This window comes from Myxine glutinosa, chromosome 8, assembly GCF_964187855.1.
Source record: "Myxine glutinosa chromosome 8, kmMyxGlut1.1, whole genome shotgun sequence".
Classification (NCBI taxonomy): Eukaryota; Metazoa; Chordata; class Myxini; order Myxiniformes; family Myxinidae; genus Myxine; species Myxine glutinosa.
In genome coordinates this window covers 1017305-1089393 of record NC_136268.1, presented here as the reverse complement: position 1 = coordinate 1089393, position 72089 = coordinate 1017305, and the positions used below count along the sequence as shown (strand labels likewise).

Below are 72089 nucleotides of genomic sequence, written 5' to 3'. Positions count from 1 at the left end.
ATTCACCAATCACGTGATAAATTTTCACGAATCACGTGATAAATTTTCACTAATCACGTGATGCAATTGAATAATCACGTGATGCAATTCACTAATCACGTGATACATTTTAACTAATCACGTGATACATTTTCACGAATCACGTGATACATTTTAACTAATCACGTGAAACATTTTCACTAATCATGTGATGCAATTCACTAATCACGTGATGCAATTCACTAATCACGTGATACATTTTCACTAATCACGTGATACATTTTCACTAATCACGTAATGCAATTCACTAATCACGTGATGCAATTCACTAATCACGTGATACATTTTCACTAATCATGTGATGCAATTCACTAATCACGTGATGCAATTCACTAATCACGTGATACATTTTCACTCATCACGTGATACATTTTCATTAATCACGTGATACATTTTCACTAATCACGTGATACATTTTCACGAATCACGTGATACATTTTCACTAATCACGTGATACATTTTCACTAATCACGTGATACATTTTCACTAATCACGTGATACATTTTCACTAATCACGTGATACATTTTCACTAATCACGTGATACATTTTCACTAATCACGTGATACATTTTCATTAATCACGTGATACATTTTCATTAATCACGTGATACATTTTCACTAATCACGTGATGCATTTTCACTAATCACGTGATGCAATTCACCAATCACGTGATACATTTTAACTAATCACGTGATACATTTTCACTAATCACGTGATGCAATTGAATAATCACGTGATGCAATTCACTAATCACGTGATACATTTTCACTAATCACGTGATACATTTTAACTAATCACGTGATACATTTTCACTAATCACGTGATACATTTTAACTAATCACGTGATACATTTTCACTAATCACGTGATGCAATTGAATAATCACGTGATGCAATTCACAAATCACGTGATGCAATTCACTAATCACGTGATGTAATTCACTAATCACGTGATACATTTTAACTAATCACGTGATACATTTTCACTAATCACGTGATACATTTTAACTAATCACGTGATAAATTTTCACTAATCATGTGATGCAATTCACTAATCATGTGATGCAATTCACTAATCACGTGATACATTTCCACTAATCACGTAATGCAATTCACTAATCACGTGATGCAATTCACTAATCACGCGATACATTTTCACTAATCACGTGATACATTTTCATTAATCACGTGATAAATTTTCACTAATCACGTGATACATTTTCATTAATCACGTGATAAATTTTCACTAATCACGTGATACATTTTCACTAATCACGTGATACATTTTCACTAATCACGATGATACATTTTCACGAATCACGTGATGCATTTTCTGTGCGTGCACAGCATGCAGTCCGTGCTTTGACTAATGAAATCCAGAACGACCTGCACGAGCCAATACCGGTCTCTGTTATTAGTCCCCTACCGGTGTACACCGGAGGGGACTATAGGTTTGCACTCCGTCCCTCCGTCCGTCAGTCCGTCAGTCCGGCAGTCCGTCAGTCCGTCACGCAAAGAACAGTATTCCGGACTTTTTTTTTCTAAACTCTTAATGCTAATGATTTCAAACTTGGTACATGGTTTCCTCATGATAAGATACAGATGAAGTTCGAACTTCACGACGTTTCGATCATTTTTGACAAAGTTATGGCACTTTGAACTTTAGTAATTTCCCCAACAGTTTTCCGGACGACAGACTGCCGGTAGGGGACATGTATTGCAGCGCAATACTCAGAATGCTTGTTAAACAATCTTCTATTTTCTACCGATCTTCACGAAACTTCGCCAAACGGTAGAGTTGGTCAAAAGCAAGAAGCCTATTGTTTTTGGGGTCAAAAGGTCAAAAGGTGAACATAGGCCAAAGGTCACCAACTTTGCTAAATTTCTAAAATCCTCAATTTTCATCCGATTGACTTGAAATTTGAAGAGGACTTGCATATCTGGTCACTGAATTCAACCACCAAGTATTTTTGAGGTCAACATAGGCCAAAAGGTCAACATAGGCTGGATTTCTAAAAATCCTCAATTTGCATCCGATTGACTTGAAATTTGAAGAGGACTTGCATATCTGGTCACTGAATTCAACCACCAAGTATTCTTGAGGTCAACATAGGCCACATTTCTAAAATCCTCAATTTTCATCCAATTGACTTGAAATTTTAAGAGGAGTTGCATATCTGGTCACTGAATTCAACCACCAAGTATATTTGAGGTCAACATAGGCCAAAACCTCAACATAGGCAACATTTCTAAAATCCTCAATTTTCATCCAATAGACTTGAAATTTGAAGATGACTTGCATATCAGGTCACTGAATTCAACCACAAATTACATTTTTGGTAAACATAGGCCAAAAGGTCAACATAGGCCACATTTCTAAAATCACCAATTTTCATTTGATTGACTTGAAATTCTAAGAGGATTTACATATATGGTCACTGACTTCAACCACCAACTATTTTTGAGGTCAACATAGGCCAAAAGCTCAACATAGGCCAAGTTTTTAAAATCCTCAATTTTCATCCGATTGACTTGAAAATTGAACAGCATTTGCACATTGAGTCAATAAATAGGGAAACTAACTATTTTTGAGGTCAAAAGGTCAAAGGTCAACTCAAGGTCAACCTTCCAAAATCATCATTTTTCATCGGAAAAATCGTCACTTTTCTTCCTATTGACCCGAGCTTTTTTTTTTTTTTGGATGCAAGATCGAGGCTCGTGAAAGAGCTAACATTAATCACACAAAAAGTCAAACCGACAAATAAAACACAAAACAAGGGGAGCTGTAGACAAGATGGGGAGAGAGGGGGAAGGACACAAACACAACATTTGAGAGCAAAGACATCGAGAGAACTGTGGGAGGGAGAGGGCTTGGGGGGAGGTGGGAAAGGTATAAAACATATGGACACTGCAAGGACTTCCAGGAAAGAAGTTGGAATTTCAAAAAAGTGTATCTGGGGTGAATTAGCAGGGGTAGAAAAGATCAAGGTTTTGGATGGGGGAAGATAAGAGATGGTGGTGAACAGCTGTTTTAAAGACCTGGAGGGAGGAGTGGGATTGAAGGGAGTGAGGGAGTTTGTTCCAGAGGCGGGAGAAAAGAGGAATGAAAGAGTGAAGGTGAGCAGAGAGCCTTGATTTTGGCAGTTTAACCATAAGAGGGTTGCAGGCAGATCTTGTGCGACCTGAAGGAATATTTGGGGGACAGAGCACAGAGAGAGCTGGGGGAGCAAGGCCGGAGAGGAGTCGGTAGAAGACAGAAAGACCACCAACCTGCTTGCAGTGAGAGTGAGTGAAAGGTTCTCTGAGTTAGCTTCATCGCGGGAGATTCCAATGATTCTGAAGGCTTTGGTTTCAACAGCGTGAAGTCGAGCTAGGTGTGAGGCAGGAGCACCAGCCCAGAGGGGAGAGCAGTATTCCATTGAGCTGCGGATGAAAGCTTCGTACGTGGTGAGGAGCTCAGGTGTGCCAAGGAAGGACTTCGCACGACGGAGTAAGCCCAGGCTGCGACTGGCGTTGGAGACCAGCTTGGAAATGTGGTTTTCCCAAGAAAGATCATGGCAGATGATCAGCAACAGCTTTGATCAAGATTGTCAATTTTAATCTTGATGAAATGGACCATTTGCTGTGTCAATGGAATTATTTTTCTTGGGGAGGGGGGGGGGGGGATTTTGCAAGTATCGTGCTCCGCATGACGTCTTCTTGTTTGTTTGTTTGTCTGTGAACAGGATATCTCAAAAAATTGCGGATGGATTGTAACGAAATTTTGCGGAGAGGTAGTGTATGTGACACGGACTAATCGATTCGATTTTGATGAAGATCTGTATCTAGATACTAGATAGAAGATTTAAAGTGAGTCTTCACCATTGAGAGATAGGGCCAAAAACGATATTTAGCAAGATCTCACAAAGTTATGGACGAGTTATGACAAAACTTGGTATATAAATTGGTTCGGTGACAAGAACAAGATGATTAGATTTTGGTTCAGGTCTGGATCCAGATACGACCTATCGGTGGGACACGAAACGTAAACTATTCACCTGGCGGAGGTATGCTGTCCACTGAGTGCTGTTGTAGTTCGAAGACGCATTTGGAGAACACCTCGTGTCCGGGCCTGTGTGGATTGTACAGAGCAACTAATTGTATGTTATATTGAAGTAGAAAGTAGGTATTAGATCCCCCATCGTCAAAGAATGGGGGGGGGGGGGGGATTTGTGTCTCCCACCCATATATGATATACCAGCAGAAGTACCCGGCGTTACCGGACGGGGGACGGGGGGGGGAGGGTGGAGAAGGGGGGGAAGGGTGGGGCGAGAGGGGGGAAGGGGGGCTGAAGGGGGAGGGTGAGGCGAGGGGAGGGTGGTGGAACAGGGGGGAAGTGGGGGAAAGGGGGCTTAGGCACTATCGAGCGATTTAAAAAAATAAATTCCAAAAAAACGAACTTTTTTTTCATAATGTTTTTCCTTTTTTTTGGCCTAAAACACTCCCAGGCACTCACTGATGAACCTCTGAAAGTTTGACGAACATCCGTTCTCCCAACTCTGAGAAAAATTCCGACACAGAGACACACAGACCAACATCTCTCTTATATAGTAGATGTATGAAGCCTGGTGTTGGCTTCGAGGTTTGGGTGCAGGCTTGGGATCTTAGAATCCTGGCTTAGAGATTTGGGTGCCGGCTTGGGATCCTAGAATCCTGGCTTAGCGGTTAGGGTGCAGGCTTGGGATCCTAGAATCCTGGCTTAGAGATTTGGGTGCCGGCTTGGGATCCTAGAATCCTGGCTTGGAGGTTAGGGTGCAGGCTTGGGATCCTAGAATCCTGGCTTCGTGGTTAGGGTGCAGGCTTGGGATCCTAGAATCCTGGCTTAGCGGTTAGGGTGCCAGCTTGGGATCCTAGAATCCTGGCTTAGCGGTTAGGGTGCAGGCTTGGGATCCTAGAATCCTGGCTTGGAGGTTAGGGTGCAGGCTTGGGATCCTAGAATCCTGGCTTCGCAGTTAGGGTGCAGGCTTGGGATCCTAGAATCCTGGCTTAGCGGTTAGGGTGCAGGCTTGGGGTCCTAGAATCCTGGCTTAGCAGTGAGGGTGCAGGCTTGGGATCCTAGAATCCTGGCTTAGCGGTTAGGGTGCAGGCTTGGGATCCTAGAATCCTGGCTTAGCAGTTAGGGTGCCGGCTTGGGATCCTAGAATCCTGAGTTCGGAATCCCCGTGGATCACTGAATTAACGCCAGGGGGATTGACTCAGCCTGTCATCCTTCCGAGGTCGGCAAATTGAGTATCAGCTTGCTGGGATGAATGATCTAGTGGGGGGGCCAATGTTTTCCCGTTGAATTCAAATGTTAATTTGTGGACACTGGTTGGGTTGTCTTTAGGGATGATAGAAGTTGTAGAAAAAATATGTCTCCATTTTTTTCAAGTTCTTTATAGCGGCCATTTTGGATTATCAAAATGGCGTTTGTTGAAAACCGAAATTGTCATTATCTTGGCTTCTAAATGACCTAGAGTGTTAATTTTGGTGTCCAAATGTACATATTTGCGGATACTTAATCCAATAAACACACATTTATCCACCTACATATGATCAAAAGGGTTCTTATGGCAGCCATCTTGGATTTTCACGCACTTATGCCAACACATATATATATATTTTTTTCCATCATTTTCACTTCTAAATCACATAAAGGCTGGACTTTAGTGTTCAAATGTACACTTATAATGTCTTTGTGCAATATTTTTAGTTGGCAGTGTTCATTGTTACATTGAAGGATCTCCATCCTCCTCATCATCAGTGTTATCGATTCCCATGGGGCGCTCCTGACCCGTGTTACCACACACCTCTTCATCTGCCCCACACATACACATCTCAGAACAGTTGAGATGCTGAGACCTGCATGAGCAGTGAGACATGCATTGGGTCTTCTTGCAGTTACATTTGATTAGATGTGTGATGGCAGCTGGGGCTGGAGGGTCCTTGGTTGTGATGGGCACCAGCTGATCTCCTTCTGCTCTCCATCCATGTTCTGTTGGTTGTGGAAGCTGGGGGTCCGGTACATCAGCCTGATGCCACACCATGGCCTGGAAATGTGCACGAGCAATGGCTTCATGTAAAGCTCCCCGTGTTGGTGGCAGCTTCTGTGCCTCTAGCTGTTTCTTGGTAAACAGTCTCCACCTCAGCTTGCCCACATCCACAACTGTAGTACGAGGCTCATACAGCTGGCATACAAATGCCTCAATGTCACTTTCTGTGTCAGCTCTCAGCTCCTCAGAGGCCCCAAGGTCATGAAACGCAGATACCACCTCAACAGAGCACCTATTGAGGGCTTGCCAACATGTGAGCTTTCCCTTGCCGGCAAACCGACCAGTCTGGTCTGCTCCCGTGAATGCATGGAATCCTGGTAGGGCTGCAGCCTTCCTGACACCAAGTTCATGTACTATTGGTTCCAGTGAGATTTGCCTCTTCTTGTTCCCCACACCCGTGATGAAGTATGTGTCTTTGCATAGTTCATGGTACCGGGGAGTGCTAGGATGAATACATCAGTATCAGGTGACTGAATGTACAGCTGTGTTGCACCTCTTCGGACGGCATCTAGACTGTGAAGAAAGATCCTCGTATCAGCCTCCTCCTGGGAGCTACGGAGATGCTGTACATCCATGCAGTTGGAGAAGACATCCTGCCTTGAAGTGACGATGAAGACCTTGGTAGTCCCCTCAAAGTGACACAGAGCTTTCTTTGCCAGATAGACAGTTAGCTCATCTTTGGTGTTGGTGTGCGACAGGAACTGTTTTGCTGTCAGTTTCCCAATCGGGGTGCTGTCTTGAACGTGGTAAGCAGTGGGCGGCTTGCCACCTTGGCGCCTCTCCCGTGTGGCCTCTTTCAGTGAATTTGGCAGATCATATCGGTCAAACACGAGGTGGACTTCATCATACCCGTTGGTCTTGCAGTCCAGTGTTGCATTGAAATGGCCAGCCCACTGGGCACATGTTTTGACCCATTGTGGCTTACCCATTGCTTGCACTAATGCCATGCCGTCTATGACAGTCACCTTCTTGGGAGGGGGTGGAGTATGTTCAGGATTGTCGTCGTCTGGCTGCTGACCAGTGCCAGTTGACTTCTTGGGTAGATCTTCTAGGATGCCCATGAGCTTGCTTTTGTCTGTGCATGGTAGTAGTGTCCCAGCCATTGCAAAGAGGGTTCGTGGAAGCGCGGTGAATTCATATTGACCTATGGCATCCTTCAAGTTGATCTCTGGTCGTGAGCGGGCCACGATCAGCATGCGCGCAAACAGTGACCTGTCGTCTTTCAGCTCTACAACCTTGTCTGCCAGTTTGTGCTTCACAGCTTTCCTGGCACTCTTCCACATCTTCAGTTTGACCTTTCCCATTCTGGCCCAAAGGTTGATTTCATTTGTGTTGATGCGCTCTGCAACAAACGTGTTATACGCTTTCTGACCAATCTCATCTTGGTTGCAGACATCCTTCTGTACTTCAGCTGGCATCACCACCTTGGTGATGATAGTCGTCAGGTCTTCACCCTCATGCGTCATGGGATTCATGGACTCTCTGATCACATTCTTCAGTCGACGAATGCTGTCTTCCTGCCGAGCCCAGACTGTGGTTGATAGGTCGTGGTGCTCCTTGCGTGTAGCTGATTGTGAGCCAGCCATCTGACGGGCTTCTTCAGCAAGCCTACTCAGCTCTGGTGCTGTCAGAAAGAACCTTTCGCGGGCACTGGCATTCTGGGTAATGCCCACAATACCCCCTGTCACCTTCATGATCCTGTTGATGTGCTCCAGTGCATGGTCCACACCTACAGCACAGAAGGGGATTTCATTCTTATGGACACTGAAGTTCCCATCCATGAACTCTTGGTAGATCCCTGGATCTGTCATCTTCAGGGCCTTCATCTCTGCAAGGTACCGGGGAGTCAGCCTGGCATATTTCTGTTTGTCATGTGCAAAGAAGTATATGCACATCTCATCCAGTGAAGACAGGTGAAGCTCAAATTGTCCATCACGGGTGGCACGGATGAATGTGTATATCAGCATTATCATCCGCATGTAGCGTCGCACAAACTTGAACAGTGGACTCTTGGCTTCTTTCCTCTCATCAAACTTTGCCATGGCTTTCAGGACTTCGTTTGACTCGAGGACAGCTAGCATGTTGTTCTGCGCGCTTGTCATCTCCTCTCGGTTGTGTAGATGACAGCTCTGGGCAACCTGTTGTGCTGACTGGGTACATGGGCCCCTCAGATGGGGATGCTCTTGGAAGAATTCGTCCACATAGAGGTCGAAGAGGGCTTGGACAGTGGTGATGTGGGCCTCCAAAGCCCTCTTCATGTGCTTGGCTTCCAGTATTTGTCTGGTCGTTGTTGGGCCATAGATATCAGCCTCAGACCAAGCCTCGTCAAGACCACTGTCCTCTATGGCATTCCCAGCAGCCCTCAGTGCAGCCATCACAGTGTGCATCTCCCCTAGTCGCAGTACCCACTTGCCTTTGCAGTCATCTCTGGTCATCTCCAGCTGTTTGGCTCGCTCATACAGGGCCATGTCTAAGGTGATCACTGTCTTCCTATCGGGACCCATGACCATGCAGTTGATTTGCTGTGTCTGTTTCAAGACTGTTATCAGTGTTTGCCATTCATGGGCTGGTGCTGCTACCAATGGCAGGGCGTTGACCTCTGTCAGAGGCTTCGAAGAGGAGAGCAGTGAGTTGTAGGCTGTCCAAGTTGGGATATCGTGATGCTTGATCCTACTGCCAGGTGGTTGTTTTGGATCGTGGACGAGTGACCCAACAGGGTCAGCATGCTGGGGTTCTGCAGCTTGCAGCTGGTCATCTGGTGGGATGATGTCGTCTTGTACGTCCTCAGCTTCAGCTGTTCGCATGATTGTGCGTGAAAGTAGCCACACTGTGTCCGTCGCAGAGTACGGCTTGGTGACATCTGGGTTTGACCGTGTCTTGAAGCTATACGTGGTACCTGTGGCAGATTGTTTGTTTGGTGCTTGGCAAGGAACAAAGTCTGGAGCAGTCAGAACCTTGAGTGAGCGGTGTCTGGCCTTTCGGTCATGTAGTGTCAGTGTTCTATGTTCATCTGTGGAGGGTGCATGTTCCCGTCGTTGGTAGAGTGCCCAGGCTGTAGCATGGAGTGTCCGCTTCCCATCAGGTGTGTCTTCATTGAAGTCACTGTTGTCCACTGCAAAGAAGACAAACGTCCCTATGCGCATGGTTCTTGGAAAGTATACACCCTGTTTTGTCGTAGACTCTATGACTGAGTTGGCCAGCTGTGTCTCCAACCGCAAGATCCGACTATAATCAACAGACAGACCGAACCCATGCAGGAAATCCAGAAGCTTCTTGTTTCTGGTGGACTGATGGACTACAATGGCAACGGCAAGCTGCTGTGGCCATTCTAAGCGATGGCGGAATGGTGCATCTGGCTCTTTGGGCTTGTACGTGACTTGGCGTTTTGACTTGTAGCCGTACATGATGTTCTGACTGATGGTTATAACATCTCGATGAATAGTGGCTGAGCGCATAGTCTCTGGCTCAATGCTCGTGGCTGGTCCTTCCAGTAGCCAGCGGAGGAAAGCATAGAGTACTTTGGGTACATGCTTTTCAGCATCATCAGTGTTCATTTCTCCTTCAAATTGCCATGGGTGCTTGTTCTGACAAGCAATGGCACTGCGGAGAACAGAGGCACTCTCAAACAGTTGTTCGATGTTTTTTTCATTTGTCTTCGTCATTGCATCTTCGACAGCTGCATCACGCACGGCAGTGGAGAATACACAGTCTGACTCGTTTCGACGTTTTGGTTTCATGAAGTGAACGTCATCAATGTGAGAGTTGATTTTCTCCTTCATGCCTTGGGTAGTAGGTGATGGGACATTGTGCACACCATTATTGTCAAGAATCCTGGAGTAAACCGACTTCAGGTCAGACATGTTGAGAATTTCACCAGCTTGGAGTAGAGAGCGAACAAGGCTGACAAACTCAATGTCTGCGGCTATTTTGATAACATTAGTTTCTTGCAGTATGTGTTCTTTGTCATCACTTGATGTCCCACTCTTGGGAGCACGTTGGACATTCTGCACCCAGCATGGGAGATGATACTTGACGTCGATCGCATGAGCATCATGTGCACTGATGGCAGCACTCAGCTGAACTTTCCACTTGTGGTTGCTGCCTTCTTCAACAGCTTTCTTCAGCTGTTTACCTGCGTTGAACGTGCATACAACATGTACACTTTCCTTAGTGACCTCTTGACAGAAGAAACAAAGGTCTCTGTTGAATGGAGTTGATGATGAACGTGTGAAGCGAAGAGTCTCGTCTTGCGTAGAACCTGAGGTACTTGCAGCGGCAGGTGCAGAAGAAGGACGTCCACACCTCTTATGAAGATGCTGGGTGTCGCCATGTTCGCAGGCTTTCTGGTGGCGAACTCTAGCACGCTCCAGGTGAGCAGTGTTGCATGTAGATCCATAACATGCCCGGTGCCACTTTGCTTTATTGTTCCTCAAGTCAGTGGCAGTGAAACAGCTTAATCGTTCGCTGATCTGTTTGAAGTCGGCATCACCATATCGTGCCCTCTCCTGGATGAACTGGAGAAACTTTGCATATGAGCCCAGTGCTGGCTCAGTCACTAGTGCACCTTGGGGATCCTGGCACTGAATGCAAAGTGTGAAATCAGTTTCTTTCTTGGTTTTCTTGCTTTTTGGCTCCATCATAGCTCAGGGTCACGAATCTGGAACATACAAATAACAAATAACAATTAAGATAGATGTGCATTAAGTTAGATTTTGGACACTGGTTCGGCTGTGCCATAAAAACCTATTTTTATCCCTTGTAGGTTATTAAAGAAGGTTTCATTCAATTCTCTATCCCCAAAAATGTACAACTGGACACCAGAATCGAAACTCTAGGTCATTTAGAAGCCAAGATAATGGAATTTTACGTTTTCGACATCCGCCATTTTGAAAATCCAAAATGGCCGCCATAAAGAACTTGAAACAATTGGAGACATATTTTTTCTAGAACTTATATCATCCCTAAAGACAGCCCAACCAGTGTCCAAAAATTAACAAGCAATTTCACCGGGCATTTCAATCTGCTACATTGGCCCCCCCACTAATCCTGGTTGTACCCCGATTTAGAATAGGTACACCGTATCCCTGCGCATTGTAGGAGCGTGACCAAGGGTTGGCGTCAGGAAGGGCATCCGGCCATAAAAACATTGCCTCAAAAGGGAACCATGATTGTGTCTGTGTGTATAATATTAAATAGAAATTTTCCTTTTTGGTGTCGATAGGGGAATGTTTTAGGCACCCATAAAAAATGGAAAAAAACAATAAATTTATTTCTTCAAAAGAACAACAGGATTAGAACATCACCAGGTAATTCTGGATTCTCCTGCTCCCACAGAAATAAATGAATAACACCCCAATTTCCCTTAATCATGGCATGTGTTTGGTCTGACGAAAATAAAATACGGAAACCTCCTTCGCTATTATAGGTTGATTTAAATTTAAAAAATTTGGAAGGGGACAAGAATGAAGGGGGCCCGGATGATGGGGGTCCGAATGAAGGGGGCTCAGATGAAGGGGCCCAGATGAAGGGGGTCCGGATGAAGGGGGCCCGGATGAAGGGGGCTCGGATGAAGGGGGCTCGGATGAAAGGAGCCTGGATGAAGGGGGCTCCGACGAAGGGGGCTCGGATAAAGGGGGCCCAGATGAAGGAGGTCTGGATGAAGGGGGTCCAGGTGAAGGGGGCCTGGATGAAGGGGGTCCAGATTAAGGGGGCTGGGATGAAGGGGGCCTGGATGAAGGGGGCTCGGATGAACGGGGCCTGGATTAAGGGGTCTCAGATGAAGGGGCCCGGATGAAGGGGGTCCAGATTAAGGGGGCTTGGATGTAGGGGGCCTGGATGAAGGGGGCTCGGATGAAGGGGGCCTGGATGAAGGGGGCTCGGATGAAGGGGGCTTGGACGAAAGGGGCCTGGGTGAAGGGGGCTCCGATGAAGGGGGCCTGGATGCAGGGGGCTCGGATGAAGGGGGCTCGGAAGAAGGGGGCTCGGATGCAGGGGGCTCGGATAAAGGGGGCCCAGGTGAAGGGGGCCTCTGATGAAGGGGGCCCGGATGAAGGGGGTTCGGATGAAGGGGGCCTCTGATGAAGGGGGCTTGGATGAAGGGGGCTCAAATGAAGGGGGCCTCTGATGAAGGGGGCTTGGATTAAGGAGGCCCGGATGAAGGGGGCCGGATGAAGGGGGCCTCTGATGAAGGGGGCTCGGATGAAGGGGGCCTCTGATGAAGGGGGCTCGGATGAAGGGGGCTCGGATGAAGGGGGCTCGGATGAAGGGGGCCTGGATGAAGGGGGCTTGAATGAAGGGGGCCTCTGATGAAGGGGGCTCGGATGAAGGGGGCTCGGATGAAGGGGGCCTGGATGAAGGGGGCTTGGATGAAGGGGGCCTGGATGAAGGGGGCTCAGATGAAGGGGGCTTGGATGAAGGGGGCTCGGATGAAGGGGGCCTGGATGAAGGGGGCTTGGATGAAGTAGGCCCGGATGAAGGGGGCCGGATGAAGGGGGCCTCTGATGAAGGGGGCTCGAATGAAAGGAGCTCGGATGAAGGGGGCCCGGATGAAGGGGGCTTAGATGAAGGGGGCCCGACAATTGGTATTGCCCCGGGGCCCATTCTGGCTCTCGGCGGCCATGTTCATCATGTCATGTTCATCATCATGCCATCTCGGCGGCCAAGTCATGACGTTGGCTGGTACGGAGCTGAGAGTGATGACTCACCAGCCCCAATACCTTGGAGAGAGGGGGAATGAGGTTCTCCCAAAGTCGTGGACTCAACATTTGCAGACATACCATGGAGAGAGGTCGAGGCAACACCTTTAATCTTTCCATGTTGAAAGAGAATGAGAAAATGTACAACTTCCTTTTGATGACACAGTATAGGGTCCGTGTAATGGATGAAGGCTGCTTCTAACATACGTAGATGTAACGAACTCCGACCACGGCTCAATATCTTAAACATATCTGCATTGTACTGGTCTGCACAACCGGGGTTGGCAGCCAAGTGCCGTGCAATGGCAGAAGAAGAAATGGCGACGGTCCTTGAACGTTGTTGCATGCCCGCGCCGGTTGAGTCCTCACTCCCAAGTTCTTTCCTCGGATCGCCAGGGGGACATGCGGCTTGATACGATCAGCCAACCTTTGTAGTCTACTTGCCAAGCCTATAGAGCCCTCTTGTGAACCCGGAAATGTTGAGTACCCCAAAGTTTTAAGTTAGAAATGTACAGTATGGGTCCCCAGCACTTAGAAACTGCCGGATGCTAACTTGCATATCTTGGGCAATTAGCAAAATTAGCATTAATAGCATTAACCCTATCAAACATAGGCCTGGGACACTGAAATTTCTGTTTCGCTCTATTGCTCCGTTTGAATGCTTCGTGTGAGCAAACTATTTGAAGGATCTGTTTGAAATTTGGACATAATACACTTAGACAGATATGCTTTCCGTGAGTGTTCTTATAAAAACTTCCTGCGATCAAAATTTCATGTGAAAAAAGGGATGTAAAAGGCGTGGATTTTTTTTCACCCAACATTTTTTTGCGCGGTTAGTGCCCCTACTCTCATGTTGAGCTACAGTTTCAATGTTAGTGTTTATTTGAACAGATCGTAACCTGGCACGTTCAACGCACTAAGCCCCATCTCGCTAGCTGCTATCGTTTTTGAGATATTGAGTATTTATGTTGGAACCCATCTGTGGATCGGTCCCATCGGCCGATGGGTCTGACCCATCTGTGGATGCACGAGAAATGACAATGCAGACCCATCGGCCGATGGGTCTGCGCCATCTGCGGATGTGTCGTTCACCTTGAAGGAATGTGTATGCATCATAATTCATCTCTGTTAAATTCTGTTTAACGTATTGTATCCGTATTCCGTAAATTGTATCCGTAATTGTATCCGTAATTGTATCCGTATTGTATCCGTAAATTCTGTTTAACGTATTGTATCCGTATTCCGTAATTGTATCCGTAATTGTATCCGTAATTGTATCCGTATTGTATCCGTAAATTCTGTTTAACGTATTGTATCCGTATTCCGTAAATTGTATCCGTAATTGTATCCGTAATTGTATCCGTATTGTATCCGTAAATTCTGTTTAACGTATTGTATCCGTATTCCGTAATTGCATTCGTAATTGTATCCGTATTGTATCCGTAAATTCTGTTTAACGTATTGTCTTGTTTGTGTTAAAAATCATCTCTGTTAAATTCCTACCACATGTAATTCCAATGACTGTGTACCTGATTGAAGAGCACCATTCTGTCAACACATTCCTTCAAGGTGAACAACACATCCGCAGATGGCGCAGACCCATCGGCCGATGGGTCTGCATTGTCATTTCTCGTGCATCCACAGATGGGTCAGATGCATCGGCCGATGGGACCGATCCACAGATGGGTTCCAACATTTCGATTAATTTTTAGGTTTTTTTTGAGTATTCAAAATTTGCAGTACCAATAGATGCACACATAATTTCTGTCTGACAGTTATGAAATTTGGTGATCTTATAGAGTTTTGGACGCCCTTTCCAACAGTGTATTTAGAATTTTGCTGCGACAGAAATGACGTCATTTACGAAAAATTTACGAAATTAACTCTTTTTGGGATCACCAAGTGACCATAGGCTCTGCTAGGGTTAATTAGAATAATCGCTTGTATTGACAATATTTCATGTATGTATGTAGGCTGGTGTCTCTACAATAACATTTTTTTTCCTTTTTTTTCCAGGTTGGCATGGCAGGGAAGAAATGCCTATTCGCACCCTGCGACGGCAGGGACAATGATTTCAAAACGTCCGGATCCATAGGCAGAGCATCTCTACTTAATAGGAGTGAAGAGCTTGGAGATACAGCTATACATGAGACTTTGTCAAACATCATTGCTACCCATGGTGCTACATCAGCCTCCGTATTATGTCACAAATCATGTTATAGCTCATATACCTCTAGGTCGAGAAATGTAAAACGTAAGTCGGACGCAAGTAATAGTCATAGTAAGGGCATTTTATGAGATATTTCACAAATCTGTTAACTAAATTGTTACCAAAAGATTTCTTCACCAATATGTTTGTAAAGGTGTGTAATAACATGTGTTAAAATGTTGAAGTTCAACTCCCGTGGGAAACCCAGAAAGAAAGCTGTTGAATTCGGGTACCGAAAAATTATTTTCGAGAATTTTTTTTTTTTTTAATCGGCCCTTAAGTAACTTATGAGGGGTCAAATAAGGGTTTTTCATGATTCTGAGTTGATTGTTAACATTTATATTTTCACTTTTACATTTACACACAAAGTAGCTTTTATTTCACATACATATATAATACTCAAGAGTTATTTCTCATTCACAATGTCAGAAGTTTCAACAGTCATTGTCTATGTCTTCTTCAGACTCAACAACATCATGACTGCAGTTTCTGCATGTAATGCCATTACAGACTCCACAGGCCGAGATGCACGTGACCCCATTCTTCTTGCAGCTGCATCGCCGGTTGCTGCAATCACCATGACAATTACAGCTCGTGAACTGCAATAGCTCCTCAGGAGCCGTGGGGTCCAGTGTTGGAACTGGCTCATACCCATGCACACCTATTGTCCATCCATAGTCACTGGGGTTCAGAGACATGCTCTGCAGAAGGATCCAGTCCCGGGTCTGCAGGTAGGCACGGAGTGAATGTTGTGCAGCTGCACCCTCTGTTGGAGGTAGAGTCTCTGGTTTGATCACTCCTGCCGCTGCCTTCCTTGAGAACATGTTGTACCGAATTTCTCTGGTTTCTTCAAACCTTTGCTCAAACACTGGCACTACTGGGTCTGAGTGTCTGGCTCCCATCTTCCCATCAGCCACCTTCTCCATGAAGGTCTTCATGTCACCACGCTCCTCCTCAGTGAAGGCAAGTTTCATGATGTGTTGATAGATGGCTGCATCGATGAGGAGGTGAACACGGATTGCCTTGTCAAAACATCCTCCATCCATGATGTGGTTGGCTGTCGTACTTCCAGGATAGATCAACTGGATCACATCTAGTAGTCCAGAATCTTCCATGATGTTACCCATTGATCCAAGATAAGACTTCAGCAGGTGAAAACCACCCAACCTTGGAATGACGGGTAGATTTGCCTGCTTTATTATATTCACAGCCTTCAGCCAAATCGGAAGATCAAAGGTCACTATAGCGACCCCAGCGCGCCGTATGCACTCTTTCAGAGTGGTGAAGATGGTGTTGAGGTCATTAGGGTCTCCTTCAATAATTGGGAGGAACTCGATCTGTGTGCTCTGCTTTGCATCATTAGCATGGATTCTCTTCATCCAGCCATTCCAGTTGGAGTGTGGGAACTCAGGATCGTTGGCTTTGATCACCCACCCCGCTGCCCAGAGTGTGTCACCTGGAGTGAGGAGTGGCTGATCATGAGCCAGGGAGGAGGAAAGCTCAGCGAGGGGGAGAAACATGATCGCGTTCATTCCTATCTGTTTCCCGTTCGTAAATGGAATAATCTTTACTTCAGTTCCTCTCAGGATCTTAGCTTTGTCGAGTGCCTTCAACTTCACCCGGGGGAAAGCTGCTGTTGTCTGTGGATCTGGCAAAGGTGGTGCCGGAGAGGTGACTTCGATCCAACCCACTGAGTGAAAGGGAGTGTTTCCGTGAATAGAGACAATGTTTAAATCTATATTGTCTCCAACAAACTGAGTGACTGCATTGTTTGTTTCCCCAACCTCCATAAAGACCACCTGATCATTACTTGACAATTCACTTTCACTGGCTGGCACTTTGGCTGTCATCACTGATTGATCCTCAAGCGCAGCATCAACCGCAACCTCATCATTGATCTGTTCATCGGTTTCCTCCACAATGGTGTCAAGAGTGCCAGAAGTATCTGGAACATCATCTCCACTCCTACTATTAAGGAAGCAGTATTTGTAGTTTTGTGTCTCCGTGTAAGACTCAGTGTATCCCAGCCGGTGGAACTTGTTGAGCATCCATTTTGACCCAAATCTATGATCAAGTTGTATGGCAAGCCCCATTTGGTGTGGCAATACTCCAGACCGAGGTCGACAGGCCTTAATAAAATTCTGCCCCCAAACGGCAACTCTTTCGTCTGTCTTGACAATCGGTCTCAAGAACATCTGAAGGCTTGCAGGAACAAGTGTCAGCTGACTATCGATGTCAGTCATACTGTGTGTGGTGGGGTATGACTTTGGACCTAAATCAATCAAGGCAATATCATTGGATATGAACTTGAGTGCCGTCTTTATGATCTGAGTCTTCTCATCTCCATGGTCAAGATTAGCATGATGCTCTCGCAGAATATTGTCGGTGCCATCTTTGAGACAGAGTACATCTGCCCTTCTTTCCTGTGTTGTGAAATACAAGGTGTCTTCGTATTTCTCTAGAAGTTTTATCTTTAGCCAATGCTTTGAATAAGAAAGGCTCTTCTCTGGTGACTGATCAAACTCCTGCAGCTTTTCATGGACTTGGTCCATGTTCATTACCCCATGCTCTAATTCTGAGTCTAACCATTCGCAGAATTCAATAAAAACTGCCTCTCGCTCCTCATCAATACTCCTCTGTCCTCTCTTCCTTTTTCCTTCCTCATCAGTCTTGGACAAACTGTCACCTCTCGCAAACATAAGTTTGCATCGCAAATGGTACAGTGTTTCTTCTGCTACCAAGTCGTTGATCCCTTCCAGGCGTCCAGTGACTTCAGTGCCCCAGTCTTCCCCGCGACTCTGTGCTGTCTTCAGCAAGCTTGCCTTCAGTGTATCTGCAGTCAAATTATCTGGCACTCTGTATTTCTTTCTAGCTTGTGCTGGATTATTTTTGTAGAGCTGGGCTGGTTGGTTGCAAAGAATGCATACATCCTTATACAGGAGGTCAACTGACTGTGATCTTCTAGAACTGCAGCCAGTTGATGAACTGAACTCACAAGTAGTGCGTCTTCTCTTCAACTTTGATGACTCTTTCTCTGCCTTTGATGCTTGAGCTGACTTCTTGGTGGTTGCAACAAAGTTGTTGTACAGATCATTTTTACACTTCTGGTGGTACCTCAGTTTTCCTTCATTTTGAGCCTCCTTCATACGTTCCACAACAGTAACATTTTCGACAGTTTCTGCTTGTTTCAATAAAGTTGAGTATCCCTTTGGAGTTGCCTGTATGAGCCTTTCAGCTGGTGTATCCGAGCGTGCACAGATGAAGCAATTGAGCACAGGTGGAGTAACGTCTTCATCCATATTGCTAGACTCCATGTCCTGCAAAGTAGAAAATGAGATATATTTAGAAATTATTTTTCCACAAAGGAGTCTGTGGTGAAATATAAATGTTAACAATCAACTCAGAATCATGAAAAACCCTTATTTGACCCCTCGTAAGTTACTTAAGGGCCGATTTAAAAAAATAAAAATTCTCGAAAATAATTTTTCGGTACCCGAATTCAACAGCTCTTTTTCTGGGTTTCCCACGGGAGTTGAACTTCAACATTTTAACACATGTTATTACACACCTTTACAAACATATTGGTGAAGAAATTTTTTGGTAACAATTTAGTTAACAGATTTTCATGCTTCCCTTACTATCAGCCAGGAAAGCGAATTCTTCGCTCTAAAGTATCTGCCTTCGAGTATTCGAAAGACTGTCTGTTCTGTGGTCTCATTTGTGAACCAAAAGACCCCAAACACCCTGAAAGGTGGAAGCCAGTTAAACAATGCCAGACTGTAGACAGACGAGGTATTCCACCCTTCAGAGACGTCATATTGTCTAAATGTGATGAGCGCCAGGATGACTGGGCTGAGGTAGTGGCGCTACGGGTGAATGGCGTCGTGGAGCTGCCTGCAGCTGATGCGCAGTATCACACCAAGTGCTACAATGACTTTAGGAAGGTGTCTATTGACTCAAGTGCAAGTGATAGTTGTAAACCAGTTGATAGCTGCTTAGCTGCTGTCATTGACCAAAAGAATGCAAACAAGTCGTTCACCTGGACTGTGTCAGAGTTACATGATGTATATGTAATTAATTCCGGGGACCACTGCAGGAAGCAGATGTTATCCAACTTGTGTGATTATTATGGTGACACTATAGTTGTACTTAGGGTTGAAGTGTGCGATACTATTGTTGGCTTTAGACAGTGCGTTGGTAAGTCACTCAAACTAGTAAAACAAGCTGAAACCTCTAGTGCTGATGATGATGTCACCAAACTTGTCAGGAGAGTGCAAGCAGAGGTCCGGAATATTCCCTTGCCCCATCAATATGACCTTGGCAGCTTCCGACATGACAAGGTCATTCAAGCCACAAGTCCAACCCTTCTGAAGCTTGTCTCCAGTCTCGTGTCCAAGGAAGGAAAAGTGACTAAACCATCACTTACACTCGCTCAATGCATCCAGCAGCACATCAGTAGGAGCTGGAATCAGATAACTCTGGGGCTTGCTGTCAAACTCCACCACAAGTATGGCAGCTCAGAACTGGTTCAGAACCTACATGAGCATGGCATTGTCACTACCTACGATGAAGTCCTACGGTTCCGGAAGTCAGCTGCCAAATATACTTCTGAGGACCCAGATAAGTTCCTGCGCGCAGTCGGCCTGGAGAGGCACATCGGCCCTATCCACAGTTGGGGTGATAATTTTGATCTTGTGGTCTTCACACCCAATGGTCGCCGCACGACCCATGCCATGGCCACTCAGTTTGTGCAGAATCCAGCAGAATCTCGGTGACCAGTGTCGCTCCATCCTGGCTATGCATGCTCTCTCCGGATGTGACACCACCTCCTATCCCGCGGGGAAAGGGAAGGTGTCCGCACTCAAGGCCATGAGAGTAGTACCTGGTGACCTGCTTCACTTCATCGGAGAGGAGGGAGCTACTGATTTACAGATTACAGAGGCAGTGAGTGGTTTCTTCCTGGCTCTGTACAACGAGAGGGAGTCGGCATCTCTGAACGTCGCCAGATATGACATCTACCGAAAGCGCAAAACCCCCCCAGCACTGAAGACACTGCCTCTTACAGAGCACAACGCTCTCCTCCATGGACGGCGTGCCCATCTACAGGTGCTGCTTTGGAAAGCAGCAGACTGCCCTGACCCACCAGCTGTGGACATAACAGAGTTTGGATGGAATAAGAAGGAAGGTGAGAAGGGAGAGGAAGTCATCATGCCCATCCTGGATGCAAGCCCCGTTGCTCCTCCTGCCGTGTTGGAAATGATCAGCTGTAGCTGCAAAGCTGGGTTGAAGCCCTGTTTAACAGCAAAGTGCAGCTGTGTAGCTGCAGGCCTGGCCTGTACGAGTTACTGCTTCTGCAAAGGCTCTGATAGTACATGTTGCAACACACTCACACACTCACAGCAAGAAGAGCAATATGACAAGAATGTAGAGTCAGGAGAAGAAGATGAAGACGATGAGGATGAGTTTTATAATGAGGATATGCTTCATAACAGTGCAGAGTAGTAGAAGTGCAAGACGCTCTTTCTTGATGGAAGTTTTATGTTGTGTAACTCGTGCACATATTTTTCAGCTCTGATAATTTTGGGTATACTTGTGTTTTAATTTTGAGGATATTATTTACCCATAGTCATATTATTCTAGTTTGGTATGGTACTTGCCTTTGTTACCTCTAATACCTGTGAATAAAAGTGGAGCAATAGAGCGAAACAGAAATTTCAGTGTCCCAGGCCTATGTTTGATAGGGTTAATGCTATTAATGCTAATTTTGCTAATTGCCCAACATATGCAAGTTAGCATCCGGCAGTTTCTAAGTGCTGGGGACCCATACTGTACATTTCTAACTTAAAACTTTGGGGTACTCAACATTTCCGGGTTCACATTGCTGGCAAGTAGACTATTGTGTTGTGCGGCCCACGTACCGAGCTTCACTTTTTCACTTAAACTCATGGATGACATTGCTCATTTGTGAGGTGGGTCGCACATCCTTGTTGACTGACGTGAGCAGACAGTGAGAAGTGAAGATTACTCGAGGTTGCACAGCCAGGTACGTGTTTGATACTGTACGTTTGATATGTTCTTCAAACCTTCGTGATGATTCTCCTTTTCCATGGCATCCTGATCTATACTGGACATTTGTCAGGACCGATCTTATGTTCCTTTGTTGTGTTGAGAAACTTGGGCACATATCTCTTAATTATCTTGGGTAGTCCAGCATGCACACCTCCCTTCGATACTGTGTACACAGTCGTGACCAAAAATATTGACACCCTTACACTTTTTCAAATAACTCACAATTTTCTCTAAAAAATAAGATTAAATTGACAAAAGTATTTGGTCTCCACAATTCTTTATTTCACTGTTAATATTACAGAACCTTTGTTTTTGATTCAGAACTTAATATATCCTTTTAAATCAGAAAACAAAAAGAAATGGCATTGGCAAAATTATTGACACCCTAGACTTAATATTTGGTAGCACGGACTTTGGACAAAATACCTGCAGTCAAGCGCTTCCTATAGCCATGAACGAGCTTCCTACACTTCTCTACTGACAGTTTGGGCCACTCTTCTTGGAAAACTGCTCCAGTTCTCCCAGATTTGAACGGTTCCTTCTCCCAACTGCTGTTTTCAGATCTCCCCACAGGTGTTCAATGGGATTTAGATCTGGACTCATTGCTGGCCATTTCAGAACAGTCCAGCGTTTTGTCTTGAACCATTCCTGGGTGCTTTTTGAAGTGTGTTTGCGGTCATTGTCCTGAGTTGTTAGCTGCAAGACCCATGACCTTCGACGGAGACCCAGCTTTCTGACATTAGCTTCAACATTGCACTCCAGAATATCTTGGTTACCTCCTGAATTCATGATGCCATGCACACATTGAAGACACCCAGTGCCGGAGGCAGCACAGCAACCCCAAAACATCACTGAATGTTTATGTGTGTGTGCAACTCCATGTTTAACTGTCGGGAAGGTGTTCTTTTCTTTTAAAGCTTTATTTTGTTTTCTGTAAACATCGAGATGATGTGCTTTACCAAAAACGCTCTAATTTGGTCTCATCTGTCCACGGGATATTCTCCCAGAACGATTTTGGCTTGTTCAGGTGTGTTTTGGCCTACTCCGGTTGGGCTTTGGCCTGCTTGAACCAGTCGTTGGTTGACTAGCCTTCTGGATACAGGCACATTTGTCAGTTGCTGCCACTCAGCCCTAAGCCGATTAGCTGACTTGGTACGGCCATTGCGGACTAACCGGTGCAGCTGGCGATCATCCCTCCTTGTGGTTCTGCGGGGACGTCCTGGCCTCGGTATTGGAGTAGGGACACCCCTCTGAGCATTTCGTTTCAGGATCTTTGACACCTGACCTTGAGTGATGCCATACTGCCGAGCAATAGCACGCTGTTTCATGCCGTAATTTCGCAAAGCCACCACTCCATGACAAACAGCATTGCCGAGTTGACGGACCATCTCCAGAGGAAGCGGCAATAACTTTTGGAGATGTGCAGCAGTTGTTTTCCACTAATACAGAACGCAACAACCCTTGTATACCCGACTGGGAAGCCAATCATCAAATGCACCTGTCCGTACATTTTGCCACGCCACCTGTGATATAATCCTGTTGTTGACTTCTTGCTGCGACAGACAATCAGTGACATGGTTCTTTTAACAAATAAATCACCAAAGTGTAAAAGAAACTCACCAGATTGATATACTGAGTTAAGAAAGTAAACCCAAGTCAAGAAAAAATATATATTCCATATTAAATGACAAGTCTGTATATACAGTCACGTGAAAAAGTAAGTACACCCCATGTAAAGTTTTGACTTTTTCAACATATTTCAACATACAGCAATTTGATCTTCATTTCAACAATATTGATAGATAAAGGTGATATAATATAACGAATATCATGAAACATTTACATTTTGTAGTCCATTGTAGAATTTAAATAAACATAAATGCAAATTTCGCATGTGGAAAAAGTAAGTACAGCGCTACATTTATCACTACTTCAAATACCTAAAATTAGAATCAGGTGCACCAGCTCAGGTGCAAATGATTAGAACATCGTTAGAGAGGATCTTGGAGGAACCTGTCTTATTTAAACCTCAGACATTTAGTTTGGTTTGCTCTTTGTTGTTGAAGTGTGCGGCGTCACCATGCCTAGATCAAAAGAGCTCTCTGAGGCCTTCAGAAAGAAGGTTATAGATGCCTACGAGTCTGGGAAGGGATTTTAAAAGATCTCCAAACAATTTGAAATCAATCATTTGACTGTCCGGAAGTTCATCGACAAGTGGAGAAGATTCCAAACAACTGCCAACTTGTTCAGGCCAGGCCGTCCCAGCAAGTTCAGCCCGAGAACAGACCGCAAGATGCTGAAAGACGTCTCTAAGAGCCCCCAGAATGTCATCACGGGACCTACAGGTAGCTCTTTCCACTGTTGATATAAAAGTGCATGTGTCTACCATTAGAAAGAGGCTGCACAAATTTGATCTACATGGGAGGTGTGCCAGGAGGAAACCTTTGTTGTCCAGAAAGAACATCAGGGCAAGACTAAAGTTTGCCAATGAACACCTCAGCAAAGACCAGCACTTCTGGAGCAATGTGCTCTGGACAGATGAGTCAAAGGTAGAGCTATTTGGCCACAGTACCATAAGACATGTTTGGCGAAAACCAAAGACAGCATTTGACCACAAGAACCTGATACCAACTGTAAAGCATGGTGGTGGAAATATTATGGTTTGGGGCAGCTTTGCTGCATCAGGGCCTGGGCAGCTCACCCTCATAGAATCCACTATGAATTCTTCATTGTACCAGAGGGTGCTTGAGGATAATGTGAGGCCATCTGTCGGAAAGTTGATGCTCAACCAAAGGTGGACCTTGCAACATGACAATGACCCTAAACAAACCAGTAAATCCACTAAGGAATGGCTGAAAAGAAAGAAATGGAGGGTTCTGGAATGGCCAAGTCAAAGCCTGGATCTAAATCCCATCGAGATGTTGTGGGGGAATTTGAAACGAGCTGTGCATGCAAGAAACCCCTCAAACATCGCACAGCTGAAAGAATTCTGCATGGATGAGTGGGTAAAAATTTCTCCCAGTCGATGTCAGAGACTGGTAGACAGTTATAAGAAACGCCTTCTTTAGGTTGTTTCTGCCAAAGGGGGCAATACCACCTATTAGAGCCAGGGGTGTACTTACTTTTTCCACATGCGAAATTTGCATTCATGTTTATTTAAATTATACAATGGACTACAAAATGTAAATGTTTCATGATATTTGTTATATTATATCACCTTTATCTATCAATATTATTGAAATGAAGATCAAATAGCTGTATGTTGAAATATGTTGAAAAAGTCAAAACTTTACATGGGGTGTACTTACTTTTTCACGTGACTGTATATATATATATATATATTTTTTTTTTTTTTTTTTTTTAAATCAAATTCCTGCGTGGGGAATTCTGACCCAATACGGGACTCGAACCACGGACCTCCATTGATTACACGTCAACAGCCCACTGCGCTATTGAGCCAGCCGTAATCTCCTCAGAACTTTCTACACTTAACACTGCGAGCTTTATAATGGCCGATGTCTTACATGCCTACTCGGCAGACCCCGAATGTTAGTGTATGTGTGTGTGTATATATATATATATATATATATATATTTATATATATATACACGAGTGCTATTGAGCCAGCCTAAATATATATATATACATGTATGTATGTATGTATATACCCCCTATAGTATATATATATTTATATATATATATATATATCTTGGGGCCGACTCAGAAGAAGACCTTTGTTGGTCGAAAGCTTGTCGACAATTAAAGATCGACGTCCTGAAGCTACGTCCGCGTCTTATTTAATCTAACGATTATTTATTCAATGCAAATGAGACGCCCTGCTCGTACTGTGGAGTTTCTACTATTTCTTACAGTTATATATATATATAATTATATATATATATATATATATATATATATATACATACAGTATATATATATATATATATATATATATACTATATATATATATATATTATATATATATATATATAAATGTATATATATATATATATATATATATATATATATTATGTGTATCTGTAATCTGGTTCTCCAACCTAATGAGCGGACAACATGACGTCATCGCCATGCACGTCCGCCTTGCCTGCAAGGCAAGCAAGGTGCAGTATCGCTCCCAGCAAGGTGCAGGCAGCAGCTGTATGGGACATCCTTGCTGGCGGTTCTCCACTGATGATATGAAGGTCGCATAGTGACTGATATATATATAATATATATATATATATATATATATATATATATATATATATATATATATATATTATATATATATATATATATATAATATATATATATATATATATATATATATGTATTTGTGTGTATGTGTGTGCCCTAACCATGACAACCCAAACCCAACGCACCCTCCCCTCTTTTTGCTGACGTCACCCTCAAACCAATCACCCACACCCCATCACTTCAGTCCATGGCCTGACCAATCGTTCCTTTTGGGGCGGGGCCTCACGGCCTTTCTTGATGCCCATTGAGAACATTTGGGGGCGGGGTTCCCCTTGCCGATCGGCAATTGTGATGGGTTTTCTGTCAGGCTTGTCTGTGTTGTAATGTGCTGAGGTCAAGGCTGGCCGAGGTGTGCTTTATAAGAACGACTAGCAGAGGTACCCGGCTTTGCACGGGAGTGGGAGGAGGAGGGGGAGGGGGAAGAGGAGGGGAGGGGAACGGGGGGGAGGGGGGAGGGGGAAGCGGGGAGAGGAGGGAGGGGAGGGGAAGAGGAGGGGAGGGGAATGGGGGGGAGAGGGGAAGGGGGGGAGGGGGAAGGGGAAGGGGAGAGGAAGGGTGCGGGGTGCCCAGGGGAAGAAGGGCCCCTCCCCTCCCCTCCCCCCCCTTTCCCTCCCCCCCCTCCCCTCCCCCCTTCCCCCTCCCCCTCCCCCTTCCCCCTCCCCCTCCCCCCCTCCATCCCTTCCCCCCTCGTTCCCTTCCCTTCTCTTCCCCCCTCCCCTCCTCCTCCCCCTTCACACCAGGGGGGTTGACTCAGCCTGTCATCCCACCGAGGTCGGAAGTCGGAACTCATTGTCGTCAAATAAATGTAGCCTGTATGTTTCACTCTTTGTCACATGCCGTTGGTCCCATGTCAATCGGATGAAGTTGAAAAATTAACGTTACGAAGGTTCTCTGGGACGTACTGATTCCGAATAATGAAGTTGAAAAATTAACGTTCCGAAATACGCTAATTACGCTAACAGAAGCGCTGGAGGGAGCACTGCGCTCCCTCCCTTAGATTCCCTCCCTCTTCTGCTAGCGCTAATTACGCGTAACACACTAATTTTAAAACCCGAAGTTTTTTTAATTTTAAGGTGTGCTGTAGTCAGAAGCGCTAGAAGCGCTGCGCTCCCTCCCTTCGAATCCCTCTCTCTTCTGCTAGTGCTAATAATACGCTAATTTTAAAACCCGAAATTTTTTAAATGTTTATGTCTCCGTGACATTCCTGGGAACATTCCTGGGACCATCCCGAGTCGAACAGTACTTTCCGCTCGCAAATCCGTCCACGGGTTCTCGAGATCTTAGAGATCATAGATACATAGATCAGGACCAACTCTACTTTATATATATAGATAGACGGCAGACTCTTGGTTTTTAGAAGCTAATTAGCTGCATTATGATCGGATGTCATAACGCCTAACGGCGGCATAATTTTTTTGTTTCAAGCCAAATAAACATGAAAACAATAAAAAAGAAAGACAAAACAATAACTTTAATAAAACACTCAACGGGATCTGTCCCAAAAATTGTGCGGGAAAGGACGTGATAAAAGCGAAAAATAAATGTCAGAGGGGTGATTCGAACCCCGGACTCTGAAAAGATAAGGCGTCATGCTAACAGCTCGACCACTTCGACCCGTCATTTCCGGAAAGCTATTTGTGAGAGTGACTTGAAACGAAAGATTATTTTACGCGCTGCTGAAAGGTATTTATGCGTTATTATTTATTCGCTAGCAAGTGATTATAAATGTTTATGTCTCCGTGACATTCCTGGGACCATCCCGAGTCGAACAGTACTTTCCGCTCGCAAATCCGTCCACGGGTTCTCGAGATCTTAGAGATTGTAGACCCGAAGTTTTTTTAATTTTAAGGTGTGCTGTAGTCAGAAGCGCTAGAAGCGCTGCGCTCCCTCCCTTCGAATCCCTCTCTCTTCTGCTAGTGCTAATAATACGCTAATTTTAAAACCCGAAATTTTTTAAATGTTTATGTCTCCGTGACATTCCTGGGACCATCCCGAGTCGAACAGTACTTTCCGCTCGCAAATCCGTCCACGGGTTCTCGAGATCTTAGAGATCATAGATACATCAGGATACAGACACAGAGGCCAACTCTACTTTATATATATAGAAGGGAAAAATCACAAGGGCAATTATACACTGGGGATTATTCTTAAGCCCTACCCTAATTTGCATAGCTCCACCCCCCGCATGGAGACACATATACTATCTTACCGGACATGTGGCCCAACGGATTCCCTACTCAGTTACATGGAGGTTATTCTTCTTCTTCATGACATTCTGGGCATGCTAATCTATACAATTCTATCTGGACGAAGGTATTTCATTACCCACCCCCCACAAACGTAACAATATATACACACACATATATATACATATATACTGTTGTGGTTGTGTTATAAAGGCAAACCCCCTATAGTTAAATTGCATGACAACATGTAGCCTGCATTAGTTATTTATGTTTTATTGAATGTAGAGATTAGCCCTTTCCCATTGTATAGTAAAAAAAGACCAAATATGCATTGAGTTAGGCAGGTTGTCAAACCCTTGTGTGGTTCAGGGAAGCCATGTTTTTCATAAGCAGAACGGCGTGGCCAGAAGCACAGGCCCACGTGACCAGTGAGGGGGCAGGAACACGTCGCCATGATGCGACAAGCCTCAGCCAATGGGAGGCTCTGGAACATTTTGAGGGGCGTGGGCGGATCTGGTAAAAGCCCACGCGGATCGCAATTTCAGTCTCTTTTGCCTGGGATTTCGCCACGTCGACGACCTCTTGCTCTGTTCTCTCTTTGCCTCGTGGACGACATCACTCTCTTGCTTTTTCACATCTCGCATGACACGTGTTTGGCCTTTGTGTTCTTGTTCTTGGCTTCTGCGCCGATCTCTTGCACCATCCGGCTGACCTGCAAGCGTTGGCTTTCTACAAGACTCACCTGCGCTGAAGTTCATCTACCTGCGCTGAAGTTCATCTGCCTGTGCTGAAGTTCGTCCGTGCCAACTCCGAGGCGGCGGTTCGTCCTTCGGACCTGACCTCATCCAGGCTGCACGTGAGGACCGAACTGCGCACACCAGACCACGTGGCCAATTGCGAGGCAATCCCAGCACGTACATCGGTACGCCCTTTGTCCGTGTGTGTGTGTGTGTGTGTGTGTGTGTGTGTGTGTGTGTGTGTGTGTGTGTGTGTGTGTGTGTGTCAGAGTGTGAAGGCGCCAAGTCGGGGTTATTATTAGGTAATATTTGTTAAGGTAAATCTTCGTCTCTTTCTCTTTGCCTTCCAAATAAAAGGCTGTACATTTTGTTCTTACTTCCAACCTGTTCAGTACGTCTTTTCTCCATTGGCCTAGCATCATCCGGGACCGAATTTGGCTAGACTCAGGTCCATAAATCTCGTGGGGTAAGGCTCCTTTCCACACCGTGCAAAACCGCTCGGCATCCAGAAGGTGTGGTCTAGTGGTTAGGATTCGACGCTCTCACCGCCGCGGCCCCTCGTACCTCCGGACCCCGCAACAGTACATGCATACACACACTAATGGCCGACACAACTCATAAAGCTCCAAACTCCCACCTATCCACCCCCTAAATGTCATCATTTTAAACTTACCTGTACATTGACAAGCCCCAGATTTCGAAGATGTCCTTTCCAGTGGTGTTTAGAAGCACCCAAACCATATTCTTGTGTCTACCTCAAGGAAGTCTGCCTGAATGTTGGTAATGACGGCATCATCTTTCCTATTGCAGACACATCCATTAAATAGATCACCAAGCCTGCCACCGCACCGTCCCACATCGTCGGCGGAGTGTGTGGTGGGTGTTATTCGGGTAATAAAGATAATCGATCAGGATGGGGTTGACCACAAGATGGTGGAGCCCTGGAATCTGCTTGAAGCCCTGGAGGGAAAAAGTGAGAGAAAAGGCCTCGGATATATGGTTCCACAGACAAGAGAAGTGAGAAATAAAAGAGCCGAGATTGGTGTAATCAACCTGGATTTTGGAGGTTTAACCAATATGGGTTTAACCCATATTGGAAGGATGCATGTAATTGTGTATCATTGAGTTTCTGTGGAGGATTGGAGGAGAGCAGTGGGACCAATATTGGAGAATGATGTCTACTCCCGCATCATTAGATGCCTATGGCTGCCGAAGCAGTTTCTTGACCATTGGGCACAACCCTGGTCAGGGCGTCGCTCCTATGCAGGACACTCGAATAGCACATTCATCCCAGTAACCTGCTACTCAATTCGCTGACCTTGGAAGGATGACAGGCTGAGTCAACCCTACCTGGTGTTAATTCAACGAACAACTGGAATTTCAATTCAGGACCCTGGCATCCCAAGCCAGCACCCTAACCGTTAAGCCAACACCAGGCTTGACATTGGAGGGTAGATGGTAGAAAAAAGATAGACCATCAACCTGCCTGCAATGTGAAAGTAACAGACTTTATGCTTCGGCTTCATCATGGGAGATTCCAATGATTTTGAGAGTTTTATATGCCACAGAATCCAAGATCGACATATATCATGCTGGAGCACTAGCCCATAGTGGAGAGCAGTACTCCAATGAGATATGGACAAGGCCTTGAAGACTGTGAGTAGCTCTTATTTTCCAACAAAGACATGGATCGATAGAGGATGCCCAGGTGGTGCCTCGTTTAGGAGGGCAGCTCTGCTTTCTGGTCAGCTCAGGAAAGGTCATGGCCGATGGTGAGGATTTTCGGGTTATTTTCAAATCTGCGGTTTCGTTTTCCCCTTTTGTTGACTTTGTTGCATTTTTTTTTAATCCTCCTTTTTTATCCTTATCTCTATTTTGAGTTTGCTTTCAGCATCCATTACCTCTAGGTCTTTATTTTCAATTTTGTATTATTTTAATTTTTGGATTCTTCTCATTCGCTTTTGGGCTTAGATTACTCTTTCTGGATTGTTGTAGTCTCCGTTTCCATGGTGGTGCCTGGTCTCTGTCCATATATATATGTCCAATTTGCTCTTCTTGTGAAGTCGTTTTCCTATTACATATTCTTGAACGAGCAGTGCCGCTGCAAAGCTCATGGTGTTGAATTCCTTTAAGGGGGATGATTTTGGTACCAATCTATTGAGTCCTTTGTTGGTAATCTCTGTGTATGTGTATATGTGTGTGTGTGTATGTGTGTATGTGTATATGTGCGTGTGTGTGTATGTGTGTGTGTGTGTGTGAGTGACCCACTCGTGTGTGTGTGTGTGTGTGTGTATGTGCGTGACCCACTCCCCCATGTGTGTGTGTGTGACCCACTACCCCATGTGTGTGTGTGTGTGTATGTGTGTGTTTGTGACCCACTCCCGTGTGTGTGTGTGTGTGTGTGTGTGTGTGTGCATGTGACCCACTCGTGTGTGTGTGTGCGTGTGTGTGTGTGCATGTGACCCACTCGTGTGTGTGTGTGTGTGTGTGTGTGTGTGTGTGTGTGTGTGTGTGTGTGTGTGTGTGTGTGTCTGTGTGTGTGTAACAATCTAATCACGTTTGTATGAGTGTCAAACAAACACTTTTCTTGGTGAAATAAAGTTAGAATCATATGTCCCATGAAATTCAGCAATTGTCCATTAACATTGACCTACAAGTTGTAGGTATTTATTTCCAATCCCCAGTTGATGCAACATGCATATTGGATGTTGGATATTGTACACAAAGTACTCTAACATCATTACAAAGTGCTCCCATGAGCATCGATTAAAATATGTAAAAAGAACAACACAAACAATGTTTTTGGAATGCTGCAGGAAGGTATAAAGTCGATCAGAAGAAACACCTTGAAGGAAGAAATCCCTTACATTTTTATTCCTCAGATAAAGCTATATGTTGAAACATTGGGACAATTGGTCGTTATTCATTATTCCTACACTCAGTCATACCTAGATCCTCCACCTCATCTGGCTGCTCCACCATCTCCGTCGCCTGGGTGTCTTGGCTACTGCCTTCCGCCTCATCTCCGTCTTCCCGGCGTCGTTTGCTTCTGGCCCTGGAGGGGAAGCGCTCGGCCAAGACGGTCTCCAGGTAACGTTGCACGAAGGTGGTTTTGAAGCGAGGGTGAAGGCCTTTGGCCAGGAACAGGTAGAGCAGTGGGTTTATGCACGCGTGTGAGTTCGCGACGCCGAGCAAAATGAGCTTCGCCAGGAAAAGTGCGGCAAAGTCCACGATCCCATGGTGCTGGCTGATCAGAAGCCCGGCGCTGATGAGGTGCGTGAGGAAGAAAGGCAGCCAACAAATGCAGAACGTCACCACGATGAGAAGCACGAGGCGGGTGGCGCGGGTCGCGGCGCGGGCGACCCTGGCATCGTCGCGGTCCAAAGCGGAGGACCTGGCCTGGCGAACGTGCCTCGCCACCCCACAGTAACAGGCGCCCATGACAGTAAATGGCACGATGAAATAAATGGCGAATGTGATGAAGGCGTGTGACACAATGAAGTGGGTGATGCTGGTGAAGTCCATGTACTCATGCAGGTTCTGTGAAAACCACACAAAAAGGTCGTGGGGAGGGTGGGTTCATTAATTTATTTTGGATAGTGACCGATAGAAAAGATCATTCTTACATTTGGGACAAGATATCAGTACAACATCAACTTTACGACCTCCTGTCGGTCGCTTAGCTCTTCCATGAGCCTCGATTGAGCCTTCCTTGTAAAGGAAGATGCTCCAAAGTTGCGCACTCCTGGAAGGTGCAATCGACCAGAGATCATTATGAAATCGAATGGTTCAACAACTTCCTAAATCACTAAAATAGGTTCTTACATGGCTCAGATCATCAGCTCAGATCATCAGCTCTTTTTTGTTTTACAAAACTAGTACACCGCACCCTGTGTGAGCAGCAGTAAGGGTCATGTTATTATCCTCTCTGTGGCATATAGATTACAGTAGATTTAGGCTCGGGTCCGTTCGTCTGGGCTCTGGGGTGACGCACTAAGCACAAAATGCCTCAAGAACATCTGGTTTCCTCCCTTTCAGTTTCATGTTAAATATCAGTAGCAACGTGTTTGTGCCAAAAAAGGTAATCATCCAGGTTTGTCGGTTATATTTCTTTTACTTCTGGTAGAGGTGCCCCATGAACCGCCATGATACACGTTAACATGGTGTTTGTCCAAGGAGGAAGAACCCCTTTGGGATTGGGAGGGGGTGGGAATTAAGTCTAAGGCTACAACCTCCATTGTGTGACCCTTAGTCCTCCTGTCAAGTTTGGTTAAGATTGCATAAGCAACGACGAGTAACGATTGGATAAGTCCCAGAATGCATTGCTGGCAGAGAGACAGATAGACAGACACCAAATTGTGTATTTTAGTATGATGTATAAACTCGGACAATGATTACACATCCAAAAGGTTCATCTGACAATGTCGGCAACTTTGGTGGAATTGGCGACTTTGGCATTCCGCTCTGAGTCTGCGAGGTCGGGGATTCAAACTCCGGCCGAATCATAACAAAGACTTTATAAAGATCTTTGCTTCATTGCTTCATATTCAGTATTTAAAAAGTTAAGAGCACGGGCAATCCCCATAGGTTGGCATCCATGGAGAGGAGGAAATTCCTCCTTAGGAAATGTCCCTGCTGAGTGTGGCGTGAAAGGCGGCACTGTTGTTGTGACATCACTGGTACCCAAGCTACCTCGGGAAGTGACGTCATTTCCCCCAAGCTCAATGACTGTGTTTGGATCGTGTATTTGTCTGTATGTCCATGTTTGAGAGATGTGGATGTGTGGCACCATCACAAAAACAAATCAAATTTCAATTGCACAAAAACATGAGTAATCAAATTTTTAAAACCTCGATTCAGCTAAACATTTTGGTCTCACTATGTGCCATGATCTTTCCTGGGAAAACCACATTTCCAAGCTGGCCGCTAAAGCCAGTCGCCGACTGGGCATCCTCTGTCGGGCGAAGTCCTTCCTTGGCACACCTGAGCTCCTCGCCACATCCAAGGCTTTCATCCGCAGCTCAATGGAATACTGCTCTCCCCTCTGGGCTTGTGCTCCTGGCTCACACCTAGCTCGGCTTCACGCTGTTGAGACCAAAGCATTCAGAATCATTGGAATCTCCCGCAATGAAGCTGATTCTGAGGGCCTTTCACTCACTCACCGCAGGCAGGTTGGTGGTCTTTCTGTCTTCTACCGACTCCTCTCCGGCCTTGCTCCCCCAGCTCTCTCTGTGCTCTGTCCCCCAAATATTCCTTCAGGACGCACAAGATCTGCCAGCAACCCTCTTCTGGTTAAACTGCCAAAATGAAGACTCTCTGCTCACCTTCACTCCTTTGTTCCTCTTTTCTCCCACCTCTGGAACAAACTCCCTCACTCTCTTCAATCCCACTCCTCCCTCCAGGTCTTTAAAACAGCTGTTCACCACCATCTCTTATCTTCCCCCATCCAAAACCTTGATCTCTTCTTCCCCCGTTAATTCACCCCAGATCCACTTTTTTGAAATTCCGACTTCTTTCCTGGAAGTCCTAGCAGTGTCCATGTATTTTATACCTCTCCCACCTCCCCCCCCCCCCCACCCCCTTCCCGTGCCTTCTCCCCCCAAGCCCTCTCCCTCCCACAGATCTCTCGATGTCCCTGCTCTCAAATGTTGTACTTGTGTGCTTCCCTCTCTCTCCCCATCTTGTTCTCCCACTCCCTTTATCTTATGTTCTATGTGTCAGTTTGTCTTTTTGTGATCAATGTTAGCTCTTACACGAGCCTCGATCTTGTATACAAAAAAACAAAACAACAACAACATGAACTGCATGTATGAAGCTCGATTGCAAGAGGCAACTGCAGTCAAGTTGTGGTTAATTGTTAATTTGCGCACATTTGATCATTTGACTGTTGGCGTCTTCCGTGCTGAAGCTGCGTCACTTTCACGTCGCATTGTGTGGTCTCTTTGGTATCTACCGCTTCCTTTCTGATCTTGCACCCTCCGTTCGGTCTATGCTCCGTCTGTGCCAAACGTATACCAGTCCATTCAATATACCCCCTCCATACATATACTCCACAGCCAGTGGCATCGATAAACCAAGGTGGCATAGGTCCAGTGTGACACCTTGAGCAAAGCCGAACCTCGACACTCTCTCCCGCAGCAATCTGCCCATTAGGAGCAGTACGTCTGATGCCATCTTACGTCTACGAGGGCAGGACAAACCGTCATCTATCTGTCAATTTTGACTGGTCAGCACTTAGCCGTTTGCTGTGCCACCTTTACGCACACTCGCTCTCACTTTGAGCTTTCTCGTGCTCTGAACCAATCAGTTAGCGATAATTAGCTGACCCTGGCACAGGCTTACCAGTGCGGATCTTGCCAACTCGCTTCAGGGCCAGCATTGTTCATTTTGCTAATCCTTGATCTGGCCATTCAGGCCGTGAGTGGCCAAAATGGGCTTGAAGACCCTTTCCAGCTGGCAATGCCAGTTGCAAATTCTTACTGAACCACCCCAATGTCACCCGTCTCCGTCATTTCGATTCACATTCCAGTGCCTCAGTGATGAATAAAGGCTTTTAGAATCACCCCCTTCTCTTCATAACTCCTGCCAACCGAGCGTGCTCCTAAACTCTTTCCTGGAAGATTTGTTTACATGTCCATCATTGTGCTGCCCCCCTCGAGAGCCTCGTTTCCGTGCACCGGTCGACCCCCGGTTGAAAATCGTGCCGCCCCCTGTACGGCAATTCCATGTCGTGTAGCCATCCAGGTTTGGGCTGCCAAAGCAAGCTCGCCCACATGTTATTTTGCCACCTTGCCAAATGGAGCAGATGTGTGATGGGATGAGGGCCGGCCAATCAGGTGATGTGTGGACGTATACGTTTTGAACCCAAATGAAAGGTACGATGCCATTGTTTAGTCGACAACAATCCAAATAGGCAGAAAGCAAGAGGGAGGCTGCAAAAGATCTGGACGTTTTTCAATACGAGACGATATACACAATCCAGGTTTGGAATATCTCTCTGGTGAGACGAAGCATTTCTATTGGACTTGGCACCGCAACTCTGAGCATGACCAACGACTCCGGTGGAGCTAATGAAGCCCATACAGTTTGCTGACAAGGAACCGCTAACATCCATAAAAAAACAACCACTGGATGGAAACAAACTTTTCACTGAGCTCAGCGAGAGGATCATATGAGGGCTGTGAGAGAACTCGGGTCGGAGCAGCGCCATTTTCAACCCCGGCTTGAGTGTTTCTTGGAATAAAGGTAAGGGAGCAGGAGACAAGAGGGGGAGAGAGAGAGAATAGCATACAAGCACAACAACAGTAGAGAACAGCAACAGTAGAACAACAGTAGGGTCGGTAGATCTGTGGAAGGAAGAGGGCTGGTGGGGTGAAGGGGCGTGTGGGGGGGGGGGGGAGGGAAGGGGGATAAAGCAAATGAACACTGCCAGGAATTTCAGGAAATACGTTGGACATTGAAACAGGTGGATTTGGGGTGTTTTAACAGGGGCAGAAAAGATGAAGGTTTTGGATGGGGGAAGATAAGAAATGGTGGGGAACAGCTGTTATGAAGATCTGGAGGGAGGGGTGAGCTTGAATAGAGTGAGGGAGTTTGTTCCAGTGGTGGGAGTAAAGATGAATGAAAGAGTGAAGGTGAGCAGAGAGTCTTGATTTTGGCAGTTTAACCATAAGAGGGTTGCTGGCAGATCTTGTGCATCCTGCAGGAATAATTGGGGGACAGAGCCCAGAGAGAGCAGGGGGACCTAAGCCGGAGAGGAGTTGGTAGAAGACAGAAAGACCACCAACCTGCCTGTGGTGAGTAAGTGAGAGGCCCTCGGAGTTAGCTTCATCGCGGGAGATTCCAATGATTTTGAAAGCTTTGGTTTCAACAGCGTGAAGCCGAGCTAGGTGTGAGGCAGGAGCACCGGCCCAGAGGGGGGTACAGTATTCCATTGAGCTGCAGATGAAAGCCTTGTATGTGGTGAGGAGCTCAGGAGTGCTAAGGAAGGACTTCGCACGACGGAGGATGCCCAGTCGGCGACTGGCTTTGGAGGCCAGCTTGGAAATGTGGTTTTCCCAGGAAAGATCATGGCAGATAGTGAGACCCAAAAGCTTGAGTGACAGAACTTCTTGGAGAGGATTGTTCAGAAATAAAGATGTGAGGGTTGTCCAGTCGGTCTTTTCGGAGAGACAAAGTGAGAGTGTGAGATTAGTCAGGATTGAAAGACATGTTCCACTTTTTTGACCAGTTTGTGATTTTGTCCAGTTCTGCAGAGAGTGTAGATGCTACTGACTGCCGACCTGAGGGTTGAGATATGGAGCGGCAGAGAGTGGATTCATCAGCATAAAGATGGAGAGGATTTTCCAGAGAGTCGGAGAGATTTATCAATGAAGACCCGAAAAAGCACAAGGCCCAGAACACTGCTTTGGGGAACTCCAGCCTGAACAGGAAGGGGAGATGAGAGAAATCCATTCAGGGCCACACGTTGACGACGACCAGAGAGGAAGTCCACAAGCCATGCATGGAGGTTTCCATGGATATCATAGGAGGAGAGTTTGGTGAGCAGAGCGGTGTGCCAGACCGTATCGAAGGTACGTGATATGTCAAGAGAGACAGCTCGGATTTCCTGTTTGGCATTGAGGACCTCCATCCATTGTTGAGACAGCAGAAGCAGCATGTCCAGAGTAGAACAAGCATTACGCCTAGGTTCCCCGTCAGTGAAGTGATGTGAGTTGACAAAGTGGAAGACACAAGGCGGACATCTTGGATTTTGACGTGACGACCAAATTTTCAATAGCGTTCTCCCTTATGCGTAGATACACCCACACACCAGATTAGAAGTTGGTACTTCGCTTATTTTTCAAGATATTCCGCTCACAAGTTTCAGACATACATGGCGGCGGCCATCTTGGATTTTGACGTGGCGACCCAATTTTCAATAGCGTCCTTCCTTATCCGTAGATACACCCACACACCAGATTAGAAGTTTACAGTTCGTTTATTTTTCAAGATATTTCGCTCACAATGTTCAGATATATATATGGTGGCGGCCATCTTGGATTTTGACGTGGCGACCCAATTTTCAATAGCATTCTTCCTTATGCCGAGATACACCCACACACCAGATTAGACGTTGGTACTTCGCTTATTTTTCAAGATATTCCACTCACAAGGTTCAGACATACATGGCGGTGGCCATCTTGGATTTTGACGTGGCGACCCAAGATATTTCGCTCACAAGGTTCAGACATTTATATGGTGGTGGCCATCTTGGATTTTGACGTGGCGACCCAATTTTCAATAGCGTTCTTCCTTGTGCCTAGATACACCCACACACCAGATTATAAGTTGGTACTTCGCTTATTTTTCAAGATATTCCGCTCACAAGGTTCAGACATACATGGCGGTGGCCATCTTGGATTTTGACGTGGGTTGCACCCACACACCAAATTAGAATTCGGTCCTTCGCTTGTGCATGCACGCACACATGCCCGCACGCACGCACGCACGGACGCACGCACGCATGGACGGACGGACGCACACACGGACGGAGGGGAAAACCATAGTCCCCCTTTCGCTCCGCGGTGCGACGGGGGACAATAACCTGGCCTGAATCCAAATTGATGATTCGAGATCAAGCCATTGGAAAAGAGGAAGGATTTGATATCAGAAGCGATGTGTTCCAAGTCCATGGAGCTTTCTGCCTTTTGGAATAATCATTGCCTCGTCAGCGACAATTTTTTAATTATTATTTTTTAAATCATATCTTTTTCATAGTATATATACCCTTGTCAAGGTCATTTTTTTATTTTTAGTCTTTTTTGTAAAGTGCTTTGAGATTCTATTTAAAATGAAGAGTCCTCTATGAGAAAATAATAAAAGTGTGTGTGTCTCCTCCATAACTCCAAAACCTTGAAACCTAGCAGCCTGAAACTTTGCAAGCGTACTGAGGGACATCCAACAGTGTGCAGGAATGAAAATAAGTATTTGGCAAAATTTATACACCCCTTTAGAAGATAATTTTGTGGGTGCTCATCACAAAAAATATATATCACATACAGTGCCTGTCGAAAGTCTATGCCCCTCCCCCCCCCCCCCCCCCTTTCAAATTTTCATCTTTTGTTACCTTGTAGCCGGAATTAAAATGCATTAAAGCAGACATTTTTCACCTTTATTTACACAACTTACAAGTGAAAAACAAATTCCACAAATTTCACGAAACTAATTAAAAATACAAAACTAGATTATCTTGGTTGGATAAGTGTCCACCCCTCTTATAATAGCAAGTGTAATTTAGCTCAGGTGTAACCAATCACCTTCAAAATGACATACCAAGTTAATTGACCTCCACCTGTGTTAAATTGTCATGATTCTGATAATTTCATAATAAAATCAGCTGTTCCTGTAGGTTTCCTCTGCTGGGTTGTGCATTTCACAGCAAAGACTCAAACATGAGCAGCAAGGAGCTTTCAAAAGACTTTCGGAATAAAGAGATTCACTGGCTAGAAAGCAATGAATCCCCACACCATGGCAGGATGGCCGAGAGGTACGCACATGTCCTGGCTGTCTAGCCTGAATTTGATTCCCGACCGAGCTATAAACTGTCATCCCAGTGTTTTACAGGCAGGGTGATTCATCAGTGTGTGTGCCGTCCCTCATTATTGTAATTAACTATTATCACCTGATGGTCATTAAACTGGGTATCACATTTCACCTATTATGTCACATCACTCCCGGAATTTCTCCTCCCTTGCCCTCGAACTCCTCGCCCCTCCTTCATCCTCAATCCTCCCTTCTTCATCCCATGTCATCGCTCCCCTCCCTTCCTCCCTTCCTTACTCACTCTCCCTTTCTCACTCTTCCAACCCCTGTATCTCCCTCTCTCTTCCCACCTCTGTCTCTATTCCACCCCACTCTCCCACCTATCTCCCCCCTCTTTTTCTCTTCCCTCCCACCCCCTACCCTCCCCCCATCATAGTATTCTCATCAGAAAAGCGACAGGTGTATTTGGTTATGAGAAATAAAATAATTGTTTGATCGATTGATGTAATTAAAACAATATGAAATCCAAATTTGACAAACATTGTACACTATATGATGCTGAACCCCCTCTCCCCCTTTCCCAACACACCTGGCTACCCCACAACAAGAATGATGAGGGGCCAGCGTTGTAAACAGGTTACATGTCTTTCAATCCTGACAAATCTCACACTCTCACTATGTCTCTCTGAAAAGACCGACTGGACAACCCTCCAATCTACTTTCTCAACAATCATCTCCAAGAAGGTCTATCACTCAAGCTTTTGGGTCTCACTATCTGCCATGATCTTTCCTAGGAAAATCAAAGTTCCAAGCTGACCTCCAAAGCCAGTCGCTGACTGGGCATCCTCCGTCGTGCGAAGTCCTTCCTTGGCAAACCTGAGCTCCTCACCACATACAAGGCTTTCATCCGCAGCTCAATGGAATACTGCTCTCCCCTCTGGGCTGGTGCTCCTGCCTCACACCTCGCTCGGCTTCACGCTGTTGAAACCAAAGATTTCAGAATCATTGGAATCTCCCGCGATGAAGCTAACTCCAAGGGCCTTTCACTCACTCACCACAGGCAGGTTGGTGGTCTTTCTGTCTTCTACAGACTCCTCTCCGGCCTTGCTCCCCCAGCTCTCTCTGTGCTCTGCCCCCCAAATATTCCTACAGGTCGCACAAGATCTGCCAGCAACCCTCTTCTGGTGAAATTGCCAAAATCAAGACTCTCTGCTCACCTTCACTCTTTCATTCCCCTTTACTCCCGCCTCTGAAACAAACTCCCTCACTCTCTTCAATCCCACTCCCCCTCCAGGTCTTTAAAACAGCTGTTCACGACCATCTCTTGTCTTCCCCCATCCAAAACCTTGATCTTTTCTACCCCTGTCATTTCACCCCAGATCCACTTTTCTGAAATACCGACTTCTTTCCTGGAAGTCCAAGCAGTGTCCACGTGTTTTTTTTTTTTTAACCTCTGCCTCCTCCCCCCTCACCCCCTTTCCCATGCCTCCTCCCCCCAAGCCCTCTCCCACCCACAAATATCCCGATGTGCCTGCTCTCCATCTTGTTCTCCCGCTCCCTTTATCTTATGTTTTATGTGTCAGTTTGTCTTTTTGTGATCAAAGTTCTCTTACACGAGCCTCGATCTTGTATAAAAAAAAAACAAATAAGGGGCAGCAATCTCCCTGATAGCATTATATACAGCTTACCTGATGGCAGATGGAAACGTATTCATCCACAAACAAGTCGTTAAAGATGAGTTCAGGAGTGCCAATGAGAGCGGAAAACAGCCATACAACGAGGCAGGCCAGGGCAGCCATCTTGGGTGTGCGCCATCGCTGTGCCACGCCTGATGCCAGCAAGTACCGGTCGACGCTTAGGAGCATCACAAAGTAGAGGCTTGCTATGATGTTCACGTTGCATAAAAATGGCAGCAGTTTGCAGAGTCCATAACCAAATGGCCAGCGATTCTCCAGCACCATGGATGTAATCCACAGTGGCAGCGTAAGGACCAAAAGCAAGTCAGCAATGGCGAGATTCAGGATAAACATGGAGCCGGGTAGGCGAGAGACAGTCCGTATGGTCATGGCAATCACAATTATATTGCCAGGCAAACCGAGGAGAAAGACGATTCCTTGCATAACACTTGTGGCGATAATAACGTTCTCGATCTTCAACAAATGAGCTCTGTGGCTAGTATTGCTTAAGTGAACGGTAATGTTCGAGAAGTCGTCAATTGCTTCATCATACAAGGGGCCAGCAGTACTGATGTCGTCGTCACTGGGGAAGAGAAAGAAACATAATATTAAAGCGCGGCGTTACGCGCGCTGCTTGTGAGCAAGGAGGAAGCGGACAAGCGGTAACATATAAACGTCTTTATTGTAAGACTACACTGTAACACTGAACTCCTCCGGGCTGGTCGCCCGGTGTATATCATGAGGCCACGCCTACCCCTCGGGCGTGGCCACCGCCCACTTGGTGCGTGGAATGATGTCACCACGCCAGTGGGCTTTTGTGTCCGCCACACGCGCCCCCCCAGAATTCCCGCGCACCTGGAGGGCCAGTTTGCGGGGCAGACGAATGACCCGGCCGAAGCGCCCCCTGGCGGTCGGCGGCGTCCGGGGTGCAGGGATACCAGGTGGGATGCCCCTGGCTGCCCCTGGGATGGGTGCAGGACCGGGGGGCGCCGTGGCGGCGGGGCTGGGTGGTGCCGGGGGTCCGCCCGCAGGAGGGTGGCCCCGACGTGGGGGTCGGGCCACTGGCGGTGGATGGTCCACATCGAGGTGGGCCGGCTTGAGGCGGTCTACCGAAACGCGGTCAGGAGTACCGCCGATGTCCAGGGTGAAGTGCTTCGCCCCGGTCTCCAGCACGCGGAAAGGCCCGTCGTACGGGGGCCGCAGTGGTGTCCGATGGGCATCGTGGCGGACGAAGACGTACTCCGCCGTGCGAAGCTCCGGGGCGACGTGCGTCGGTGGGTGCCCGTGGCATGCCGTTGGCACCGGGGCGAACCTCTGGGCGGTCTCTTGCAGAGCGGAGCGCTGCTGTGCCGCGGACCATGGTGCCGTGGAGTCGGGGAGGAACTCGCCCGGCACCCGCAGCGGTTGCCCGAAGACCAACTCCGCCGCGGATGCGCGCAGGTCCTCCTTGGGCGCCGTCCGGAGGCCCAGCAGGACCCAGGGGAGCCTGTCGACCCAGCCGCCGTCGCGGAGGGTGGCCCGGAGCGCGGCCTTCAATGAGCGGTGAAATCGCTCACACAGGCCGTTAGCCTGGGGGTGGTAGGCCGTGGTTCGGTGCAGCCGGACCCCGAGCCCCTGCGTAACCGCCCCCCAGAGCTCCGAGGTGAACTGGGGGCCGCGGTCGGATGAGATCACGTCGGGGTCACCAGTAAAGCGCGGCGTTACGCGCGCTGCTTGTGAGCAAGGAGGAAGCGGACAAGCGGTAACATATAAACGTCTTTATTGTAAGACTACACTGTAACACTGAACTCCTCCGGGCTGGTCGCCCGGTGTATATCATGAGGCCACGCCTACCCCTCGGGCGTGGCCACCGCCCACTTGGTGCGTGGAATGATGTCACCACGCCAGTGGGCTTTTGTGTCCGCCACAATATCATAAAATTATTATACACAAAGCTCACCCCCAGGTATCACATGGGTATTGTCACCACATATTAGGAGGTATTCTTCCTTGTGAAAGCTTGTGCCGAGCTGTATCAGAGGACAGGTGGAACAATGGATGAAATCAACTGGACATTGGTCAAGGTATAAGCGACATGGGAGGCAAGGAAAGCTAACGCTGCGGGCATTAACCCTTTGTCGGATAGAGAAATGTGGGATAGGGTGATGGACCATATGGGGTGGGAGTGGATCAAAGGTGGGTGATTTTGACAGGGAAGGTCAAGGTTTAGGAGTTAAAAGTCAAGGGATTATGACTTGGAGAAGATTGAAAATGAAAAGGGAAAAACAAGAAGTGACTGAAGATTAGATTTAAAAAAACAAACAACTAAAGTCTTTGAAAAGTAATAACAAATAAAACTAGAACGGCACTCGGTAGAGCGCATACCTCCGCCAGGTACCTCTGCCATACCTCCGCCAGGCTGAACACTTTACATTTTGTATCCCACTGATCGGCCAGATCTGCATAGCCTTGTTCTTGTCACCTACCCACCTCATCCACCAAGTTTTGTCATAACTCGTCCACAACTTTTTGAAATATCATGCTATATAATCGTTGTTGGCCCCATCTCTCAATGGTGAAGAATCACTTGATAAATTCTCTGATCCGGATTCGAATCTTCACCTAAATGGAATCAGTTCTTCCTTGTTACACATCCAACCTGTCCACCAAGTTCCGTCCGAATCTGTCCACAACTTTTTTAGATATCCTGTTCACAGACAATGGTGAAAACATAACCTCCGTCCACCTCCAGTGGTGGAGGTACAAATTTAAAAAATGCATATAAAGAAAAATACAAACATAATAACAATAGTAAATAAATATTGCTACTGTTTTGAGATGTGTACAGTGAGCTCAATAAATGTTAAAGGTTTTCCCCCCATAGATAGTCACACAAGCAACATGTAGCCTCATTTGTAGTATAGTTATGTCTTAGTATATGTGAGAGTAGGCCCCTTCCAGTGTTAAGACAGGAGAATAGGTCCTACTTCGGCAAACCATTCCACCTCTGTGGGCGCAATCCAGTTTGTTAAGCATTGGTTGTTCATTAGTTGAGCTAACACGAGGTAGGCCTAAAAAGGTGGGGCCGGCGTTGAGGTCGGGAGCGGCAGAGGCGATGACGGTAAGCATGAGCCACCAATCAGGGCTCAGAGGTGGTGGCGTCAGAGGGCGTGGTGAGAAGAGTCTGGTGAGTTCCAGAAGGCTCGCGGGGCGGGGCTATATAACCCGATGCGCAAAGCCCTCAACAGGACTCGCAGAGGGGGACGTGCGGCAAAGAGGACTCGCAGAGGGGGACGTGCGGCAAAGAGGACTCGCAGAGGGGGACGTGCGGCAAAGAGGACTCGCAGAGGGGGACGTGCGGCAAAGAGGACTCGCAGAGGGGGACGTGCGGCAAAGAGGACTCGCAGAGGGGGACGTGCGGCAAAGAGGACGCGCAGAGGGGGACGTACGGCAAAGAGGACTTGAAGAGTATCTGCATCACTCGCACCGTATGAACTTGACGATCACTGGAGATACGTGGGTGCAGCCAGGGCGTTTATAACCAACTTGCGCGGTTCAGCCAAGCGGGTGAATGAAGCTGCGTAACCGCCTTTTGCCATAAAAGCCGTCCCTGCCGTTCGCCCCGATATATCACCCTTGTTTGAGAGACGCATGGCGTGGCCTTGTCTTCGCCTACCTCCATCATCGTGGGACATGCTGTGACCGAGGAGAGCCGGACGGGGCCGTTCCTGGATGACCAAGCCGGCGCGTTTGGCCTGAACATCATCCTGCCCATCTGCAATCCCCGTGTGAGTGTGTCAGACGGGCCCGTTGTCTTTGGGTATTAAGAATAAGACTGTATAAGGATTTCCCTGTGTCTCTTCGTCCTGAACTGTAAATACGTGCAATACTCATTAAATCTATTTGTTCTTCCTTTTCTTCTGAATTCGATCGTTCCCGTGATTTCTCCAATTGACTAAGCATGGCACGAATAAGATCGCTCCAATCGGGTTCCATTAGTTATAACGGCGCGGATCACGTGTACGCAACCGCTCGGCGTATTACCATCACACGTGGTTCGTGCGAGGCTTGTTTCCTCGCTTCCAGGGCAGCACGAGTACTTAGGTACGAGCAAGAATTTGGTCCCAAAACCCTATTTTGCACTGTCTGGAAGGGACGTAATAGGTCTCGGGTCGCGCCAGGTCAGTAAAGACAAGGGGATCAATCCCCCCTTGATAAGGGGAGAAGGCCGGCGACAGATCCGCAACAATATAAATATTATGAAAATGGGAAAAAAACTATTGCGAGGTCGATGAAGCACCATCGCACGCTTCCCACCTAAAGCAAAGTTGAAAGATGGCAAAAAGTTCCACCAGGAATGACCTAATAACAAATTTTGAGTTAAACTTTTTTCCCCGTTTTGACCCTTGTGATCCAAGTCCCCACCCTTCGGGGCATTAACCGAGGGTCAAATCCAAAAAAAACGTTACATGTTTCATGCGTCCTCCAATGTTGATTGTATATACATACAAAGGTTCCTTTTTTAAATGTTTAAAATGTGCCCAAAATTGCATATTTTGGTACTTGAACTTTTGATCCCGCCACAGGGAGTGGGGCCAAAAATGGTACTGCTCTTGCACCTTCATACGATGTGGTGATCAGGTCTACCAAGTTTGGTGAATTTCTGCACAACCGTTTAGGAGGAGATAGTGTGATGGACAGACAGAGAAACGGAACCGATTACAATATCCCCACGTTTTTTTTTTTTTTAAACATGGGGACGATAACAGTAATTGAACAGAATAAAAACTGATATAAAATACAGAGTAAAGGGGGAGAAAAGGGAAAGAGAAGAGAAAAGAGAAGAAGAAAAATGAAGTAGAGTGAAAAGAGAAAAAAAAATATGATAAAGGTAAATAAAACTGAATAAGGTAAAATAAGAAGAAAAAGACATAAAATGTCATAGCCCCCACCGTGGTTTTTAGTAATTTTGCTGTACGGAGTTAAAGTCTGTTAGTCGGCCATCTTTGGTCGGATGACAAAACAAAATCTTCTGCATATGTATACTCATGTATTGTCTTTGTGCAAAGTTTGAAGAAAATTGGTCAATGCATGTCAATAAATGGTTGTCGACACGTTTAAGTAACAAAATGGCTGCCAGTCGGCCATCTTGGATCTGATCTCGAAAATAAATGACACACATATGTAAGCCATCATTCGTCATCTGTGTGCCAAGATTGAGCGTGATCGGTAAATGCATTTCTGAGAAATGGTGGAGAACGTGTTCAAAATCGGTTTTTTTTACAACGAAAATGGCCTCCAGTCTATCAGTCGGCCATCTTTGATCAGATCGCAAAATAAAGTGAGGCGCACGTATATGCCATCATTTATTCTGCTTGTGCCAAGTTTGAACAAAATCGGAACATGTATGTTCAATAAATGGTTGGGGAGACATTTAAGTAACAAAATAGCCGCAAGTCGGCCATCTTGAATCTCATCTCAAAAAAACATGTCATGCCTATGTAAGCCATCATTTATTATCTGTTTGCAAAGTTTGAACAAGATCGGTAAATGCATGTCTGAGAAAAGGTTTAGAACGTGTTGAATATCGGGTTTTTTTACAACTAAAATGGCCGCCAGTCTACCAGTCGGCCATCTTTGATCAGATCGCAAAATAAAGGGAGGTGCACGTGTATGCCATCATGTGCTGTGCTTGTGCCAAGTTTGAACAAAATCGGAACATGTATGTTCAAGAAATGGTTGGGGAGACATTTAAGTAACAAAATAGCTGCAAGTCGGCCATCTTGGATCTCATCTCAAAAAAACGTGTCATGCCTATGTAAGCCATCATTTGTTATCTGTTTGCAAAGTTTGAACAAGATCGGTAAATGCATGTCTGAGAAAAGGTTTAGAACGTGTTGAATATCAGGTTTTTTTTACAACTAAAATGGCCGCCAGTCTACCAGTCGGCCATCTTTGATCAGATCGCAAAATAAAGGGAGGTGCACGTGTATGCCATCATGTGCTGTGCTTGTGCCAAGGTTGAACAAAATCGGAGCATGCATGTCTGAGAAATTGGTGGAGACACATTTAAGTAACAAAATGGCCGCCAGTCGGCCATCTTGTATCTGATCTCAAAAACAATGACGTGTATATGCAAGCCCTCATTCCTTAAGCCCCAGTCATACCGGATTTGAGTGGCCACGAATCGCCCCGATCACCCCCGATCTGGCGATTCCCCGCACCAACACGACTTTTCGGCAAGATCGGCTGTAAATTTTCCCACAGTCATACCAAAACACCCCTGCCACGACTCCCGTACGATCGCGCCGTGACCGCCGCGCCGACAAAGCCCGATCCGCCAAGTGCGCGGCAAGATCGCCACAAGTCCTAGCCCGTGCCCACACGTCTTCGCCCCGATCCACCCCGATCCCACTACGACTGCACTACTACGGCACTACGACCTCACTACGACCGCAGTACGCACGCGTACGTGCCCACCCGTCCGAGCCCGACTGCGCGGCGGCTGTCCTTGCCCTATATATAAGAACGGCCAAGAATCGCGCCGACCTAACTACGATCTTAAAATTCAGACGACGCTAATTCACGTTATTTTTGTATGTCGTTTATATAAATCATCAACTCCAAGCCTTCCAATGATGCCGCCAGCCAGGAAGAGGGGGAGGGGATCCAGGAAGACGTGCACAATCACGTGGCCGCCGTGACCAGCTTGGATGTGATCGATGTGACCAGCTTGGAATCAGGAGATGAAATGATTTCGCCGCCGGGGATCGCCTATATATACCCGGTCTTGTGACAGGTCGTACTGGCGCCTACTGGCGCTTACTGCATGCTTACGGCAGTCTTGGCGGAGTCTTGTTAATTCGTGAGAGCTCGGCAATGATCGTGAGTCGTCGTACTGCTGCGCGAACGTGGTCGGGACGGATCGGGGCAATTCTTGGAAGATCGTGATGGCGGTCGTACGGCGTCCATGTGAGGACGTAAGGCGGTCGTATCAGTGCTTGCTGGATGCGGAGCGAATCGTGGCAGCCAAGTTTCCCGACCGCCGCAAAACACTCCACGACCATTTTCCCGATGCCCACACGCGCCCGTACGACACCCTCCAGACAGCAGCAAGAGTTTGAAAAACGCCACGAATCGCCACGATAATTTTGAACAGTTCAAAATTGTCGGGGCGGCTTCCCGTCTCGACCCGAACTGCCGAGTACACCCCGATCATCCAGGAATCGCCAGGACCCCGATACGATCTGGCCAAGAATGTCGCCCCGATCTTAGGTCGTGGTGATTCGTGGCCTGAAAATGGCCGGTATGACTGGGGCTTTATCTGTGTGCCAAGTTTGAACAACATTGGTAAATGAATGTCCAAGAAATAGTTTAGGATATGATCAACATCGGGGTATTTTTTACAACCAAAAATAGCCGCCAGTCGGCCATATTTGATCACATCGCGAAACAAAATATTGTGCATATGTATACCATCAGGTGTTGTCTTTGTACCAAGTATGAATAAAATAGATCCATACATCTCCGAGATATGGTTGCGGATGCACAGACCGACAGACAGACGAGACCAAATTCATAATCCCCCGTTTCGGACTAAGTCCAATGGGGGTTAATAAAATGGGGGAAACAGAGAGGGAAAGGGTTGAAAAGTTGCAAGAGACAGGAGGTCTAAATGAATGAAAAGTGCTTGTTTATCTCGTGGGGAGCCAACGTGCCGATCCTGTAGATCAGGGGTTCTCAACCTATTGCACCTCAAGACCCACTTGAGTACATGTCATAAAGGTCACGGCCCACAAAATAAATAATGATAACTTTAAAAAACAGCGTGTTCTGAACTTACAGTTATATGTAGCTGTCTGCTGCAATGGATTAATTAAAATATAATAATAATAATAACAACTTTATTTGGTTCCTTATTTAAGACATTTAAGCCTTAAATATAGAGTGCTGCTTACGTCAGTGGGATACTTGGGCTTGCTTCTGAGAACCAATCAGATCAGGCCGAGGTGGGGTGGGTAGACTCGTAGAGAGCAGCATTCAAAGTTGCTTTCAGTTTATTCCTGGTCTTTGATTTTGAGCAGGTCACAATTGTAAACCCTGACTCACACAGGTATGTGGTGGTGAAAGCCCTGACTCACACAGGTATGTGGTGGTGAAAACCCTGACTCACACAGGTATGTGGTGGTGAAAGCCCTGACTCACACAGGTATGTGGTGGTGAAAGCCCTGACTCACGCAGGTATGTGGTGGTGAAAACCCTGACTCACACAGGTATGTGGTGGTGTAAACCCTGACTCACACAGGTATGTGGTGGTGAAAACCCTGACTCACACAGGTATGTGGTGGTGAAAACCCAGACTCACACAGGTATGTGGTGGTGAAAGCCCTGACTCACACAGGTATGTGGTGGTGAAAACCCTGACTCACACAGGTATGTGGTGGTGAAAACCCTGACTCACACAGGTATGTGGTGGTGAAAACCCTGACTCACACAGGTATGTGGTGGTGAAAACCCAGACTCACACAGGTATGTGGTGGTGAAAACCCTGACTCACACAGGTATGTGGTGGTGAAAGCCCTGACTCACACAGGTATGTGGTGGTGAAAACCCTGACTCACACAGGTATGTGGTGGTGAAAACCCTGACTCACACAGGTATGCGGTGGTGAAAACCCAGACTCACACAGGTATATGGTGGTGAAAACCCAGACTCACACAGGTATGTGGTGGTGAAAACCCAGACTCACACAGGTATGTGGTGGTGAAAACCCAGACTCACACAGGTATGTGGTGGTGAAAACCCTGACTCACACAGGTATGTGGTGGTGAAAACCCTGACTCACACAGGTATGTGGTGGTGAAAACCCTGACTCACACAGGTATGTGGTGGTGAAAGGTAACAGGAACTTGTTTGCCCTCTCTGGCTGAATCCCCTGTCACTGTAAATCCAAACTTAATATATTCGGGGTCGTATTTTCTGACGATGCGTTTCACCACGTTTTTTAGCAACTCCTGAAGTCTCGCATACCTGCTGTACCTGTGGTGTTTGAAGCAGCGTGAAGATGCCAAGTGCTTCAACCATCGAATCAAACCAGGCAAAAGTGGCCTCGCGTTGCATTTTCATATCACTGGTGGACTGTAAAACAACTTTATGGCACAAATTCCATTTCCGATTCAATTCAAATGCTTTCCAGGAAATGCTTTGGGGAAAAAAAAGAATTGGGGAAGAACGGTCATTTAGCCAGAAATGCGAGTTGTCATGGAAGTTCCGCCTCATACATTGAGGTTTTATGGACCGTAAGGCAACAACAAAAAGGGGAAAGCTCTTTATGTCCACATTGCAGATGGGACATCTGGCTGAACTTTCCTTCCAAACGCCTCCACAGTCCAGACTCTGCTACATTCCTTCTGCACAGTCTATGCACGCGGATTGTTATGAAGCCCTTCTTTTGCCAATAATCCAGAGGTACACCGATGACATATGCCAACAGTACCCCCCAACACTCCCCTTCCCCTGCTTCCCACCGTCATAACGACTCAAGACTTGCACAAACAACACCTTCTCAAAAGTGCAAATAATACACTTTTTTATAATGTTAACAAAACAAATCATGAATTTTTTACATTATTTTATCATGTGCAGCAGTCGGGGCTGCCAGGATGGCCTGGAGGTACGTACGCTCACCTCTGAGCTGGCACAGGTAGGGCAAACCATCAATTAGACGTTACACCGGGTGTCCCATCTGGCGGATTTAGTGGGTGGATCTTAATCCCGCTTCCGTATAAATTGTCATTCATACCCAGCTAACACAACACCGTTGGGCCAACGTTGGCTGGGCTATAGTTTTTGACGTTGGTCCAACGTAAGTGCTGACGTTGCTCCAACGTTGGCCCAACGGTGTTGTGTTAGCTGGGTATCCTCTTCACATTCCAGGGTATTTTTAATTTCAGGAAGATCTAAAGAGTGACGTTTTAGTGATCGCGGAACGTCATTGATTAACCTGTGCCTCGAGCTGTAGGTGACGTCACACGTGGGTGCCGCCATCACTGCCTTCCTTACACTGGTCGAAGCTCCTGTCGGACTGAATAAGCTTCAAGGTAAAATTCCAAGTTATATCTCTCATACCATAAACCTAAACATGATGGTCAGTAACTGGTGTCCTCACCTGCTGATATTCAAGATTTATTTTGATGTTCGTAACTATGGTCGAGCTAGATTGAAGGAACAGTTATTCTGACATTGAAGAGGATGAAGAAGGGAAGAGTGCCAGGCATTGATGAGGTGTGTACAGAGATGATAATTGCAGTGTGTTACATATTTATGTGAATGTATGTGAATTACCATTCAGGTCTTTGCTTATCCATGCGTAGTAGATTAAGGGTTGTTGTGGTTGGAGGGTCAGGAGCCCTTCTGAAAAAGAAACCGGAAACGGAAGAGGAAAGACACGAGGAAGAAAAGCGACGGTTATTCTTCTTCCTCGCCCCGCTCCGACGAAAGGTGGGATCGACCTTGCGCTGCGTGGAAAAGCGGCGTTCCGAAGCCCGTCTGGCGAGAGGAGTTACCGGGACGTGTACCTACCCGGTGGAGACGTCAAGTTGACGTGGGGCCGTGCATCGACCCCGCGTCTGGCACCGTTCGCGGCACCGTCTAAACAGACGCGTACGGGTCGCACGTTGGGGGCCTAACACGCCTTGCAAGCGGCGTGGGGCTTTTGGCTTGCTTTACCGTACCCGCTTCGCGTGGCCACGAGGGGCTGCAGCCGCGGTGCCTGGTACGATACCTGCCCGGTGGAAACACGTCCACCCGGGGTTCGTTCCACCGCCCGAGTGCGGCGACGCCGATCAGCATCTCGGTCAGGAGGGGCCCAGAGACATTGTGAGGGGCAGAGACCAAAAGGGGGTCGTGAGTACAGAAGTGGACACACATATATAAGATGGCCATCTTAATCATATAGGGAATTGATTGTGGATTGGGAATTGTTGATGGTTGTTTGTTGTTGATTGCTCGGGGAATATCCGTGATTGTATCATTGAAATCGTATGATATCCTTACCCTGGAAATATATCATTGCACATCAGTTTCTCTTGGGTGGAATTCATAGGGATTGCGTTGCGAAAGCGCATATATATAATACTACTTTCTGGCGAAGGTCCTCTCACGGTCCGGGGGTCACCGAGACCAGGTAGTCACCGAGGGGACCACGTAACAAGTGGGAGAAGTCGGAGTCAGGTGGACAAAGAGGTTGTTGAATGTATCTATGAGAGATGGTTCAATATCGGATGAGTGGAGGAAAGGGTTAATTGTCCCAATATGGAAGGGGAACGGGGATGTTCAAGATCCGGGGAAGTACAGGGGCATCACACTCCTTAGTCATGTCATGAAGGTGCTGGAGAGGGTTCTGGATGGGAGGATAACGAAGAGTGTGGAGAAGGAGATCGGAGTAGAGCAGCAGCGGTTTAGAATGTGTAGGGGAACGACAGAAGGGATGTTCATGCTGAGACATACTATGTTGGAGAAGAGATTGGAGGTGCAAGGTGAAATGGCATTGGGATTTGTGGATCTGGAGAAGGCCTACGACACTGTTCCGAGAGAGATGGTGATGGCGACACTGAGATGGATGGGAGTGCCAGAAGCAGAAGTTAGGTTGGTGGACGAGATGGGCAAGGGAACAAAAGGAAGAGTTTTGGTTGGTCCTGAGATGTCGGAGAAGTTCAATGTGAACATCGGTTTGAGGCAGAGAAGCGATTGCAACCCACTCCTGTTTATCATGGTGATGGAGCTGGTAAGCAGGAAGGTAGACATGAAAGATATTCTGGGGAGGTTATTGTATGCTGACGATCTGGTTGTTGGGGTGGAGAGTTGGTGGGAGATGCAGGAAGTACTGGGGGAGTGGAAGGGGGCATTTAAGAAACTTGGGCTGAAAATGAGCATGGAGAAGATGGAGGTGATGTGGGTTTGGCAGCAGAGAAAATAAATGAATATCAGGTTAGAGAGGAAGAAGATCAGACAAGGAAATAGGTTTGAGGATCTGGGTGTAACAGTGACTGTGGGTGGTAAGTCAGAGGCAGAGTTGCGAAGGATTCAGGGGGGTGTGAATGTGTGGAGGAGGGTGGAGAGTGTAATGGCAGACAAAGATGTCAAGGAGGTTGTAAGGAAAGGTTCTGTTGTCTTGTTTAACGCCAGCCTCCCTCTACGGTCTGTAGATGGTGGCACTGACAGAAAGACAACAGAGGCTACAGGTTTGCGAGAACAACCAGGTCAGGAGGATTGTGGGAAGGAAGAGGCTGGATAGAAGGAGAATGGATTAACTGAGGGAAGAGATTGGTGTGCAGATGGGCTTGAGCAGCCGGTTGGTGAAATGCCGGCTAAGATGGGCTGGACATTTGGTGTGATGCGGGAAGAGAGAATGTCAAAGAGCGCAGATAGGTTGTTGTTTTTTGTATACAAATTCGAGGCTCGTGTAAGAGCTAACACATAAAACATAAACAGAAACATACAAAAAACATATAATAAAGGAAGCGGGAGACAAGAGGGGGAGAGAGAGAGAAGCATAACAACAGTAAAGAACAGGGACATCAGTAGATCTGTGGAAAGGAGAAGGCTTGGGGGGAAGTAGGAGGGTGGTGTGGGATTAGGTTTAAAACCCTCTAACCATAACATCTCGGTACAAGGTATAAAAGAAATGGACACGACTTAGACTTTCAGGAAAGAAAACGGAATTTGAAAAAGGTGGATTTGTATTAACAGGGGCAGAAAAGATCAAGGTTTTGGATGGGGGAAGATAAGAGATGGTGGTGAACAGCTGTTTTAAAGACCTGGAGGGAGGAGTGGGATTGAAGAGAGTGAGGGAGTTTGTTCCAGAGGCAGGAGAAAAGAGGAATGAAAGAGTGAAGGTGAGCAGAGAGTCTTGATTTTGGCAATTTAACCATTAGAGGGTTGCTGGCAGATCTTGTGTGACCTGTAGGAATATTTGGGGGACAGAGCACAGATAAAGCTGGGGGAGCAAGGTCGGAGAGGAGTCGGGAGAAGACAGAAAGAAATCGGTAGAAGACAGATTGCGACACTACAGTGCACTTTTACACACATTCCATGGGCGTTGAGAGGCAATGATCGAGTAACACGGTGTATGTGATTTGAACCTGGGATTCAAGTGTCACGTCATGAACCACGTGATGCACGAGCTAAATGCTCAAATGAGGACACCAAACTGGCCAACCAGCGACAAGCATGGCAGCTTTGGATGGAAGGAACCTCCCTTTGGTACCTTGCCCTTGGAGGAAGCTGACAGCTCACCAAGAGGACATCAACTCGAGGTACCCTCAACTTATTCCTGGAATGGGAGGCAAGCTGTGATGCAACCTCCTGGTACAGTCTGCCAGGAAAATTTTCTTGGACCAAACTCAAATAGCCATCCCAAACGTGTTCAAGAAAAGCCTCGCACATTCACTTCCGTGTTCAAGAAAAGCCTCACACATTCACTTCCAAGTTCAAGAAAAGCCTCGCACATTCACTTCCGTATTCAAGAAAAGCCTCGCACATTCACTTCCGTGTTCAAGAAAAGCCTCGCACATTCACTTCCGTGTTCAAGAAAAGCCTCGCACATTCACTTCCGTGTTCAAGAAAAGCCTCGCACATTCACTTCCGTGTTCAAGAAAAGCCTCGCACATTCACTTCCGTGTTCAAGAAAAGCCTCGCACATTCACTTCCGTGTTCAAGAAAAGCCTCGCACATTCACTTCCGTGTTCAAGAAAAGCCTCGCACATTCACTTCCGTGTTCAAGAAAAGCCTCGCACATTCACTTCCGTGTTCAAGAAAAGCCTCGCACATTCACTTCCGTGTTCAAGAAAAGCCTCGCACATTCACTTCCGTATTCAAGAAAAGCCTCGCACATTCACTTCCATATTCAAGAAAAGCCTCGCACATTCACTTCCGTTCCGTAGAAAACTCGTCAACTTCTTAAACACAACATCACATTCAAACCCCCATGATGCATTGCTCATGATTACTTCCTGGTAGGGTGAACATGAAACCTCCATGAAGCTTAGTCTTGTCCTGGCCGTGAGACTTCGTGAGCCGTCAAGAGGGGTCGAGGCAGGAGAGTTCTCTGATTAGAGGAAGACATTGATGGGCAGGTGCGATGCGATAGTGATAGTAATCAGTGGCAGGAAGTCCACGAATTGATGCAATGATTGTTTATTTATTTTTCGCTCTTGGTTTTCGACGCACGCGAAGCAAGAAGCAGGGTTAAGCAATCGGTTAATGTCCGTCCATCCATCAGTCCATCCGTCTGTCTGTCTGTCCAGAAACATTAGGTTATGATCGAGGAACAACTTATGTCAATTCAACGTTATATTTTGAACACGAATAAGAACATCAATTTGTCCCGACCCTTGTGCGCGCAGAGAGGAGTGAGATTTTTTGTTTTATTCTGTCTGTAAAACAAAATTGAAAATCATTCCAAACGGAAAACTTACTGTTTTTAAGGATGATATAAAGGACACAAACAACAAGCACGAAGAACTAATGTGAAGTGTTAAACGAGGGGGTGTAAGAAACGGTGTATCAACAGCGACAAAACGGTGGTGAAATTGTGGAATTAATTTTTTCTCGTTTTTTAAATTTCTTTATTATTTTTTATTATATAGTTGAACAGTGTAGAAGACAAAATGCCTTCTTGTCACTTCCTAAAACCTCCAGTTTAGCAGCACTTGGACATGTTAAATAAGGTGGTGTATAAGGGTGGGTGGTGTACAAGGGTGGGTGGTGTATAAGGGTGGATGGTGTATAAGGATGGATGGTGTATAAGTGGTGTATAAGATTGTGGTGTGCAGTGGTGTATATATATACACTACCGGTCGAAAGTTTTAGAACACCTCAATCTTTCCAGTTTTTATTGAAATCTAAGCAATTCAAGTCCAGTGAATAACCTGAAATGGTACAAAGGTAAGCAGTGAACTGCTCGAGGTTAAAAAAAAGTTTAGGTTCGTAAAAACGGGAAAAGAATGTAAATTGCAATTATATTGTAAAAAAAAAAAAAAAAGCCCTTCTTCAGGGAACAAGTAATGGGTTAACAACTTACAGCTGTTCTGCAGCAATGTAAGTAAATTAAGCCTTGAAAGTTGATGCAAACAATTCCTACAGGTGTCCCACCCTCTGCTGATTGCTTGATAACAAACCCCCTGTCTGTATAAAAGCAGTATTGGAACAGACTGTTATTACACCCTCTGAAGCATTATTTGGACAATATTGCACTGCAGGAAGTAGTATATTGCTATCATAATGGCGAGAAAAAGGCAATTTCCAAAGGAAGACAGACAGATCATTATAACCCTTAAAAGCGTAGGTCTTTGCTTTGGAGAAATTGCAAAGAAAGCCAAGGTGTCAGTGAGTACAGTTTCCTACACCATCAAAAGACACTTGGAAACTGGAGGAAACTCTGACAGGAAGAGGTCTGGCAGACCCAAAGCCACAACAGAATCAGAAGACAAATTTCTGAGAGTCAACAGCTTGCGTGATAGGCGGCTCACAGGACAACAGCTTCAAGCACAGCTCAACACTGGTCGAAGTAAGCAAGTCTCAGTTTCAACTGTGAAGGGAAGACTTCGAGCTGCAGGTTTGACAGGTCGAGTGGCAGTAAGAAAGCCATTGCGAAGATGGCAAAATAAGAAAAAGAGGCTTGCCTGGGCCATGAAGCACCGCCAGTGGACTACTGAAGACTGGAAGAAGGTCTCATGAACCGATGAATCAAAATTTGAAATCTTTGGTTCATCACGCAGGGTTTTTGTACGCCATCGAGTAGGCGAAAGGATGGTTCCTCAGTGTGTGACACCAACTGTCAAACATAGAGGAGGAAGCGTGATGGTCTGGGGCTCTTTTGCTGGATCCAGAGTCGGTGATTTGCACAGAGTGACTGGCACCCTGAACCAAAAAGGCTACCACAGCATTTTGCAGCGCCATGTAATACCCACTGGTATACACCTAGTTGGTCAGGGGTTCATCCTACAGCAAGATAATGACCCGAAACACACCTCCAGGCTATGTCAAAACTACCTGCGAGGAAAAGAACAAGACGGTAGGCTTCAAATCATGGAATGGCTCGCACAGTCTCCAGACTTAAACCCCATCGAGCTGGTTTGGGATGAACTGGACAGAAGGGTGAAAGCAAAGCAACCTACAAGTGCAACGCATTTGTGGGAACTTCTGCAACATTGTTGGGAAGAACTTCCCGAACAATATTTGATTTCCATTGTAGAAAGAATGCTACGAGTGTGTTCGGCAGTTATACCTGCAAAAGGTGGCGACTTTGCCGAGTCAAAAATTTAAATTAAATTTTGTTAAACAAAATGATTCTATGATTTCTTTTTTATCTCCAATTGTTTATTTGTTCTGTGCTTAATTTCAGAGTACATTGAGACATTAAACTGCGTAAATTTCAATAAAAACGGGAAAAACTGAGGTGTTCTAAAACTTTTGACCGGTGGTGTATATGTGGTGTATAAGATTGCTTCAACAGCGCTAAACTTCCGGAATTTGTTTGAGGATCTTACAGTCGTTATTTAATTTAAATTGAAGTACACATTTGCACACTTCATGGGGTATCGTGTTCTGTGAACTCTAGTTTGTGAAAATGTTTTCATTCGACTATCCCTGCTCCTATTACCCCTTTGATCAAACTATTCCACAACTACTCTCAGATTAGACAAAAAAACCCAGTCTTGTCTCGGTTCTCTGGAGGACGGAGGTTATGTTTTCACCCCAGTTTGTCTGTCTCTGAGAGTAGGATATCTCAAAAAGATGTGGACGGATTCGGACGAAATTTGATGGACAGGTTGGGTGTGTGACAAGCAAAACCTGATTCGATTTTGGTGAAAATCCGAATCCAGATATGGATACGATAATTTATTAATTTTTTTAAACCATTGAGAGATTGGGCCAAACAGGATGTACAATATGATGTTTCAAAAAAGTTATGGATGGATTATGACCAAACTTGGCAGGACTTTGGCCAGGGTGCCAGCACATAATGGTCTGCTCTTGTGAAAGACACCGTGGTGTCTTTAATGTTCCTGGCAACATTCCCCAAGAACATTGAATCTATTTTGGATTTGTTTCCTTTCCCAACGGTTTAAGTTAACTCCGAGCTTATAGGCCATCAGCCAGACCCCCAAAATAGGGTCCATTGGTACCAAAATGAGGGAGTAAGCCTAATATTGATTTTTGGATCGGTCTTTACCCCTAGAATATGAAAATATGTGACAGCAAATTCAACCATGTAGCTAAATGGGTGTTATCACCTCATTTTCAAAATGGCCGCCAAAATGCATGTTTTCTATTAAAAACACCATGTTTCATATTCTTGTAGGAATTTGTAACAAATAGCATTGCGTTTTGAGATGTTTAAGACTTTACAACTCTCTTAAAGTATGAAATACATCATCTGAACTTTAATCCAAGAAGATAGAATCCAATACGCCATATTGGATTTATTGTTCTCATGAATATCTAATGACATTTAGAAAGTTGTAAAATAATTTCTAACCCCTAAAACCAGGTATAAGATACCCAAATTTGGGGTATAGGGTGAATAGTGAAAAAAACACTACATTGACCATTGATATTTTGAGAAATTTGGCGGCCATTTTGAAAATGGGTGATAACATACATTTAGCTACATCGTTGAATTTGCTATCACATATTTTCTTATTCTAGAGGTAAAAACCTTGTCAAAAATCATTATTAGCCTTACTCCCTCAATTTGGTACCGGTTGACCCCCCTAGCTGATAGCCTATTAGTGTCACCACAATTTTAGAGATTATATTCTCACATAAAGATAACACGCAAGGAACTTTGGTGCTGGGGGCCATTTGGCCCATCATACCTGCTCTGCACCAACCCCAGTACCCATCACCGATCCACACACAAGATACTGACGAGTCCTGCTAATATCCCCATACCCCATTATCTTCAATGTATCCAGGTACCTATCAAACTCCAATTAAATCCTATCCACCCCCACTGCCTCTACCTTACCAGGGAGACCATTTTAACAATGCTGACCATTCCAGGAAGATCTCAACTTTTTATAAACGTGTATGTATATATACATATGTAACTGTAGATAAGTATTGGCTATCTGCCAGATGTTAGAAAAATATTGTACACCTCTCCTTTCCTATTCCATCTGCAGGTGCTGCCGGAGCCCGGAGATGACACGCGCTGAAAGGGAGTACTCAGTTTTTACACCATTTGTTTGTTTGTTTGTTTGTCTGGGCGATATCTCAGCCATCCTTTGAGTTAGGAAGCTGAAATTTGGGCACAATAGTGAGCAAGTGCTTTGGCAAAAAAAAGAATTTTCTGTTTTTTGAAGAATCAATTAATTGATTAATCACTTAATTATTATCGATTTATTAATCACTTATTTAGTCCCTGGTGTTGGGCTAGTGGCTAGGGTGCCGGCTTAGGATAACCTAGGATCCTGGGTTCGCAATCCCGGTTTCGAATCCCGGTTTCGAATCCCGGTTTCGAATCCCGGTCGATTGCTGAATTAACGCCAGGGGGGTTGACTCAGCCTGTCATCCTTCCGAGGTCAGCTAATTGAGTACCAGTTCACTGGTAATTCCCTGTTTGTCGTTAAAGGCGGCAAAAAGGGTTGGCGTCAGGAAGGGCATCCGGCCGTAAAACATTGCTTCAAAAAGGGGACCGAAAAACAACAACAACCACGGTTCCCGAAAAAGGCCAACCCCCGCTTTGCGGGGAAAAATGGCCTCTAAAGGTGGTTTTTTTTATTTTTATTAATCACTTATTTATTTTCTTTCTCATCTGGGCAATATCTCAGGCATCTTTTGAGTTAGGAAGCTGATATTTAGACATGACAATGCCTAGGTGATTCGGCTGTAAAGGGTATTTTTGAATTATTGATCGATTAATTATTAAATTAACAATTCATCGATTACATATTTTAAAAATTAATTATTTAATAAATTTTCAAAAAGGTACAGCTTCGGATGAAACACTGGCGGTTTAGGTCTGCTATTAGGCAATTGATTAAGAAATTAATTATTTTACGATTATTATTTATTTATTTTAATTACGCAATTAATTCTTGTACACTTATAATTAATCAATCAATTATTGTACACCTCTCCCTCCCAATACCGTCACTTTTATATGTATATATATATATATATATATATATACCGGTGTGTACCCCGGTTTAGAATAGGTACACCGTATCCCTGCGTGTCGTAAGAGGCGACTAAAAGGGTTGGCGTCAGGAAGGGCATCCAGCCATAAAAAAAACATTGCTTCAAAAAGAGAACCATGACAATTACGACTACATATGGGCAGGGTACAGCCCGAAGTACCCCGTGGGGGACCCCAGTCCCCCTCGTCAAAACTCAAGGTGGGGAACCCGATCGAAGCAAGGGTGGAAATCATTCCATTTATGACGACGAAACGTCTGATGCCCGACGTGGAGATCGGTTTCTGAGGTTTGGGACATGGAATGTAGGGACAATGACAGGGAGATCAGGAGAAGTGGTGGACGTATTTGTCAGAAGAAGAGTGGACATATGTTATGTGCAGGAGACGAGATGGATGGGAAGTGGTGTGAGAATGATGAAGGGTAGGCAGGGACAGAAATACAAGTTTGCGTGGCAAGGGTGCCCGGAGGGCGTGAATGGTGTTGGTGTCCTGTTTTCTGAGGAGTTTGTAGACAGTGTGGTGAGTGTGACTAGAGTGAGTGATAGGTTGATGATGGTGAAAATGATGATTGGAAAGCTCTTGGTGAACGTCATCTCGGGATATTCTCCGCAGGTTGGTCGGAGCGATGAAGAGAAGGACAAGTTCTGGTGTGCGATAGAGAAGCTGATGGAAAACGTGAAAGATGAGGAAGTTGTTGTAGTAGGAGGAGACCTAAATGGACATGTGGGAAGGAGTATGGACGGTTTTGAGGGAGTTCATGGGGGTTACGGATATGGTGTGAGAAATGGAGAAGGTGAAAGGATTTTGGAGTTTGCTGATGGAGCTGATTTGTTGATTTGTAATACTCAGTTCCAGAAAGAGGAAAATAAGCTTGTTACACACACGTCAGGTGGGTCGACGACAACCGTTGACAACCTGCTAGTGCGTAGGCGAGATAGGGGGCACCTCCGGGACACAAAGGTGATCCCGGGGGAGGAGGCTGTTTCACAGCACCACTTGGTTGTCTGCGACATAAGGGTGAAAGGTGCGAGGAGAGCTCGGCGGTGAAGTACCAACCGAGAATGAAGGTGTGGAGGTTGAAAGAGGTGACAGTGAGGGAGGCATTAAAAGAGAGGCTGAGTATGGTAGAGGATGATGTGGTTGAGCTTGAAAGTGGTTGGATGTCAATGAAAGATAGTCTGTTGGGAGCCATTGGTAAGGTATCTGGATGGACAAAAGGACCACCGAGGCACTCGGAAACATGGTGGTGGGATGATGAAGTTGGAAAGAAGATTGACGAGAAGAGGAAGAAGTTCAAGTAGTGGCAGAAGGCGAAAGGTACGGGGGCAGAAAAGGCAGAGCATGAAAGTTATAAGGCAGCCAAGAAGGCTGCAAAGAAAGAGGGAGCAAAGGCGCAGGAGGCATGTAGGAAAATGTTCGGAGAACGCTTGGATTCAGAAGACGGTCAGAGAGCGGTATTCAGGATTGCAAAGCAGATAGCGAAAGAGAGGTGTGATGTGATGGGGGTGAGTTGCTTGAAGGATGAAGTGGGACAAATCGTTGTGGACCCAGATGGAATTAAAGGAAGATTGAAGAGATATATGGAAATGTTGTTGAATACAGAGAATGAATGGGATGGCAACATAGAGAGTAACCCAGTTTTAGGACCGGCAGAGAAGATAACCGAGAAGGAAGTTGAGGAAGCGATAAAAGCAATGAAGAGTAGAAAAGCGGGAGGGCCGACGGGAGTTGTGGGAGATATGTTGAAGGCAGCGGGAAATTGGGGTGTGAAGAGAATGACAGAGATCTGCAATTTGGTGGTGAAAGAAGGCCGCATTCCAGTGGATTGGGAACTGAGTACCCTCGTCCCTCTATACAAGGGGAAAGGTGACCCTCTGGACTGTGGCTCGTATCGAGCAATAAAGTTATTGGAGCATGGAATGAAGGTATTGGAAAGGGAGTTGGAGAGGAGGATAAGGAAGAAAGTGAAGATTGACGAAATGCAGTTTGGATTTATGCCAGGAAGAGAAACGACAGACGTGCTTTTTATTGTGAGGCAGTTGCAAGAGAAGTATATGGAGAAGAGGAAGAAGTTGTTTCTTGGGTTTGTTGATCTGGAGAAAGCATTCGATAGGGTTCCTCGTGAAGTAGTGACATGGGCATTGAGGAAGTTAGGAGTGGAGGAATGGTTGATCAGAGTAGTGATGGCAATGTACAAAAGAGCACGCACAGCTGTAAGGACGAAAGACGGAAACAGTGGTGAGTTTGAGGTGAAGGTGGGAGTGCATCAGGGGTCGGTACAAAGTCCACTACTATTTGTAGCTGTGATTGAGGTGCTGACTCAGAACGTAAAGGAGGGTTTACTGTGGGAGTTGTTGTATGCAGATGATCTGGTGTTGATTGCGGAAAGTATGGATGGACTGAAGGAGAAGATGAACAAGTGGAAGGAATGTATGGAGACAAAAAGTCTGAAGGTGAATATCGGAAAAACGAAGGTGATGGCAAGTGGTAAAGCATGTGGTGACGTGGAAAGAACTGGGAAGTGGCCGTGTGCTGTGTGCAGGAAGGGTGTCGGAGTGAATTCCATTCAATGTACGCTGAGTGGGTTCATCAAAAATGTAGTGGTTTGAGAGGGTCATTAACCAGTGTGGCAGCTACATTCAAATGTAAGGTGTGCACAGAGGGAGCTGCAGATGGAGGAAATGTTGAGTTGGATCTTGGAGACGGCGTGAAGCTGGAAGGTGTGAAAACATTTTGCTACCTCGGAGACATGCTGAATGGAGAAGGTGGATCAGACTCGGCAACGGTTGCTCAAGTGAGATGTGCACGGACGAAGTTTCGGGAACTGAATGGCGTGCTGACGAGGAGGGGAGTGTCGTTGAAGCTGAAGGGAAAGGTGTATGCTGCATGTGTGAGAAGTGTTATGATTTATGGTAGTGAGACATGGGTAATGAACGTAGAGCAGCAACGAAGGTTGGAAAGGGTGGAAATGCGAATGGTTCGATGGATGTGCGGAGTATCTTGAGAGAAAGGAAGACAAATGATGAATTGCGAAAGATAATGGGAATAGAGCCTGTGATGGATGCTGTGACGAGAAACAGGTTGAGATGGTTTGGTCATGTGTTGAGGAAGGATGAAAGTGACTGGTTGAGAAGAGTGATGGAAATGAATGTAGAAGGAAGTAGAGGATGGGGAAGACCGAGAAAGACTTGGCTAAAGATGGTCGAAGAAGAAATGCGGGCAAGGGGGTTAACAAGGAGAGATGCAGAAAATAGGGAAAAATGTAGAACATTGTCATGGGGACCACAAGGCTAACCCCCGCTCTTGCAGGGAAAATGGCCTTAAAATGCATGTTGTTGTGTTGTTGTATATATATATATATATATATAGAGAGACAGAATCGAGGCTCGTATAAGAGCTAACACATTGAACATGAAAACATGCACAGACACATAAAACATACAATGAAGGGAGCGGGAGACAAGACGGGGAGAGAGAGGGAAGCACACAAGCATGCTATTTGTTGTTCAAACTGTTTGGACTATTTGCTCTCCAGCTGTCGCGTGTTGGAGGATGTTATTCATTTGTTTGGCATGGGGGTGATGAACTTTTTATGTATCTCTACTTGTTTTCTTGTTACTTGCAAAATCGAAGATTTTTCAAGTATATTGGTTGGTCTCGTGTGTTATTCTGTCTGTTTGTCTGTCTGTCTGTCTATCAATCGCCTACAGGTCACAATTTTAAACCAATCTTCAGGAAACTTCACAAGATTATAGAATTGGTCATAAGGTAGAAGCCTGTTTTTAGGTCAAAGGTCAAAGGTCATCTTGAGGTCCAATTTCTAAAATTGTCATTTTTCATCCGATTGACTTGAAAGTTGAACAGAATTTGCATATTGAGTCACTAAATTGGGAAACAAACTATTTGAGGTCAAAACGTCAAAGGTCAACTCAAGGTCAAACTTCTAATATGATAAATTTTCATCTGAAAAATCATCAATTTTAATCCTATTGACCCGATCTTTGATTAAGAACGTCAATTTTAATCTTAATGAAATGGACAATTTGATGTATCCATGGCAATTTTTTTATTTTGAGGAGGGGTGGATTTTGCAAGTACGTATCTTGTTCTGCATGACATCTTTCTTGTTTGTTTATTTGTCCGGGCGACATCTCAGCCATCCTTTGAGCTAGGAGGCTGAAATTTGGGCACAATAGTAAGTACTTTGTTAAAAATGGTATTTTTTGTTTTTGATTAATCAATTAATTGATCAATTACTTAATTATCATCGATTTATAAAGTACTTATTTGTTTTCTTTCTCATCTGGGCAATATCTCAAGCACCTTTTGAGCTAGGAATCTAATATTTGGATATGACAGTGACCAAGTGAATTGGCTGTAAAGGGTATTTTTGATTTATTGATTAATCAATTAATCTATCAATTTTTGGGATTAATTACTTAATTCTTTTTTAAGTTACAGATTTGGATGAAACGATGATGGTTTATGCATTCTATTAGCCAATTGATGAATAATTTAATTATTATACTTCGATTATTTATTTATTTTCATTTTTAATCAATTTATCTATTTTCTTTCTCATCTGGGCAATACCTCTGGCACCTTTTTGGCTAGGAAGCTGATATTTGGACAAGACAGTGACCAAGTGATTGGGCTATAAAGGATATTTTTGATTTATTGATTAATCAATTCATTATTTTTATTATTTTTATTTTTTTTATTATTTTTTTATTTTATTATTTTTATTATTTTATTATTATTTTATAATAATTTTTTATAATTATTTATTTCCTAAATTAATTATTTTAATATTTCTGATTAATTAGGTGTTTAATTAATTTTCAAAAAGTTACAGCTTCAGGTGAAACACTGGTGGTTTGGGTATGATATTAGCCAATCGATTATTCAGAAATTAATTATTTTACGATCACTATTTATAGATTTTAATTCTGCAATGCCACGCACTGGTGGATATGTTATTTATTTATTTGGCATGGGGGGCGGTGTACTTTGAATGTATCTCTACTTGTTGGCTCTTATGTTTGCTTTGGTCTTTCTCCATTGAGAAGAGAGAGTTCCTTTTCTCCACACGCATTGTTGAGCTGTCTACTGATATTATTAGCCCCGGTTGGACTTAGTTCGAAACGAGGGCTTATGGATTGGGTCTCGTACGTCCATCCGTGCGTCTGTCCGTCCGTCCGTCCGTCCGCAACTATATCTCGGACATGTATGGACCGATTTTGCTCGTCCTTGGCACAAAGACGATACACGACGCTATACAAATATGCACATCATTTTGTTTCTCAATGCAATGAAAGATGGCCGACCGGTGGTCATTTTAGTTATTTTTAAAAACCCTGATATTGACCACGTCCTCAACCATTTATTGGACATGCATTTACCAATCTTGTTTAAACTTGGCTCAAAGATCAGGAATGATGGTTTACATAGGCACGACATGTTTTTTTTTTCAGATCAGATCCAACATGGCTGACTGGTGGCCATTTTGTTAATTAACCGCATCGCCAACCATTTCTCGGACATGCATGGACAGATTTTGTTCAAATTTGGCACAAAGACAATAAATGTGAGTGTACGTATGAATAAGATTCTAATCCGACCAAAGATGGCCTCCTGGCGGCCTTTAACTCTGTACAGCAAATTTACTAAAACCAAGGGGGCTATGACATTTTATGTCTTTCTCCTTGTTTATTTCTTATCTAAAAAGATCCAAGTGGTCAAAAGCTCGAAATGATAAAGGTTCCAAGTTTATCTAATGGGTCTATTAAAGCATCTTACAGGTCTTTGTGGTCTTAATGGTCTTCAGGGTCTTTGGGGTATTTTGGGTCCTCTGGATCTTTTTGAGTCTTTTGGATATTTGGGGTCTTTTGGGTTTTCGGGTTGTTTAGGGTTCTCTGGGTCTTTTAGGGTCTTGGTGGTCTTCAGGATCTTGGTGGTCCTAAGAGGTATTTAAAAGGTTCTTCAAAGGGTCTTCAAAGGTCTGAGGGGTCTCAGCATTCCAAAGGGTTGAAAGGCATATTCCAACAATACGTAATTAATAGACAGGATGCCACTGACTTTCAAACAGTACATAATTATAGATATATAGTCACATTTCTTCACTCCCTCACGTCATAGGGCCGTGTTTTTCAGGTATATATATATATATACATATCTATAAAGAAGACGTTTTGGTCACAAATATACATACATACATACATACATACATACATACATACATACATACATACATACATACATACATACATACATACATGCATAACCATGTACATTTGCTCCATTATAATAAAGAAGATTATTTTGTATACAGCCGTGGCTGCTGGTTGCACCATTGCTGGGATTGCGGCTGATTGCGGCTGTTTCCAGTAAGCTGGTATTCATTTTTTTCTTCCCCTTTTTTGGTATTTTATTACAGTAAGCTGGTATTCTTATTACTTGCAAAATTAAAGATTTTTCAAGTATATTGGTCGGTTGCGTTTGTGGTTCTGTCTGTCTGTTTGTCTTTGTTTGTCTGTTTGTTTGTCACTGGCCTACAGGTTGCAATTTTAAACCGATCGTCACGAAACTTCACGAAGTTGTATAGGTCGTCCCAATTGAGAAGCCTATTGTTTTTGGGGTCAAAAGGTCAAAAGGTCAACATAGGCCAAAGGTCACCAACTTTGCCAAATTTCTAAAATCCTAAATTTTCAACCAATTGACTTGAAATTTGAAGAGGACTTGCATATTTGGTCACTGAATTCAACCACCAAGTATATTTGAGGTCAACATAGGCCAAAAGGTCAACATAGGCCAAATTTCTAAAATCCTCAATTTTCATCCGATTGACTTGAAATTTGAAGATGACTTGCATATCTGGTCACTGAATTCAACCACAAATTATATTTTAGGTGAACATAGGCCAAAAGGTCAACATAGGCCAAATTTCTAAAATCCTCAATTTTCATCCAATTGACTTGAAATTTGAAGAGGACTTGCATATCTGGTCACTGAATTCAACCACACATTATATTTACGTGAACATAGGCCAAAAGGTCAACATAGGCCAAGTTTTTAAAATCCTCAATTTTCATCCGATTGACTTGAAAATTGAACAGCATTTGCACATTGAGTCACTAAATAGGGAAAGTAACTATTTTTGAGGTCAAAATGTCAAAGGTCAACTCAAGGTCAACCTTACAAAATCATCATTTTTCATCTGAAAAATCGTCACTTTTCTTCTTGTTGACCCGAACTTTGATCAAGATTGTCAATTTTAATCTTGATGAAATGGACAATTTGCTGTATCAATGGATTTTTTTTTTTTGGGGGGTGGGGGTGGATTTTGCAAGTATCGTGCTCCACTTGACGTCTTCTTGTTTATTTATTTATTTTGGTATTTTTTTCAGTAAGCTGGTTTTCTATTTTTTTCTTTTTTCTTTTTTGGGGTATTGTATTTCAGTAAACTGGTATTCTTTTTTTTCCCCTTTTTTGGTATTGTATTTCAGTAAGCTGGTATAGTTTTTTTTTTTGGTATTTTATTTTTAAGCTGGTATTTATTTATTTCTTTTTTTGAATTTTATTTCAGTAAGCTGGTACTTTTTTCCCCATTTTTTGGTATTTTATTTCAGTAAGCTGGTATTTTTCTTATTATTTTTTGGTGGTTTATTTCAGTAAGCTGGTATTATTTTTATTTTATTTATTTTGGTATTTTATTTCAGAAAGCTTGTTTTCTTTTTTGGGGTATTTTATTTCAGTAAGCTGATATTCTTTTTTCCCCTCCTTTTTTGGTATTTTATTTCAGTAAGCTGGTATCCTTTTTTGGTATTTTATTTCAGTAAGCTGGTATTTTTCTTATTATTTTTTGTATTTTATTTCAGTAAGCTGGTACTTTTTTCCCATTTTTTGGTATTTTATTTCAGGAAGCTGGTATTGTTATTATTATTTTTTGGTGGTTTATTTCAGTAAGCTGGTATTATTATTTATTTATTTTTTGGTATTTTATTTCAGTAAGCTGGTACTTTTTTCCCCATTTTTTGGTATTTTATTTCAGTAAGCTGGTGTTCTTCTTATTAATATTTTTTGGTGGTTTATTTCAGGAAGCTGGTATTTTTCTTTATTTTATTTTTTTTGGTATTGTATTTCAGTAAGCTGGTATTCATTTTATTTATTTATTTTTGGTATTTTGGGGGGGTATTTTTTTTTGATATTTTAAGCTGGTATTCATTTTCCTGACCTTGGAAGGATGACAAGCTAAGTCAACCCACCTGTTGTTATTTAACAGCACAACAGGGGTTCAAACTCAAGACCCTGAGATCTTAAGGCAGCTAAGGCAACACCAGACTCACAAATGACGTAAGGAAACTCATCACCCACAGCTGGGAAAAGTGTGAGACACCGACCGGAAACTCCGTCGAAGAAGCATCAAGGTGTGTGCGGTCCTAGTTGCCATGTTTATTGATCCTGAGCCATCAATCAATCCTTCATCGATGGAGGGAAATCTTTCCGACATCCCCTTGTAATTCCGCTTCAGTTTTGAACCTTCATTTCCATCGTCCATTTTATTTGTGGAAGGTATGCAGTGGAGCGTGTCATGTAAGGATGCTTTTTCCCATCGCAATCACAGATCCCGAAAGGCAAGCTGTAGTGATATCCAGGTATAATCGGTCGTATTCCTTTGTTTTGGAATTTTCAGTTGAGGTTACCTTTAAATGGCATTTTGATCGAAACTCTTTCCGTCCGGCTCTCTGAAAGATTCCTCGTTGTAGCTTTTTCTGGAATTTGTGCAACTCATGGGAGAGAAAGGGAGAAACATTATATCAAGAACACATGTCTGACCCTGTGCGGATTTTCATTATTTCCTTTCCACACATGGGCTTCTTCTTCTTTATCAGTCCGATTATTCCCACGTTCTTGTGAGGTTCGCTGGGGGGAAATTTGGTCCAAGTCTTGCACGAACTGGATGGCCAGGCCTTATGCTCAACTAAGTTATCACTGCAGGAATTTTTATTTATTTAATCAGGATGCCGGCGATAGCTCTCCTACTCCTCGCGATGGACATCGTGGGATCTCCAACGACCATCAACTAATGTCGGCAGACAGGACGCCATGTTTAACGTCTATCCGAGGGACGGAGCACACACTCATGAATCGTCCTGCCGGTGAAGCACCAGGATGACAGTTTATAGCTGGGTCGGGATTCAAACCCAGGCTGGACAGCTTGGAGGCGAGCCTTCCAACAAATGGATTAGAATAGGAAAATTTACTCTCACACACACACACACACACACACACACACACACACACACACACACACACACACACACACACACACACACACACACTCACACACACTCACACACACACACACACACACTCACACACACTCACACTCACACACACACACACACACACACACACACACTCACACACACACACACACACACACTCACACACACTCACACTCACACACACACACACTCTCTCTCACACACACACTCACTCAGTTTTGTGTGTGTGGTTCTCATCCACTCTCTTTTTCAGAAAATCCAGAAATAATTTACAGATCAACACAAAAACAACATCCCAGTTCGAAAGTGCTTCTGCGGTCACGCACAGCAGGGGGTCGTCTATTTAATACGTACGCACTGGGTGGGGTTTAAATTCCAGCACGTTTACCAATATGATTCACAAACTGTCCTCGGTGAACCCCCGAGGTCCCGCGCAGGGACACCCATTCGTCATATTCTTGTGTCAGTGGTTCGAGGGCCAAACTTAGGCCGAACTCCATTTCCCTCTCAACAGATGTCATAATAAAGAACATTTTCTGCGAATCAATACAAGTGCAGGATGGTGGGTGCACGTTCCTCCGTTCTTACCCCAATCTTTTACCGCCATTTCCCCTCAATTCGTTTGGACGAGTTTGGTGACGTCATTAAAATAATTAATTAATAACATGGTAAATATATTGATTCCTGATAATAAACAAGGGGAAGTGAGAAACATGTAGTTCAGGCTGGTCTGCTACCTGACACGTTGGGGGTAAAGGTACACGTAGGCCCCTACTTACCTGTGCGCTGTCTAGTCCAGGTTCGATTACCTGACTATAAACTGCCACATTGGTGCTGCGCAAGCTGGATGCTGCATCGTAAGGTGATGTTACATCGTAAGGTGATGGATGTTAAAGATCTCACGATGTTTTTCATGAAGAAGAAGCGTCACATCCACCCAGAACAAATTACAAATTCCTCCCAGAGCGGCTCCAGTCGAACGTCACACCTGGCCAGCCGGTTCGTCATGGACTTGGAACTTTTCTCCGATCATCAGATACAGCACTTGCTTTGTTAAACACATGGAATATTATTTATTTCACCTTTCATACCGATCACACGTGCCCGCAGCACTAAATAATCGCTGAGGAACCACCGGGAGACGTCACAAAAATGCGAAGGAAGATCGTAAATTGAACAAAACAACCACAACACGGAGTCGTCACATTGGTTATAACTCGATCGCTTTGAGCCCCGAAACGTGCGATTCGTAACCTTCAAAAATCAGGACAAACTCACCTGATGTGCATGTTGATCGATCCCGAGCTTCGCTCCGAACTCCACTCCGGTGGAAACAGGCGGCGATTTGAGCCGCACTCGCTCGGACCCCGACACACGCCCCCTGCGAGGTTTGCACGCCAGGCTAGGGTAACTAGCTCTGAACACACACTCATTTATTCACTTACTCATACACTCACTCATACACTCACTCATACACTCACACATTCACTCGCCAGGCTAGGGTAACTCGCTCTGAACACTCACTCATTTATTCACTTACTCATACACTCATTCATACACTCACTCATACACTCACAATCACTCACCAGGCTAGGGTAACTAGCTCTGAACACACACTCATTTATTCACTTACTCATACACTCATTCATACACTCACTCATACACTCACAATCACTCGCCAGGCGAGGGTAACTCGCTCTGAACACTCACTCATTTATTCACTTACTCATACACTCATTCATACACTCACTCATACACTCACAATCACTCGCCAGGCTAGGGTAACTAGCTCTGAACACACACTCATTTATTCACTTACTCATACACTCATTCATACACTCACTCATACACTCACAATCACTCGCCAGGCGAGGGTAACTCGCTCTGAACACTCACTCATTTATTCACTTACTCATACACTCATTCATACACTCACTCATACACTCACAATCACTCGCCAGGTTAGGGTAACTCGCTCTGAACACTCATTCATTTATTCACTTACTCATACACTCATTCATACACTCACTCATACACTCACAATCACTCGCCAGGTTAGGGTAACTCGCTCTGAACACTCACTCATTTAATCACTTACTCATACACTCATTCATACACTCACTCATACACTCACAATCACTCGCCAGGTTAGGGTAACTCGCTCTGAACACTCAGTCATTTATTCACTTACTCATACACTCATTCATACACTCACTCATACACTCACAATCACTCACCAGGCTAGGGTAACTCGCTCTGAACACTCAGTCATTTATTCGCTTACTCATACACTCACTCATACACTCACACACATTCACTCGCCAGGCTAGGGTAACTCGCTCTGAACACACACTCATTTATTCACTTTCTCATACACTCACTCATACACTCACACATTCACTCACCAGGCTAGGGTAACTTGCTCTGAACACTCACTCATTTATTTACTTACTCATTCACTTATTCATCCACTCACTCATACATTCGCACATTCACTCTCACTCACATTCACTCATGCACTCACACATTCACTCTCACTCACACATTCACTCATGCACTCACTCATTTACTCTAACTCACACACGCTAATTCACTCACACACTCACTCATTCACTCACACACACTCACTCACTCACACACACATGCTCACTCATTCACTCACCCACAGAACTCATACACTCACTCATTTATTCATTCATTCACTCACTCACTCATTCACTCACACACTCACTTATTCACTCTCACTCACTCATTCACCCATTCACTCACACTCATTCACTCACTCATACGTTCACTCATCCACTCATCCACTCACTCATTCACTCACACACACTCACTCATTCACACACGTACTCACTCATTCACTCACTCACTCTCACTCACACATTCACTTATACACTCACTCATTGATTCACTCATTCACACACACTCACTCATTGACTCAATCATTCACTCACTCACACATTTACACTGAGGTACTCACTCATTCACTCACTCATTCACTCACTCCTAATCCTGTGTGTGTGTGTGTGTGTGTGTGTGTGTGTGTGTGTGTGTGTGTGTATATATATAGATATATATAGATATATATATACAGGGTGAGTCAAAAGTAGCGCCCGATTTCTGTATATATATATATATTTCTGTCAGTTGA

The 72089-nt window shown here is 45.1% G+C and overlaps 1 protein-coding gene across 1 annotated transcript; it reads right to left on the bottom strand.

The window, feature by feature from the left end:
* Positions 1 to 30901: 30901 nt before the first annotated feature.
* On the bottom strand, positions 30902 to 70304 carry LOC137432271 (chemerin-like receptor 2). The gene is made up of 3 exons (XM_068124066.2): positions 70214 to 70304; positions 40475 to 41045; positions 30902 to 31802 (listed from the first exon to the last, which is right to left on the bottom strand). The coding sequence occupies exons 1-3, from the start codon at positions 70222 to 70224 to the stop codon at positions 31182 to 31184; spliced, it is 1203 nt and encodes a 400-aa protein (XP_067980167.1). The 5' UTR covers positions 70225 to 70304; the 3' UTR covers positions 30902 to 31181.
* Positions 70305 to 72089: the final 1785 nt, after the last annotated feature.

What these genes read in the sequence shown, in the direction of transcription:
- LOC137432271 (XM_068124066.2), bottom strand. An exon ending in ACGTTTCCATCTGCCATCAG is followed by an intron (nt 31,803 to 40,474) that starts GTAAGCTGTATA and finishes TGGTTTTCACAG; the next exon opens with AACCTGCATGAGTACATGGA.